General features: G+C 42.3%; 1 protein-coding gene across 1 annotated transcript; it reads left to right on the top strand.

The window, feature by feature from the left end:
• The first annotated feature begins 31019 nt into the window (after window positions 1-31019).
• LOC126161704 (glutathione S-transferase 1-1-like) lies at window positions 31020-56164 on the top strand. The gene is made up of 6 exons (XM_049917729.1): window positions 31020-31152; window positions 39420-39572; window positions 42239-42297; window positions 51593-51731; window positions 55407-55568; window positions 55924-56164. The coding sequence occupies exons 2-6, from the start codon at window positions 39429-39431 to the stop codon at window positions 56092-56094; spliced, it is 675 nt and encodes a 224-aa protein (XP_049773686.1). The 5' UTR covers window positions 31020-31152; window positions 39420-39428; the 3' UTR covers window positions 56095-56164.
• Window positions 56165-72089: the final 15925 nt, after the last annotated feature.

The raw sequence follows: 72089 nt of genomic DNA, 5'->3' as shown, positions 1-72089 counted from the left end.
AAGAATCTTGTGTCCGGTTGAGGCGTGACGCCTTGATGGAGCTAAGTAATGGTTTTCATGCCTTGCTGAGATGAAAACCTGTCTGTCGGTTTATTAGACTGTCCGTTACTCGAATTGCAATGGCCTCTTTGAAGATACTGCCCCAGTAGAAAATGGTAGGGGCCAGAATCTTGGTCTCTTCGTAATACACGTTGTGTCCAGTTTCCATGCAGTGTTCTGCCAGTGCCGATTTGTTGGGCTGGCCTAGGCGCGTATAGCGTTGGTCTCTTTTTGCAGCAGTCTTCGACTGTTCGGATTGTTTGAACGATGTAGGATTTGCCGCAACCACGTGAAATATTGTAAGTGCATGCTTTCTTGTGGCAAAATCCGTCTTTCACTGTCCCCAGTATCTTGGACGGTGGTCGGAAGACCGTGCCAATTTTGAGTTGTTTTAGCAGTCTCCCAGTTATTGACGTCATGTTGCCTGCATGCGGTAGAAAGGCAAGGACTGGCACAACACTTTTCACCCATGTTGAAAAGGCCAACGCCCTCGCCGACTCTTTCGAGAAGCCGTTTAAAGTGGCAGAACCCCAGGATAATGAAAATGAAGAGGTAGTCTGTCGTCAACTGGCTATCTTCCACTTTTGGCCCCCGAAGACGTGGCAGAAGTAATTACGTCCCTCCCTACAAAAAAGGCGCCAGGACATAAGTGTCACCAACCAGCTACTTAAAAACCTACCGCCCTCGGCTATCGAACACCTTGAGAGCGTCTTCAACGAGAGTACTCGTACCTGCGAGTTCCCAGAATACTATAAACACGTGGAAGTGGTCGCGATACACAAACCAGGGACAGACCCTTTATTCCCGCAGAATTACAGGCCCATAAGCCTCTTGTCAACTCATCAAGATTGCTGAGAGCCTCCTGCTAATACTCATACGAGAATACAAGATCACATCACCAACGAGCGAATTCTGCCGGATTCCGACAGAAGCACTCCACCCCACAACAGATCGTGAGACTGGTGGAACCAGCCACAAAGGGCTTCAGCCGCAGAGGCCACTTACCGCTACGTGATGTAGCCAAGGTCTTCGACTGAGCGTGGCACAAAGGGCTTTTATATAAGTTATGCACACAGGTGGAGTATATTCAGGTTAATCCAAAGCTATCTCACGAACAGAACTTTCTCTGTCAAGGTAGAAACAGCCACCTCCACCGAAAGGCGTATTCGTGCTGGGGTGCAAAAGGGATCGGTTCTGCAGCCCGTCTTGCACAGTCCGTATACTGCGGACAACCCCACAGCCCCCCTGATGCACACCGCACAGTGTATTGACGACACAGCCTTTTACACTCGCAATGCGAATAAGGACCTGGTTATTCGTAACTACATAGGGTTTTACATGACACAGAAACCTGGCCCGTCCCTGGCACATCACCATCCACCCTGAACAGACATAGGCTATGCTGATCACCTGGAGGCTCGGGAGAAGCGGACCCCAACCCCCACCCCCCCCTCCCTTTCACCTAGACCCACATGGATCCCGACTCCCCTGGCATAGATCCGCCAAGTATCTCAGCGCAACCTTGGACTCAAGACTAACGTGGAAGCCCCACATAGACGAGGTCCATAGGAAGGACTGTGTCAGAATGTCCATCCTATACCCAATCCCTCCTGTTCGATAGGGGTGAATGTATGTCCAATAATGCAACCCAATGGGTTTCCAACAGACGAATTGCACGCCGCTGCTGAAATCACGCTCCTCAAAGAAAGATTCCAAGATCTGGCAGGGGCTTTTTATGAGAGCTCTGCCAGACCTGCAAATAACCTCATCCAATCCCTCATCCAATGTATGACACATCCCGCGATAAGCACAAACGCCTTTTGATGATCTTCGACGACTAAGTCGAAGAGAAAAATCCCAAAATCTGTATGTCCTCATACCAATCCTTAATCCATAAGATACCCAACATCTCGCCTACCTAAGGCAAGTACAAGACACAACCAGAACACCATCACAATAGACAGACAGCCAAAACTATCCAAGATAAACACAAACACACACACACACACACACACACACACACACACACACACACACAAGCATACAATGCGGAGTAAACGCCAACAAGCTACAAATCCTCCATACACTTCCCCAAGGAGGGGAAAGTAAAAGGTGTGTGTGAGAGAGAGAGAGAGAGAGAGAGAGAGAGAGAGAGAGAGAAGACTCCGCTGCTCAATCCGCTGCCGCTCTCGTCGTCGTTGTCGCTGTCGCCACTGGTGTAGGTCGCAGACATGGCTGGACGAGGCATAGGAGGCGAATCCAAGGGTAAGTCAAGATCGTCTTCTCGCCGTCCTACTGGAACACCTGGCCGATGAAATGCGAAGTGGAAGGAAGAGCGAGAAGAAGAAGAAGAAGAAGAAGAAGAAGATGCAGCAGTACTACAAGTGCCAACAGCTTGACCATGTAGCAAAGTCCTGTGGCAACATGGTCGCGTGCATAAAGTGTGCAAAGGCACACATACACGCGACTGCAATAAGCCGCGAGAAGCTGCTCCGAAGTGAGTCAACTGTGATGGCGCACACCCTGCAAATCATCGTCGCTGCAGCTATATGAAGAATTGGAGCAAGCAGAAGCAGAAGCAGAACTGAGGCAGCTAAACCTGAAGAGGTGGCCCAACAAGACAAGGCGGCCGCCTCGACCCCCTATCCAAGAAGCGGAAGTTGGCCGCGCCGCCGCGAAGAAGACGACGGCGATGGTTTCCGTGAAACTTTACGGAAAGCCACTGACGATACCGTCTCCGCGCTTAAATCCGCCATGGCGGAGGAGAGGGCGGAGAGGGCGGCCCTGAGGCGGAACTGGAAAAGGCTCGCGGTCAGGTGTGGCAACTGACAGAAGCCTTGACCCTTGCGACTCACAAAGAAGAGGTGCCGATCACCACCAGGGAGGGGATAGATACGGAAACCCAGACGACAGCCTCCCTGGCCGACGCGTAAACGCAGGTTGCTGAAGAGGTGGTCGAGGAGACGGAGGAGGTAGCATAGCAGGTGGAGAAAGAGAACGAAGAAGCAGCACAAGTCGTTGCTATCGTTGCTATGGTTGAAGAAGAGGCTGCCAAACGCGACCACCTGCCGCTGCCAGACAATCCACAAGCTGCGAAGATGGCGATGGACATGTTAGCGGATTCACTGCGAGGTGGCACGTATCCGTATCTCAACCTTCCATACCCCTTTACGCCTCCCGATACGCCCAAACCCTCTCTTCCCCACCAACCATGCGACTTCAATTGGGCAGCCGCAAACCTGCATGACATCGTTTCCAAAAAGACCTGGCCCTGAACAATTCTCATCCCATCTACACGCCCCACGAAATCGGCAACGCATATTGTATGTGTAGCCAAGAGCAGGGACTAAAAAGAAAAACCTTTAGTCCCACTAGCACATACCATTATTCAATCCTGCCTTGCTCAAGCAAGTTCATTTTTTTCTCTAGTCGCAGAAAAAACCCTCACCCCATCATTTTTGGAGTGAATGTCAAACAACATAGACTCCACATTTAGGCAACATCTGGGAGGCTGTCAGTCGTAGAGAGCAAGGAGAGTGGACAAACCATTCCATCAGAACCATCTGATGACGGAAAGGTTATTCGCCGAAATATCGTGGGACGTCTACGATCACATCCGGCTGGACACCAGAGAGCCCTGGAGACAACACATACGCTGGGAAAGCCTCCGATCATAGGAACTGGTCTCCCTGATGGTAACCCAGTTCAGCAGATGGTTTCCCTTTATGGGTACAATTTAAAAAAGTATTATGGGTGGCTTTTTAGCATTTCTCTTGGAATCTTGTGAGACCTGAGTCTCTCCTGGCGTGTACAACTTTCAAATAACTTCCGGGAAATCAGCCAGGTAACACTTTCAGGGGCTGTCGATATTTCGGAGGGAGAACACCCAACCATTTTCAAGGAAAACTGCCTCGGACAGGCGACGTACATGCAAATTTAAAACCTCGGTTCTCTGACAGATGCAGGAAAGATATCACACACACTGAACAACTAGTGCCACCAAAGTCAGAGCTATCGACAGTGAGACTACGAACTCGCAGGTGAGGTAGCATTGACTCTGCCCCTCTGTTTTTTGACAGGGGGGAGAGCCGGATTCCAAACAGAGTTCAAACAAAAACCTCCATCTCTGTTAACGAGGTTGCTCGCTAATTTAATCTCAACTGCCTCCTTAAAAACACTGTCTGAATAGCTGGACGTGCATGCCAATATCTCGGTGTTATTATACAACATGGGGTGACCAGTATCCAAGCAATGTTCGGCAATAGCAGATCCACTTGGCTGCTGTAATCGTGTATGCCATTTATGCTCAGTACATCGGTCCTCCACGATCCTGATAGTTTGCCCAATATATGCCATGCCGCAGCTACAAGGAATGCGATATACATCCGCCTTACGCAGACCAAAATCATCCTTAACAGAACTGAAAAGCACTCTAATTTTAGATGGAGATCTGACAATACATTTCACATCGTATTTCCGTAAAATACGACCGATCTTGTTGGAAGTGTTTCCTAGGTAAGGCAAAAAACAGACAATCAATGCTGTCTCACCTGCGAGTTCGTAGTCTCACTATCGATAGCTCTGACTTTGGCCGTCTTTGTGGCACTAGTTGTTCAGTGTGTGTGATATCTTTCCTGCATCGATCTGAGTACCGAGGTTTTAAACTTAGATATTCGTCGCCTGTCCGTTGCAGTTTGCCTTGAAAACGGCGGGGTGTTCTCCCGCCGAAATATCGGCAGTCTCTGAAAGTGTTACCTGGATGAATTCCCGGAAGTTATCTGAGTCTTGGAATCTTGATCTCGCATTCATCTTCTGATATCTCTAAATCTGAGGTGCGCCTAATCGTCCTGATACAAGTGAGAAATTTCGACGCTGCACTTGCTGAAATCCAAAGCAGCTGGGTTTAATGCATGATGATTGAAGAATATCATTTCACGACAAGAAGTCTGCTGAAAATCATTGTGATTTTATCGAATGATAAATAAAAAAATGTCTAGTTCAGAAACCATTAATAAATTGGCTACTTCTTAAATGTTTTCATGGACTTTAATTTCGAGCCTCACTCATTGTTTAACCACTACGTTCCTTTAGGCACTGCGATAGCAACCAATAATGTTGAAATAATGTGAAAGACGTAGTTTAAGTATCCTGGATGAGGTCTGCCAGGAAGTTTCATAGTTTAAGGATGTATGCTGGCACGAAGTGTGATGAATGATGTACCTTTCCCAGGATTGTAATTCAGTGTCAGTTCCGTCGTAGGTTGGCGGGTGCTATACTTGACAGTTGAGGAAACTCCTCAACGCCAATCAACTGGAGATACGTAGAGAGGAAGACGTCTAAAGTGATTCTTGATATAGTTTATCCATGAAGGAGCAAACCGAAGAACGGACCATAACAGGAAAGTTTGCTTTTGAACACTATAACAAGAAAGTCATCTACGTTTACAAACTTGTATTAGGAATTAATGTGTGTCACCCTCCCGCCTAGCAGAATGTCCAGCATTAATCTCTAGTTTTCCGTAAATATTAATAACAGAGTCATCTACACAAATATTGAGCTTTGCCGTCGGTGTGATAGGTTCTCGATCTACCAGCGTGCCACAATAGAAATTTAGTCTGATCACATCCTCGTCCAGCGACCCTACTTTATACTGCTGTATAAAGCCATCCGTGGTTCTAAGAAAGCAGAGGCACCGAGAAATTACTATAGTGTCTCATGGAAACTGGAAAAGATAAAATAACAACTTGCAAGGATGATCTGGGGGTGAAGACAGTTTCCGAAAACTGGAACAGCGATACAATTTTTCGACATGAGACAGGTGAAACAAAATATTCTATAGACCTTAATGTACAAAACAACTGATGATATAAACAACAAGGGAAAATATGTATTTGAAAGAGAGGGCCGGGTCGGCTTCAGAACTTAATATAGGACAGTAGATAGTTTATGCATCAAGAACAAAATAATAGAACGGAGAAACGGCTATGAATTACCACCAACTTGAGAAAGATTTGGTCCCTAGTTTAAAGTCTGTAGTAACCGTCTCACAAAATATAGTGTTTACTCAAGCTACTATAATATACATGATATTATACACAATAATAACGGTAGACTTCATCAGGATAACGTAAAGCTCAGTACTGAAAAACGTCAGACAAAGGTATTACACATTACAAAAAACTATTTCAGCAATCCTAGAGGAAGTTTGGAGAACCTTTAACTGCGAAAACGAAAAAGGGATACGAACTGATCTAAAATATTAGAATCAACTTCAGGATGCTGCCAGATAGAACTGCCCCCTCCCCCCCCCCCCCCCCGAACAATAAATAGAAATAATTTGAAACGAGGCCTGAATTGAATGTAGGCTGACAAATGGGTGAGGGCCGTGTGAACTTCTTTGCTGGATTTTATGAGATAAATGAAGAGGAAGAAGACTAAATAATGTCAATTGTGTAGATGATACCGGAAAACATGGAGAAGGAACATAGATGCACGCAGCTAAAGGCCATAATACACGGAAAACTTTAAGCCATTATTCAGCAGCGAATGTCTTCTTCTCAAATCAGAAGCCTTTTGACTCAAGTATAGCACTATTTAGCTTGGTAAATTAAGAGGTACGGCACTGTGAACAGTTATAAATTTACGATTCACTTTCCCCATCGCCATCCTTAATGCCTTATTAGGTCCATATTGCAGTTTGTAGAGGTGGTACACTGAGATCTGAAGCTCAGAAGACAGACATCAAACGAGATTTAATTAAAGTAGTTGGGTACTTTCTTTCAGTTATAAGAGACTCTCCAACTCGCTAGGCTTTTGTTCTCTAAGTAATAAAACGCCTGAAGCTTTCCTTCTGATCATCCAATATAAAGTTTCCGCTGGAACAATCAAGGATTCTCTTGTTTCCTTTTGCCCCCCGCTCGAATTATAATATTACGACTACGAATGAGTTTCACGATAGTTATTATTAAAATAGTTAAGTCATAGATTTTAGTGCTCCCCATATTTTATTCGTACCGATACACAGAATAGTATTTAAACGTCTTCCGCAGTGGCATTGACACGCCGCTGGCATTTTTATCTCTGGAAACTGCTGCCATCTTCCTCAGTCCGAATAATAGTTTGCAGCACGTCTGCAAGCTAGTCTGTCTCTTCTAAGTCGCTGCATCTCTGCGTAAGTAGAACAGTCTTTATATCCCACACTTTCATCATTATTAACAATTCCTTGACATCCGAGGATATATCGTACCACCAGAACTTTTGTTTTAATCGACTTCTTTTCGTTCTCCCTGATTCTATCTAGTGAAATGAAATAAAATGATCTTATGGCATTATTGGCCGGGAGACTTCTTCTGAATTGGTTCAGCTGCCAGATCCAAGTCATTTTTGATGCCTCTTCGGCAGCTTGCAGCGTCGATCATGATAAAATCGTGATGCAGTCAAAGAAACAACCAGTCCCCATGCGAATAAACTCTCCAACCCGGCCAGGAATCGAACCCGGGCCCCCACATGACAGTGATTCGCGCTGACATCTCAGTAACTGAAGCGGAAGTTCCATGCAATAACTATTAATTATCCCATCTACCCACACAGTCTTTTGATAACTTACGTCACACTAGATGTAAAAGATTCTACTCTCGTCTAGTCTAGACTGTTTGTCATCCACGATTCGCTTCCATATTTTAGAGTACGGTGTTAAATACTGTCATTTCGGTCTATAGGGTGGTACTTGCTACGGCATATTGGAGAGTAATTTTATTTAAGACTTAAGTTTTGAGATTTAGATTTCAATGCATGGGTAATATTTTTCAGTTTTTAATTTGTATTGATTCAAAATTAGAGTGTCTAAATAAGCGAATATTCTAAACATGTAACGCTGATCAGCATAATTAGAAAATGCTTCAGTGCTCCAGAGAAGTTGCCAAATGCTGCACCTGGTGTACTCCCGTGATAAACAAGGGTGTAGTATGACATGAATTTGAGAGGAGTTATTACATGTACAACATCCTTTTAGAGAGGGTGTCCATAAAATCTCATTATCGTTTCAAAAACTCTCTTAGAAACTACACTCCTGGAAATGGAAAAAAGAACACATCGACACCGGTGTGTCAGACCCACCATACTTGCTCCGGACACTGCGAGAGGGCTGTACAAGCAATGATCACACGCACGGCACAGCGGACACACCAGGAACCGCGGTGTTGGCCGTCGAATGGCGCTAGCTGCGCAGCATTTGTGCACCGCCGCCGTCAGTGTCAGCCAGTTTGCCGTGGCATACGGAGCTCCATCGCAGTCTTTAACACTGGTAGCATGCCGCGACAGCGTGGACGTGAACCGTATGTGCAGTTGACGGACTTTGAGCGAGGGCGTATAGTGGGCATGCGGGAGGCCGGGTGGACGTACCGCCGAATTGCTCAACACGTGGGGCGTGAGGTCTCCACAGTACATCGATGTTGTCGCCAGTGGTCGGCGGAAGGTGCACGTGCCCGTCGACCTGGGACCGGACCGCAGCGACGCACGGATGCACGCCAAGACCGTAGGATCCTACGCAGTGCCGTAGGGGACCGCACCGCCACTTCCCAGCAAATTAGGGACACTGTTGCTCCTGGGGTATCGGCGAGGACCATTCGCAACCGTCTCCATGAAGCTGGGCTACGGTCCCGCACACCGTTAGGTCGTCTTCCGCTCACGCCCCAACATCGTGCAGCCCGCCTCCAGTGGTGTCGCGACAGGCGTGAATGGAGGGACGAATGGAGACGTGTCGTCTTCAGCGATGAGAGTCGCTTCTGCCTTGGTGCCAATGATGGTCGTATGCGTGTTTGGCGCCGTGCAGGTGAGCGCCACAATCAGGACTGCATACGACCGAGGCACACAGGGCCAACACCCGGCATCACGGTGTGGGGAGCGATCTCCTACACTGGCCGTACACCACTGGTGATCGTCGAGGGGACACTGAATAGTGCACGGTACATCCAAACCGTCATCGAACCCACCGTTCTACCATTCCTAGACCGGCAAGGGAACTTGCTGTTCCAACAGGACAATGCACGTCCGCATGTATCCCGTGCCACCCAACGTGCTCTAGAAGGTGTAAGTCAACTACTCTGGCCAGCAAAATCTCCGGATCTGTCCCCCATTGAGCATGTTTGGGACTGGATGAAGCGTCGTCTCACGCGGTCTGCACGTCCAGCACGAACGCTGGTCCAACTGAGGCGCCAGGTGGAAATGGCATGGCAAGCCGTTCCACAGGACTACATCCAGCATCTCTACGATCGTCTCCATGGGAGAATAGCAGCCTGCATTGCTGCGAAAGGTGGATATACACTGTACTAGTGCCGACATTGTGCATGCTCTGTTGCCTGTGTCTATGTGCCTGTGGTTCTGTCAGTGTGATCATGTGATGTATCTGACCCCAGGAATGTGTCAATAAAGTTTCCCCTTCCTGGGACAATGAATTCACGGTGTTCTTATTTCAATTTCCAGGAGTGTATTAGAGACAGAGAATCGTTTAGCAGCTCTGAAGACTTTTTACCTTCGTTCTTTGTTGCAGATATGATTTGGAGTGCTTCAAAATGGTCAGAAACCAGGATAATGGGTAAAGTTTCATCTGGTACGCAGTGTCCAAATCTGTGCAACTGTACGGTGGAATTATTGACGGCAGTACGGGAGGGCACCATCGGTAAAAACAAGCATAATAAGGTGGTCCAAAACCTTGAAGATACAAATATTGTCAAAGGACTTCTCCAAAGTGGACGTCCTCCACTGTGTCTCAAGAACGTGTTGACAGAGGGCGAACTGCATTTCAGCACAGTCGGCAGAACTAAATTAGCAGAGCATTCCGCTAACTGCAAGACAGAAAATTATGTAGAATGAAGGCTTTCACCACCGGATGACATAGCTGCTGGTAAATCTTTCGGGACGTGAAGTTGTGGACCAAGAAACTCTTCTGGACGAAACGTCAGGAACAGATGATTTTCTTGGACCACAAGCTCACATCACGAAAGATTTACCAGCAGCTAGCAAATTATATGTTCATAAAGTGGTTCATAAGCGGTTACACCATTTTTGCGTACAAAGCGTAAATGGTCACAGTATTGCAGCCAAACAAACGCCTTCTCTGCTATTCACTCGCGTGTTCCATTCTGACTTCCATAGATGCTGACTATGACTACCTGGTTTCAGATGGCACAACGTTTCATATTTCAGGACATGTAATCGCCATAACACTAGGATTTAAGACTGAAAATCCACACAACATACTTGATCACATCCGTAATAACCTGAAACTTAACATTTGGTGTGTCCTAATGCACGAAAGGATGACAGGCAGATCTTTCTTCTCAGAGAACAGTTCCTGCTAAAGCAGATTGGAGAGCTATCTAGAGCTATCCATCATTTTCATGCATGATGGTCGAGGGGTGACAAATCACTTTGGGGGAAACTGATGTATTTTTCCCTTTGTCTCTCTAAACGACGGATAGTCGTGACTTGAACATGCACTCTTGTTATTTTAGTAAGAAAGTGTTTGTTTTGAGCCGCAGATTACGGGGGAAATTTTGTTTCTTCTGTGCATGTCATGAGAGCGAAAGTGGACTCAGCGAATTTGCAAGGGAGGGGGATGGGCATATGGATGTTCTGCGCATTGGGCAACTGCTCATCGGGAAAGGTATTCCGTTAGAACGCCGTCCCACCTCGGAAATTAGCTGCGGACCACAGAACCTCACAGTGCAAAACAATGGTCATGAAGACACTTGTCACGGGCAGACTCATAGAAGACAGAGCTAAATGTCATAGGCATGCATGTATTATGAGCTTTTTTAAGGGTTTGCTGCAGTAGAATGTAACACGAAATGGAATAATACAGCAAAAATACACGCGCGGTAAAGCAGCAGCATGCGAATTTTGTAGTGACTGGTGTTTTCCATCTGTCATGGACTCGTCGACTTCGAGAACGTGTAACACCGAAAATGCTGGATTCATGGCACTTTCTACCGATATATATATTTTTTTAAAATTGTATGCAAATATTTGTAATTTAAATGATTTCTTTTAGTAAGTAAGGACATTGCTTCACTGTATGTGTACATTTAGGTAGAAGTCTGTTGACGTTTTATTGTATTTATCTGTGTTTTACTGTGAAACTTATAAGCTCTGGGAAAAAGCCAAAGGAATTGTTGTTGTTATTTGCATTGACTAGCAACGATAATAGCAGTGGTTGAGAGTTGTAAAATCTTTGGGTAGCGGGTGGTTGCGCAGAGCGCGCGGGGGGGGGGGGGGGGGGAGAGAGAGAGAGAGAGAGAGAGAGAGAGAGAGAGAGAGAGAGAGAGAGAGGGTTTCCAGCGCTTGTGGTGTGCGTAAGTGTGGTGTTAACGCTCTCGCAGTGGAGAGTGTGCCATTTCGGTGGCATCATGTACGCGCGCCGGCCAGATGACTAGTAGCAGGAGGAAGGACAGTGGACGGGCGGGAGAGGCTGTGTTAATTATGATTGCCCGTTCCTGTAAGTAGCCTTGGCCCCACAAGATGCTACCGCTTCTACAACAGGAGCGGTTCCAGCAACACAGATTCGTCGTCGGCTCAGAGTTTCGTCGCACGCACAGCACTGAAGCAAGACTGCTCATTGGTAGAAAGTATTAACGGCTAACCCAGCAGCACAACTGAATGTGATTTGATTAATGAACTTTATTTAAATAATAATCAGTTAAATTCAGGGCGATTGTGTCCTCATTGCCCCCAGACATTGTTACCAAGAGAGGTCCTTGTTCCCTTTTTTCCTTATATGCAACCGAAGTTTGAGAATCTATCACTGGATAAAATCCAAATCTAAAGAAAATGTCCAAATTAAGAGTGCGGAAATTTTATTTATTTTACATACAGCTTGGAGCACATGGCTGTTTGGTTTGGTACGTATTCTAGTATTTAATTCTATTCAAGTCAGTAAAAAAGAGGCTCAGTTTTTCAGACAAAACAAAGTAAAAAGTGCTTGCCTTTCTCTAAATTTCTTTGATGACGTTATGTTGAGGTCTCTGAAAATCATTGTTCACGTAACGAAGTTCAATACTAACATACAGTTTAAGTGGATCTTTCCAAAGCCTTTTTCAAAATTTAATGACGTAAAAGTCACTTCTCAGTTTTCTTTATCATTACATACTCACTTAAAATTAGTGTCAAAAAAACCTCACAACCTTCAGTTGTCACGTCAGTGTTTAATAATGTTTTTCTTTCCCATCATCTTGTACAGGATTTTGGGTATAAATCGCCTTAGTGGGCTGGCGACCGTAATTATTTCCTTTTCGTTCATTAGCGTAACTTTTGGATTCATGATCAGTGGTACCACTTTTCTTTCCAGTGTTGTTCGTGAGTGAATGCACAAAATAACTTTTATTTTTCCAAATTGTAGCCCTGTTCGGTTTAATTACTTTATTTTTAGTAGACTTTTGTATCGGAATGATCGGTTGTACACTTTCCCCCTATTTATCGGTATTACGTCTTCGGGAAAGATAGCCTTATCCAATTACAAAAATCCCATTAGGTATACACTCGATCCACGGTCATATTTTATATCACAAGCAGGATAGGCCGATTAGTAAGGGGAGGTTACAAACGGAGTCTGCTGCCTCAAGAAAGGGCAACAAGGGCCAGTCAAACAGTTAGCAGAGATAAGTAACTGCGACCACAAGAGCTTGTAACCTACGTAGTCCTCCTCCATAACACGCCCGAACAGCGGTAGGCGCGTTACATTCCATTCTGACACCCTTTGAGAGAAAACGTCTGGACGAGTTTGTAGCAGCGAATAACACGTTTTTATTGAGAAAAAGAAATATTCGATTTTAAACGCAAATAAAGCATCAAATAAGAAAAGTTTCGTCAGAACACGACGTCGTTGTCACTAGCAAGTAAGGCAATAACTTTGATTTGCAGCAGCCTATAAACTGTTATTTCCGCTGCACACGAACAAATTCTACAAAAAGGAAATATGTTGAAGGGGTTGCTCAATCCCTCGACAGTCTCTCCATTAAAGAAACAAGTAAGTCCACGCATGGGAACGGCAACATGCGAGTTTGCTGTAAGCTGCTAATTCGGTCACTCGGGACAGCGTCAACGCATCTACAATCGACCACGTGCGTCGGCAGCGCCGCTGATTTCAGCGTCGATCGCAGTCGCAGACGACTAATCGACGATGACGCGGTCTGCTTCTCGCCGACGTCTGCTGCTCTTAATCTTCCATCAGCTGTACTTGAGACTTTTTTTTTTTTTTTTTTTTTTGAGGTAATTGTGGTGTGCGGGTTCTAGTGGTATCATAGTAGTTGTGAGTGACCAAAGTTTCCTTTTGTTGGGTGTACACCGAGTCTTTGTAGTGCTGCAGAAATAGACGTTAAATTTGAATTTTGTGACTCAGCGTTTCTTAGTGCATGCGAATAGGTACCGGACCCATGGCAAGAAATGTCCCTGAGTGGTTAAGGGATTTGAAGAAGAGTATAACTGATTTAGTGAGCGAAATGCCAAGTATCAAAACTCAAACACCTTGTATTACTAACTACAGAACCGAATTGTCTTAGAGGGTAAAAACAAGTTTAGACGTACACATTAAGGAATCTCAGCAAGAGAAATAAGAAATAAATGCTAAATTTACAGAATTGCAAATTGTAATAATGACGTCAACTGGAGAGTTACAGGAGGAGGCACATAAACAATGCGAACTACTAAAACAGTAGGCCGATAGGCAATTTCGTGAAGTAAATAATGACATAAAGAAAAAGCAAGAATTTATTGAAGAGTAACTTACAACAGTAAAACAAAAAATCTAAGACACACAATCGAGACTGACTGAACTAGAACAAACCAAAGACATGGATATAACGACTGTTCCCAGTTCCACGTTTGCTAGTTTGGAGGGTCGAGTAACTGACTTACTATAGCAGAAGATATAGAAGAAAATCGAATAAACTATCAGTACACCACAGTATGCAGCGCACTCAGTTAAGCCCGGGGACGAATTACAGGAAATCTGGGACGAGCTCACGAAAACGAAAGAAGAGATTGATAAACTACAACTAATGGGCAGTAGCGTACTTTCAAGTAAGATAATTGATGAGTTGCAACAAGCAGTTGAGAAGCTAGACGGAGAAGTAAACCTGGCGTATTTTTCAGGGAATTTTCTATGTCATTGGCTAAATGCTGGAACAATTCAAGAAGAATCACCCGTATCGTGTTACGCACTCTACGCTCTAGAGATACGATTTATTTACTGGTAAGCAGAGAATTGCTGAACGGCTTGATGGGAAACAAAGGCCTGAGGCATCTCTGTTCCCCAAATTCTGGCGGTGAATATGTTATGTCATACTGAGCGCACTGGAGACCGTTGAAAGTGCCGTGTGACTCATGTTGCCAGTTAGAGGGCTAAAGGTTGAATAGCAGTTGCGAAACCATTGCAGTTCTTTGTATTTGCTTACCTGAGGACAAATATGTTTACTGCTGAAGAAGAATAGTACTGAAATTAATACCTGCCCTTCTGTAATGTAAACAAATTTATTTGTCCTGCTGCAGCAGCAAATTTTTATATTAAATAGGACAGATGTGGACAGAGAGAGAATGTTTGATTTCAGTACTTAATTAATACTTTCCACACGATAAAGCGTTGTATGATTGGGATTTAATACTGAATGAGTAAAATTAAGAGTGATGTCGATGTTCTATCAGCTGATGCTGAATACTATTAGTGATTATGCAATCTCAGGTCTGGTACAACCAAAAGTAAACGTCTGTTAAATTTATTCTTGCGAATGCTTTCAGAATGACTGCTCAATACATCTGAGTTACACCGCGATTAGGAGTCAACAGAAGTTTTACGATCTGTCGGCTTCTAGTTACTTGATCACGAAGCAATTAAAATAAGAATAAGATAAATTACTTAACCATAATTAGCTAATCTCTCAACCTTTGTGAATAAGATTCATTAAGAAGGTATGTGACATCGAAAATATTCACAAGGCAAAATAAATGTGACATCGAAGTTTGAATATTTACAACCCAAAATAAAATCCTGCCACTGTACCCCAGATGCAGGGACAAAAAGAATCTCTGGATTTTACCGGTGTCACATGAAACAAGAGGAGAGATAGGCACGCCCAAAGAACGAATGTATCGTAGCTAATGGCCTGGAAAAATCCAAGCTATACCCTAGTGAAGATCATGTATCAATATTCGAGCCCACAGTATCTCAGCACTCTTGAACGACTGTAGTGGATGTGCAAGTTCAAGATGAGAATTGAGTTCTAGACGTCAAAAGGAATGGGTTTCATAATATGGGAAGTAGATAGGCACTTCATACCGAATGGGATAGTGACCCTCTATGTCTTGGACCACACAGATGACTCACACAACAAGGGGAGCGAGGGAACAAATGAGGAGGTACTATCTCGGCAGAGAATTGTAAGTATGCAGGGAGTGCGTTTCTGCTGTAAGCGGTGTACTTGACAGTACTTATAATGATATTACACCACTGGATTTTTTTCTTTTTTGCTTACTTCAAGCTAGCAAAGCTAAATAACTCACTGGTATTCTATTCTCTTGATGAAGTTAAATGAAAAGGGAGACAGATGTATTAGCTTCGTTATCAAATCGTGGCATAAAGAGCATAAGTATGTTGGTAGCAGTAAATGCTACAGGTGTTCGCCAATGCACTTCAACATGTAACTTCTCTTAGCTGAGAATGAAGGCAATAATGCATCCGATGACATACTTAACTGTACCCCAAGAATAATCTGGAGACAAATCTATCTTAGTAACGAAGAATTATCACGTTTTACTTTATGCATTATGGAGAATATGTGTGTCTGAGTTGGTAGAGTATCTATTATAAGTGCATTAATGTCTTGTATCTGTAAAATTTTATGAAGTTTATGGAATATAAGAAGTACCTGGTGGGGTTCCTAAGAAATTTTCTTACAGGAGGTTAGTTTTAATTTAGAATAAGTTTCCTATGCATTTTCTTATACAAATTGTCGGATAAAATGAACATAGCAATGAGAGAACAAGTGGTGAATAGACTTACCAGTTTCTTGAGTGAAACGGCTGGAAATATGCAGATAGACAAGACGTCCAAAAAGTCGTTGTGACTAAGAGGAAGTAATGAATAATAGAACAGTTCTTTTGGGTGGTTAGTCCTTTCTGCACGGTATGCTAACTTTACAGTTCCATCAACAAAACGAAGGTGGTTCTGGTGTGTTCCAGTCACAGGTATTCCTTATTCTTCTTCTTCCCAATTGGAGGCGAGCTGAAGATATATCTAGTGCTTCTCAGAGTAACTTGCTATGGAATTCCCTTGTATAGCATCCACTTTAATTGTGAACTTTCCGCCATCTGTATAAAACGTAGCAGGAGCCGAATCGACGATGCGTAGCAAAGTATTTTGAACCAAAGCCTTATTTCTCATACACTATCGGAAATGATTGTGTTGAAACTGAAACGGTCAGTTTTTGAAATCCTCGTTCCCAGGAAGAGCGTTCATTCATACCCATTGCCGCTTTTATACACTCCGGGAAATGGAAAAAAGAACACATTGACACCGGTGTGTCAGACCCACCATACTTGCTCCGGACACTGCGAGAGGGCTGTACAAGCAATGATCACACGCACGGCACAGCGGACACACCAGGAACCGCGGTGTTGGCCGTCGAATGGCGCTAGCTGCGCAGCATTTGTGCACCGCCGCCGTCACTGTCAGCCAGTTTGCCGTGGCATACGGAGCTCCATCGCAGTCTTTAACACTGGTAGCATGCCGCGACAGCGTGGACGTGAACCGTATGTGCAGTTGACGGACTTTGAGCGAGGGCGTATAGTGGGCATGCGAGAGGCCGGGTGGACGTACCGCCGAATTGCTCAACACGTGGGGCGTGAGGTCTCCACAGTACATCGATGTTGTCGCCAGTGGTCGGCGGAAGGTGCACGTGACCGTCGACCTGGGACCGGACCGCAGCGACGCACGGATGCACGCCAAGACCGTAGGATCCTACGCAGTGCCGTAGGGGACCGCACCGCCACTTCCCAGCAAATTAGGGACACTGTTGCTCCTGGGGTATCGGCGAGGACCATTCGCAACCGTCTCCATGAAGCTGGGCTACGGTCCCGCACACCGTTAGGCCGTCTTCCGCTCACGCCCCAACATCGTGCAGCCCGCCTCCAGTGGTGTCGCGACAGGCGTGAATGGAGGGACGAATGGAGACGTGTCGTCTTCAGCGATGAGAGTCGCTTCTGCCTTGGTGCCAATGATGGTCGTATGCGTGTTTGGCACCGTGCAGGTGAGCACCACAATCAGGACTGCATACGACCGAGGCACACAGGGCCAACACCCGGCATCATGGTGTGGGGAGCGATCTCCTACACTGGCCGTACACCACTGGTGATCGTCGAGGGGACACTGAATAGTGCACGGTACATCCAAACCGTCATCGAACCCATCGTTCTACCATTCCTAGACCGGCAAGGGAACTTGCTGTTCCAACAGGACAATGCACGTCCGCATGTATCCCGTGCCACCCAACGTGCTCTAGAAGGTGTAAGTCAACTACCCTGGCCAGCAAGATCTCCGGATCTGTCCCCCATTGAGCATGTTTGGGACTGGATGAAGCGTCGTCTCACGCGGTCTGCACGTGCAGCACGAACGCTGGTCCAACTGAGGCGCCAGGTGGAAATGGCATGGCAAGCCGTTCCACAGGACTACATCCAGCATCTCTACGATCGTCTCCATGGGAGAATAGCAGCCTGCATCGCTGCGAAAGGTGGTTATACACTGTACTAATGCCGACATAGTGCATGCTCTGTTGCCTGTGTCTATGTGCCTGTGGTTCTGTCAGTGTGATCATGTGATGTATCTGACCCCAGGAATGTGTCAATAAAGTTTCCCCTTCCTGGGACAATGAATTCACGGTGTTCTTATTTAAATTTCCAGGAGTGTAGATTACTTTACGACTTGCGTATGGACACTGTGCTGTATTCGTTCCTAAGGCTAGTCTGTCTCACGTTTGATTAAAATCCCATACTTCCTGTTTGCAGTTGTAATAAATACAAAAAAAAATTTACTCGTTGTGGAGAAGGGGCGGATATAGCTGTAGTTCATTATTTTAGTTTCCTCCTAAGTAGGATAATGAGTCTTGTTCCAGTTGTTGAAATCGACCTCCTCCACAGTGATTCTGTAAAGATATTTTCATGTTCGTTTTGTATTATTTGTACTCTAGCTTAAAACATTCTTCAGTTGTTTCGGAAATATTTGTTTTAGAACAGAGAAAGCCTTACAACCTGCATATTCAACACGATTTTAAATAAAAATTATCCGGGAGAGAGAGCTGTCAGGATTTTCGTGTGTTTGCTAGAGGATTTTGATTGTGAAAGCGTACGTACGCTCGCGCGCGCGGGTGTGTGTGTGTGTGTGTGTGTGTGTGTGTGTGTGTGTGTGTGTGTGTGTGTGTGTGTGTGTTTGTGATGTGTGGAGAGCTTACGTGTATCATTTTAAAATATGATTTGGTTGCATGATTCAGACGGTGTAGCACAAATCTTAGCCTTGAACTCACGCACCAACTAGAGTAAACATTTACGTCTGTAAACACGCGTTCCCTCCGCGATATGCCCCAGTTATCTCGACGCTCCTTGTGACCTGCCTCCATTTACGCTTTCTCATCGTACAGTCGTCAAATTCCACTTGCGCACTGCCTTCTCGGTTTTCTTTAATAAGTCGGAAGTTTTATAAATGTTTCTCGTTACGCCAGTAATGAGGCTTGCACGGTCAAGAACTCTGCATTGACTATTACGCTCCGCACTTCAGTATAAGCCTTTGTATATTATGTAGCGAACAGAAAATGACAATGAAATCACCTTTCACATACCATTTGAGACATCTACCTCCATAGTCCGCAAGCCACCTAACGGCATGTGGCGGAGGGTACCTTGAGTTCCTCTATCGGGTCTCCCTTCTCCTGCTTTCAGTTTTGTTCTGCATTGGTAAACTAATTTCACTCAGTTCTGTAATTATATTTCTACTTTTCCACTTCGAAGTGAATCATACTGTGATGTAGCCAGCTCATGACGAAGAATTGCCGCGCGGAGTGGCTGCGAGGTTTGAGGCGCCATGTGACGGATTGCGCGGCCCTCCCGCCGGAAGTTAGAGTCCTCCCTCTGGCATGGGCGCACGTGCGCCTGTGTGTGTGTGTGTGTGTGTGTGTGTGTGTGTGTGTGTTTTTGTTATTAGCATAAGTTAATTTAAGTGGTGTGTAAGTCTAGGGACCGATGATATCAGCAGTTTGGTCCCTTAGGAATTCACACATTTGAATATTTTTTTGGACGAGAAATCAACTATCCTCTGTTTGGCTCTACATTTTAGTTTAGTTCTGTGCGTTTTGTGTATGTAATATAATAAGCAAAAAGAAATTAACAAATGAAAATTTAGCTTTTTAGAGTATTTATACAGGGTGTTCGGAAATTACCTTTACAAATTTCTAGTAGTTGTAAGGGGGAGTAAGTACATAATATTCTGACTGGGAACCTATGTTCGGTAACGAACTGTTTTCTTTCAAGTTCAGATGTTTAGCTCGCCCATTACTGCTTGAGAAATTGAATTAGGCTTGAAGCAGTACAGTTATTAGGTAAGAATTCGGAAGGAAAGATAACGAATCGTCCATTAATCACTTAAGCACATTTGTTTATATTAACACTTAAACATTATCGTTTTACATTATTCCAAAGTCCGCAGCTCGTGGTCTTGGGGTAGCGTTCTCGCTTCCTGCGCACGGGTTGCCGAGTTCGATTCCCGGCGGGGTCAGGGATTTTTTCTGCCTCGAGATGACTGGGTGTTGTGTCGTCTTAATCATCATCATCATCTTTCATCCCCATTGCGGTCGGAGGAAGGCAATGGCAAACCACCTCCACTAGGACTGATGCATTACAACAGCGTCTCGATGTGGCGACCACCAACGTTGGTACAGACGTTGTTCCTATACCTACGAAGCATGTTCTGGTGTCTCTTCAGTTACAAGTGCAGCGGCGAGAACTCGTGACGCCAGATCTCCCCCTGTCTGTACAGGAGTCTCGTTAATTAAACTTTAGATACCATCCCACAAGAACCAGTCTATTACCCTATTGCATCCCAGCACAAGCAACTCTGAGACTTCTCTTTTCCTCAGCACACGTAGACGCGTCACAAATCTGAATTGAATCCGTCGCAGAACGGAAACGGTACGTTTCCGGACATGGGTGCCTGTTCAGGATGTTTTACACTCACTCCCTGCTACAAGTACTAGAAATTTGTAAAGGGAATTTCCGAACAACCTGTGTGTACACTTCACAAAGTTAAATTTCCATTAATTATATTATATTTGAGTAAGTTTTGCAATGGGAATGTCCGAACACGCTGTGTATTGTGGCATGACACTCTATAACGATAAAAATTCAAATCCCGAATATAAGCAACATCTACAATGGAAATTCTTAAAGTAACGATCAGCCCTACAGAATAAAATGAATAGATCTCAGAATCATGGCAAATGTAGCAACATTCCCCACACAGGACAAAACAAAATTAATGTTCATAAAAGAATGTGTTAAGATCACAGTCCACAGTTCTGGGAAAACTGCGTCTATATCTCGTGGTCACAGGTTTCTTTAATATGTCCAGTTATTAGCGACAAGACAGTCCTTTACGTTACGCCCGAAATCGTATGATATCCGAGACGTCGCATTTTTGCCACCCCTTCCTGGTTCGTAGTGTTTCAGTTTCCATAACATTTGAATGGGGAATGTGTCGCACCTTAAATGACCTCTGAACAAACAACTTCTTCCATTTATTCCTCAGTTTATTGGAAAGATAGCAGGTTCGCACTAAGGCTTTTCGATCCACAGAGAAACTGTTCAGCCTTTACGGCTTCTTCTCTGTATTTCTAATTACCATGTCAACAGTGTCACGCTTCCTCAGTGACTGTCCCTCTAATAATGCCATTCGTTTCCTTACGAATGAACTCTAACCAGAAACAATCATGTCGGCCGATGTGAACCGTTATTTAATACTTTCTGGAAAGCATCAAGCATTAGTCCCACGTCGCCGCATCGGTGGCAATACAGACGACACATACTATCCCCAATTATCTTACCACTCGTTCAAAAAGTTAGAAACTGGTTTCATATAACGACTAGTACATTTTTTTCCATACTTCCCATGTCTAACTAAACTTTGACGTAAAAGTTCTTCACGGTCATTATAACGACAGGACAAGCGCTTTATTTACATCCATATATATCACACAATGAAACACTATTTCCCGCTGGGTTCTCCCTAGGTACATAAAAATCAAAATATTATTGTTTCTCACGTGACAGTTCTTTTACTGGCCGTGCACTCATACTATCGACAGTAGGACTGTCATTCCGTGGAGTCATCTTGTAATACTGTTTAACCAGATTACCGATTATGAATATTTCATTTTTCCACAACTCCATAGTCCTTTTAGCGATCTGCATTTCCCTGTCCATGGACCCAGTCTTCATTTCATATAATTTCTCAGATTTCACCTATTACTCTTCGTATTTCTTCATCGCAACTAGTAATTTGCTGGTCGAAACACAAGATATATCCTGAAATTTCTAAACTCCCTCTGGATCACTGTAAACACAGTTCTCAGTTTGTAATTGTTGTACATTCTCTACTTCCAGACACTTTGTTAAATGAAGGGGCGACAATTCGTTAGACCATCCAGGGTCCGATTTACCGTTTTCTATAGGTCCATGATGTGTCATGACCTACATCCACATTTTTCCAATCACTTAGTGCTAACGTTCTGCCGGCCGGAGTGGCCGAGCGGTTAAAGGCGCTACAGTCTGGAACCGCACGACCGCTACGGTCGCAGGTTCGAATCCTGCCTCGGGCGTGGATGTGTGTGATGTCCTTAGGTTAGTTAGGTTTAAGTAGTTCTAAGTTCTAGGGGACTTATGACCACAGCAGTTGAGTCCCATAGTGCTCAGAGCCATTTGAACCATTTTTTTTGCTAACGTTCTCCTTCTACCATATTACTGACCTCCAAACATTCTTATCGTCTTTGTAAAACTATTTCGCCCTAAACCAGTAAACCAACATTATCAGATAAAACTTAAAATTTTTCCTCCATAAACTGCAAACATAACCACGCTTTTTCACTCTCTCAGATTTTCTTCAATCCATAAAACAACTTTTAGGCTACCGATCCATAATTCCACACTTCCAATACTCAAATCTATTTTTTTGTTTTTCGGCCTTTTAACATCCCGTATCACATCAGCTTTATACCCTTCAGTTTTAATAATCTTAATTCCAGGTGTATAGGTTTCCACGGCCAGAGACAATCAACATATAAATTTCTGGGCATGGTAACACGTCTTGCTGTAAAAAACTATCATTGTTGAAACTGGTTAAAGGGCCCTCTTCTGGCTCTACCGGTGTATTTTTACTTTCCAGAGTCAGCTATATTTTGTGATGACTGCTCTACCGAGCATGACATTACGTGATAATGTAAAGAAATAAACGTTGATGTAATTGACGTCTTATGTTTCCCACCCTTTTCACCAAAAGAGACCAGTTATATAAATGTTCCTTTTTTTAAATTATGGCTTAATGCCATGTTCAGTAGAATGGTCATCGTAAAACATGACTCTGGACAGCAAAAGTACACCAATGTAGCCACGCAAGGATTAGCCGGAGTAAATATGTGTTTCTCACATGACTGTTTAACAAGCACAATACTTTTCCAATGATTAAGTCAGATGAATACTGGTTCAAGAGACAAATTCAATACCAGTTACATAATAACGTTGATAGAATGTTTCTTACTAAAAATTTGAGTTGCCTTCTGGTGTCCAACAATATGGGCAGCTTACGCCATGACTTGAGCCCATTCATTCAGGTTAACGGGTCCATTCGTGGCACGAATCTTCAGCAAATGACTACGTAGTCTAGTTTTCATCTTGTAATTCACGCTTAAGTTTTTGAAATTGTTTGTAAGAACCTTCTGCCAGACTATTTCTCAAATGTTCCACCCTCGAATAGCATGCGGGAAAAGTAGCACTTCAGTCTTTCAATACAAGTTCTGATTACTCTTATTTTGTTGCAATGGTACTTATCCCTACGTAGATAAAAAGTATGGGTAAAAAAAGTTTGTGATAGAAATTTCGTTTGTTTTAATGATTCACACCCCGGATGACTTATCGTATCCCCTCATTCTTATTTCGCGATAATACAAAATGGGGCGTCTTTGAACTTTTTCGATGTCCTCCGTCGGTTCTACGTTGAAGAGCCGGAGAAACTGGTACACGTGCACAATTTCGTGTAGGGCCTCCGTGACCACGCAGAAGTGCCGCAACACGACGTGGCATGGACTCGACTAATGTCTGAAGTAGTGCTGGAAGGAACTGACTCTGTGAATCCTGCAGGACTGTCCATAAACCCGTAAGAATACGACGGGGTGGAGATATCTTCTAAACAGCACTGGGTGTTTGTCTTGTCCTCATCATTTCCTCGTCATTCATGAAAGTGGCGAGATTGGACTGAGCAAAGGTTGGGAATTTGTACGGGCGCTGATAACCGCGCAGTTGAGCGCCCCGCAAACCAATACTCATAATCATAATCATCATCATCATCTAGACAGCACGTTGCAAGGCATCCCAGATATACTCAATGCTGTTCATGTGTGGGGAGTCTGGTGGCCATCAGAAGTGTTTAAACACACAAGAGGGTTACTGGAGCCAGTCTGTAGCAATTCTGGACGTTTGGGGTGTCGCATTGTCCTACTGGAAATGTCCAAGGTAGTCGGAATGTACAATGGACATAGATGGACGCAGGTGATGCTTACGTACGTATCACCTGTCAGTCGTATCTAGACGTATTAGGTGTCGCGTATCACTCCCAGTGCACACGCCTCACACTTTCATGAGGTTGTATCCTTACATGTACACGTCCATCCAATCGATACAATTTGAGACGAGACTCGTCCAACAAGGCAACATATTTACAGTCATCAAGACTCCAATATCGGTTTTGACGGCCCCATCAAGGGTACACTAGTGGGCTTCGGCTCCGGAAGTCCATATCGTGATGTTTCGTTGAATAGGTCGCACGCTAACATTTGGTGATGGCGCAGCATTGAAATTTGCAACAATTTGTGGAAAGGTTGCACTTCTGCCACGTTGGAAGATTTTCTTCAGTCGTCGTTGGTCCCGTTCTTGCGGGATTTTTGTTCGGCCGCAACGGTGATGGAGACTTGATGTTTTACCGGATTACTGATATTCACTGTGCACTTGTGGAATGGTCGTAAGGGAAAATCCCTACTTGATCGCTATCTCCGAGCTGCTCGTCCGCTGACTATAACATCACGTTCAAACTCACATAAATATTAATAACCTCCCACTGTAGCAGAGATAACCGATCTAACAACTGCACCAGACACTTGTGGTCTTATAAAGGCGTTGCCGTCCGCAGCGCCGTATCCTGCCTGTTTGCATATCTCTGTATTTGAATACGCATGCTTATACCAGTTTCTTTCGCGCTTTCGTGTATATGGCAAGTATCCAATGCTGCGCAGTAGTATTTCAAAAGAGGACGAAGAAAGGTAGTGTAGACAGTCTCGTTGGATGATTTGTTGTGTCTAAGGTTTGTCAACAAAATGCAGTCTTTATTGTGCCTTCCCCAAACAGTTTATACGTGGTGACTCCAGTTTAAGTTGTTCGTGATTGTAATAAAATGTATGTAATTGAATCTATAACCTTCAAATTGGTGTGGTTTATCAACCAATTGATTTTTTTATTGGCTATGTGGAGAATCTCTCACTTTTTATCGTTTGAAGTCAGCTGCCACTGCATAAATCGCGAAGTGATAGCAATTCTTTATGATTTTTGATGACTTTACTAGACCGTAAGCGAGGGTATCATCTGCACGATTGTCAGGTAGTCTCTTAAATCAAATGGTTCAAATGGCTCTAAGCACTATGGGACTTAACAGCTGAGGTCATCAGTCCCCTAGACTTGGAGCTACGTACACTTAACTAACCTAAGGACATCACACACATCCATGCCCGAGGCAGGACTCGAACCTGCGACCGTAGCAGCCGCGTGGTTCCGGACTGAAGCACCTAGAAACGCTCGACCACAGCGGCCGGCTCTTAAATCGTTTATACAGCTTTAGAAAGTTAGAAAGCCTAGAGCACTACCTTGGGGAGCTACTCATATTCTTCAGATTCACTAGGTTACTTTACTTCAGTAACTACTTTGAGTGAAATTCATGAATTTAGTCGCACAATTGAGACCCTACTCTATTGGCACGTAATTGGGTTATAAGCAGCTTGTGAGGAACGGTGTCGAAAGCCTTCTGGATATCTAAGATATGGAATCAGCTTGCGATCCCCTGTCTATAGCACTCATGACTTTGTGATAAAGATCCATTTCCACAAGATCGATATTTTCTGAATACGTGCTGGTTATATGTCAATAGATAGTCTTTGCCGAGATATTTTGTAATTTTGGGGCACAGTGTGTGTTCCGGGATCCTAGTACAAATCGGTTTCTGTAATGTGATTCTATAATCCAGCGGGTTAATCTATTTCTTTATGTATTGTTGTTACCTGTGAAACTAAGTCTTTACGTAGGCATCTTTCGACGAGTGAGCACTCGTATGTAACTCCTAAAAGTGAAAGAGTTTCACCATACTTTGAAAGGAACCTGGACCGGAAGGATTGCCGTTATTGGCTTACGCTGCTTCGCGACGCTGATAGAACGTACTTCCGAATTAGTCACGTTGGCAGCTGCTCTTGAATAGATTTCTCGAATATTTACTGCAACTACTTTGGGGGAGAAATCTCGGATAACCGAGTTTAGAGCCCTGCTTTAGCTGCGCTTTTTCCGGTAACATTATACTGCTACAATATGTTCTTTATCCACATATTCCTTTCCTCGCTGATAGTAGAGTACTCCTACTCTTCTCGTACGGTCAACTGCGGTTTAGAACTGACACGTCTATTGCGGGGTAATGCTTATTCGCTATGTGATCTTCCAAATGCTGAACAATTGGTATCATATTATTACAGAAATAAGGCTAAAGTTTCTGAAACTGGAATGCAAAACACAGCAATGTATAGAAGGGAAATGTTGAGGAGAAGAAACTGAAAAAATCTGAAATATAACAGAAGATAATAAACACACAAAAGCACTGAAACATTTTATCAGATTAAAACTGAGTCTCACCCAGGGACCCCAAAAAAAAGACTTTGCCTTTTTCATGCAAGTGCTCTTCCGACTGACCTATCCAAACACGACCCACGACCCGCCATTTGGGAGACAAATATTTGTTCTGTCATATGTCAGTTGAAAATAGCTCCTTTCGCTACTTTCTTCGTCAGTGCTTAAATGAGCAGCCTGGAAGAGCAAAGAGTCCGTCAGTAATCAGAAAGAAGAAAAACAACTCGTTACACAAAGTGTGAGGCTTATCCCTGAATTGTCAGTGTATTTGAGAATACTGTAATTTTTGTGGCAGATACTTGAACTGCCAACGTGTTCAATATTAGTGTAATTTAATTAGCAGCTACCTTGGGCCTCCTTCGTAATTTCGGTGCATAGTGAAACGTCACAGTGACATAAGCGACAGATTACTGAAGCTTAAACACAGACAAAATCAGAAGTGAAATACTCCCTTAGCACGAAATTCTGAGTCCAAGCAATAACAAAGGAAACAACTGACATATTTACAATCTGAAAGGGTTCAAAATGGTTCAAATGGCTCTAAGCACTACGTGACTTAACAACTGAGGTCATCAGTCCCTAGACTTAAAACTACTTCAGCCTAACTAACCTAAGGATATCACACACATCCTTAGCCGGCCGCTGTGGTCTAGCGGTTCTGGCGCTGCAGTCCGGAACCGCGGGACTGCTACGGTCGCAGGTTCGAATCCTGCCTCGGGCATGGGTGTGTGTGATGTCCTTAGGTTAGTTAGGTTTAAGTAGTTCTAAGTTCTAGGGGACTTATGACCTAAGATGTTGAGTACCATGGTGCTCAGAGTCATTTTGAACCACACACATCCATGCCAGATGCAGTATTTGAACCTGCGACCGTAGGAGCAGCGCTGTTCTGGACTGACGTGCCAGAACCGCTCGGCCACAGCGGCCAGCACATGAAAGGGAAGTATTATTCTCGGCAACATGCAAATATAACGTGATCTTCGGCCATTGTTATTGATATCCATCGGTTGTAGAATCCTGTAACATATTCTGATCTCAAACTTATCTCGTCATAAATGAGCTCCTCCATGTCAGCTAGCATGATTAAGAAACTGTGTGTCAGAAACCCGCCTCTCGCTTTTCGAACATGATACCTCGAAAGCCACTGATCAAGGTATTTCTTTAAGCACTGTGTTTCTTCACTTTCGAAATTTGACTCAATACCAAACCAAAGGTTATAAGCGAAAATACGGTTGTACTATGGGTTGAAACAAAGTTGTTTCCTGGATTGTCGATATCTTGGCAGAGTGCACACGGAATGATGTCTTGAATGATTGGATGGATGGATGGATAGTCTTTGGCAAATGTAGATCTAACTTCAGTCGTGATCGTTGCTCTTCACGTTGTGTCGTAATGACCTGTCAAACAAAAGTAATAATAGACGCAGACAGTTTCTGCAATTATCTGTAATGGAGTACTGTCTGAAAAAAGCTGCAGAGGTACTCAGTCAGTTCTTGACAAAGTTTGGAAGTGATCCGATTTGCTCTAAGGATACAGAAATTTATAACATTGAGCACTTGCGAAGACGGAAAAATGTACTATCCTATGACTGCGATATCAATAAGTCATCGCTGGTGTCAGCTGACCCATAAAAACTTCTTGAGTGTAGCAGTTTGTGTAGATACGAAAAGCAATGACCACATCAACTCAGTCGAAGTTAAGGAAGGGGGCAGACTTCAGTTCATTGATAGGATACTGGGATAATGCAACGAATATGCAATGTGAACTGCTTACAACACATTCGTGCAACCCATCTTATAATACTACCGTAATATATGGGAACCATAACATACAGGGGTTACGGGGTATATTGAAAATATACAAACTAGGGCAACACAAATGGCGTCAATTTTGTTTTAACCGCAAGAGAGCGTCACTGAAATGATGAAAAACCTGAAGTGGCAGACGATTACAGGGTGTTACAAAAAGGTACGGCCAAACTTTCAGGAAACATTCCTCACACACAAAGAAAGAAAATATGTTATGTGGACATGTGTCCGGAAACGCTTACTTTCCATGTTAGAGCTCATTTTATTACTTCTCTTCAAATCAAATTAATCATGGAATGGAAACACACAGCAACAGAACGTACCAGCGTGACTTCAAACACTTTGTTACAGGAAATGTTCAAAATGTCCTCCGTTAGCGAGGATACATGCATCCACCCTCCGTCGCATGGAATCCCTGATGCGCTGATGCAGCCCTGGAGAATGGCGTATTGTATCACAGCCGTCCACAATACGAGCACGGAGAGTCTCTACATTTGGTACCGGGGAAGCGTAGACAAGAGCTTTCAAATGCCCCCATAAATGAAAGTCAAGAGGGTTGAGGTGAGGAGAGCGTGGAGGCCATGGAATTGGTCCGCCTCTACCCACACATCGGTCACCGAATCTGTTGTTGAGAAGCGTACGAACACTTCGACTGAAATGTGCAGGAGCCCCATCGTGCATGAACCACATGTTGTGTCGTACTTGTGAAGGCACATGTTGTAGCAGCACAGGTAGAGTATCCCGTATGAAATCATGATAGCGTGCGCCATTGAGCGTAGGTGGACGAAACTAAAATGAGCTCTAACATGGAAATTAAGCGTTTCCGCACACATGTCCACATAACATCTTTTCTTTATTTGTGTGTGAGGAATGTTTCCTGAAAGTTTGGCCGTACCTTTTTGTAACACTCTGTACACGCGTTAATTATAACGAGGAAGGACACTTTCAGAGTTTCAAAAACCACTATTCACTGAGGAATCTAAGATTACAGGGTGATTCAAAAAGAATACCACAACTTTAGGAATTTAAAACTCTGCAACGACAAAAGGCAGAGCTAAGCACTATCTGTCGGCGAATTAAGGGAGCTATAAAGTTTCATTTAGTTGTACATTTGTTCGCTTGAGGCGCTGTTGACTAGGCGCCAGCGTCAGTTGATGCTAAGATGGCGACCGCTCAACAGAAAGCTTTTTGTGTTATTGAGTACGGCAGAAGTGAATCGACGACAATCCGCGAGAAACAACTCAGTATGAACGTGACTCTCCTAAGGTGAACTTTTTCTGTGCCATTTCAGCCAATAAAGTTTTTGGTCCATTTTTCTTCGAAGGTGCTACTGTAACTGGACTACAGTATCTGCAGATGTTAGAGAATTGGCTGTTCCCTCAGCTCGAACAAGAAGCACAACAATTCATATTTCAGCAGGATGGAGCGCCACCACATTGGCACTTATCTGTCCGTAACTACCTGAACGTCAACTACCCGAGGCGATGGATCGGCCGCCAGGCAGCCCTTGACAGAGCACTTCATCACTGGCCTCCAAGAAGCCCTGATCTTACCCCCTGCGATTTTTTCTTATGGGGGTATGTTAAGGATATGGTGTTTTGGCCACCTCTCTCAGCCACCATTGATGATTTGAAACGAGAAATAACAGCAGCTATCCAAACTGTTACGCCTGATATGCTACAGAGAGTGTGGAACGAGTTGGAGTATCGGGTTGATATTGCTCGAGTGTCTGGAGGGGGCCATATTGAACATCTCTGAACTTGTTTTTGAGTGAAAAAAAACTTTTTTAAATACTCTTTGTAATGATGTATAACAGGAGGTTATATTATGTTTCTTTCATTAAATACACATTTTTAAAGTTGTGGTATTCTTTTTGACTCACCCTGTATATTACAGCCCACGATGTATGACTCTCTACAAGATTGTCATGCACAGAGGCAATCTTCCCGCGCTTAAAACGAAAATGGGACGGGAGGAAACTTAATACGAAGTACTTCGGTAACTTCTCTCTGCCATGTACGTAACAGATTCACTAATCGGAACACAAGCAAGTGGCACATCCACAACGGTTACCTATATGTGATTAAACCTCTAAAAAATTTTGAGCGCACGTTTCCCCTATAGAATAAATATCGAATACATGATCTGTACAATTAAGGTGGCATGAAGAAGCTATATTTTTCACGATGCCCTTATGAACCACATCAAAAATTTATTTATCGTTTTACAACAGAAGCGTCTTTTGCAACATCAGTTGCATTTTTACTGTGATCTCCCGAGAGTGGACATGCTGAATACGACATTTCACCAAGAAAATATAAATTATCTAACTATTTAGAGACGTCAAGTTCGTGTTCGTTGTTTATTTCTGCTAAAATTATTACTGGCTTATGTTATAGTGTGTGAATTTTTTTATTCCCATTTTACCTCTTTTCTCTGTCATTCAATGAAATGCACAGTATAAGAGATATTAAGAGTAGTATATATGTGCCCAGAGTGACTAGGGCAATAACAAAACGCATGAGAGATTGAACCCATGATGTTTTGCAGTTGTTGCGATCTGAGTAGCGCAGGGTCCTTGGGGCTGGAAAGAATAGTCGCCGATTTTCCTACAATTTTCATTGTTTGGAAATTGATATTACGGAAAAAAATTAGCGTATAAGAGCCGTTTACGTTAAGAAAGTAGATCACGAAAATAATTCGTTTTGTTTATTTTACTAAAAACATATTTTGTAACTTCAAAGCAATCCAGCGGTATGTACCATCAAAATGACTATTCGAAGAGAGCCCAATTTTTGTAACGAATAAACTGCAAATCACAAACAACGATAAAAACTGGCGTGTTCATAGGCATTGCCCACTTCTGCTCGTATACTGGGAGAGCCTGCTGATCATCAAGTGAGAGCTTCATAATGCACAGTGGCATGAGGCAGCATGTAGAATGATGCTGCAGGCACATCACAAGTTTGACCCCAGCACCAGATAAGGAGACTCGTCTGTCTTATAAATACGAGCTTTCGTGTGCGCAAGTCAGAACAGTTGCAGTCACTGTGTTACGCTGTACACCGAGGAGGTAAGTCCGTCTAGATATCAGTTTCATTCAGCGCTTATTAATCCTGCCTTCTAGTTTTCACGAAGGCAATTCCTTTTATACTGACTAGAGCAACCGTTCCGTCGAAACATCATTCCTTTTTTTATTTATTGATTCATTTGCTGTACATGATACCGCAGTCGGAATCGCTTCAGTGGTAATGCTCCGCCTCCCTGTTGCCGGAATATTGCGAAGTAACTAACCAATGGGTCAATAGTGTCTGTTTCGGAAAGGTTAAGAGCATTATCGACTAGCGTAAATTTCCACGGCAAACAACGCCCTCTTTTGGATCTACTGAACTAACAGTAGACACTAGGGACTACGCGTCGTCATAAATACTTCGGAACAGGTTTATTTCAGGCGTATGTATTTCATTGAACAGTTGTTAAAAGGAGTTTTCTTATCCGGAGGGATCTAAGATTCAGAAACGTAATTTCTCTACGTGTAGAGCTGCAATTCATATTTAAATACGAGGTTCCATCGAACCACCTTCAAACTATTTCTCTACTGTTCCACTGTCGAATAGCGCGGGAAAACGAACACTTAAGTCTTCCCATGACAGCTCTGATTTCCCTTACTTTATTATGATGGTCACGGCAAAAGCAGTAATACTAGAGATGAAGGCGGACAAGCGTAATGTAGGCAATGTTCGCAATGTTCTACAAATAAAGGGCAGTCAACTGTTCGTCTTCTTCTCAGAATTTTCTATGTGATAGTTCCAATTTAAGCTGTCCATATTTCTAATCCCTAAGAATTCAATTGAATTAATAGCCTTTAGATTTGTGTGGTCTATCGTGTAACCGAAATTTAACGTATTCCTTTTCATATTCATGTGGATGACCTCACACTTTTCATTATTTAGAGTCAATTGCCATTTTTCACGTCACACAGATGTCTAAATCATTTTGCTGTTGGTTTTGATTTTCTGCTCATCAACTGAAACAATCTAAACGGGCTGTTCAGATTATCAAATAAATCGTTTGTGTAGGAACAGCTGCTGTCCTGTAACATTTGCTGCAGGAAAGCCAGATATAATTTCTATTTTACTCGATGGCTGTCCGACAGTTACTGCAAACTTGATCCATCTTACAGGTACATCACGAATCGAGTCATATGACGGAGACGATACTCCATAGGCACAAAATTTGATGAGGAGCCACTTGTAAGGAACGTTGTCATAAGCCTTCTGGCAACTAAAACTATGGAATCAGCTTGGTATTCCCTGTCGATAGCACGCATTACTCCGCGTGAATAAAGAACTATTTCTATTTCTCAGCAACAGTATTTTCAGAATCCTTGTTCACTATGTGTCAACACATCGATTTTCTTTGAAGTAATTCATAATATTGGAACGCTGTGTGTTTCAAAACCCTACTGAAAATTGTCTCCAGTGGTGCGGGTCCATAATTCAGCGGATTACTCCTATTTCCTTTCTTGGATACTGGTGTAACCTGTACAACTTTCGTTATTCTGGTACACATCTATCTTCAGGTGAGCAGTTGCATATGACTGCTAAGTATGGAGTTAGTAAATCAACATGGTTTGAAAGTAACGTAATTAATGTACAGGGCTATTACAAATGATTGAAGCGATTTCATAAATTCACTGTAGCTCCATTCATTGACATATGATCACGACACATTACAGATACGTAGAAAAACTCATAAAGTTTTGTTCGGCTGAAACCGCACATCAAGTTTCTGCCGCCAGAGCACTTGAGAGCGTAGTGAGACAAAATGGCGACAGGAGCCGAGAAAGCATATGTCGTGCTTGAAATGCACTCACATCAGTCAGTCATAACAGTGCAACGACACTTCAGGACGAAGTTCAACAAAGATCAACCAACTGATAACTCCATTCGGCGATGGTATGCGCAGTTTAAAGCTTCTGGATGCCTCTGTAAGGGGAAATCAACGGGTCGGCCTGCAGTGAGCGAAGAAACGGTTGAGCGCGTGCGGCGAAGTTTCATGCGTAGCCCGCAGAAGTCGACGAATAAAGAAAGCATGGAACTAAACGTACCACCGGATGGTGCTCCACCGCACTTCCATCATGATGTTCGGCATTTCTTAAACAGGAGATTGGAAAACCGATGGATCGGTCGTGGTGGAGATCATGATCAGCAATTCATGTCATGGCCTCCACGCTCTCCCGACTTAACCCCATGCGATTTCTTTCTGTGGGGTTATGTGAAAGAGTCAGTGTTTAAACCACCTCTACCAAGAAACGTGCCAGAACTGCGAGCTCGCATCAACGATGCTTTCGAACTCATTGGTGGGGACATGCTGCGCCGAGTGTGGGAGGAACTTATTTATCGGCTTGATGTCTGCCGAATCACTAAAGGGGCACATATCGAACATTTGTGAATGCCTAAAAAAACTTTTTGAGTTTTTGTATGTATGTGCAAAGCATTGTGAAAATATCTCAAATAATAAAGTTATTGTAGAGCTGTGAAATCGCTTCAATCATTTGTAATAACCCTGTATAATCTTGACTAGAAATGGATTAATTTGCTTCGCTGCATTGACAATATCTACTTCTACGTTGCTCATACTGGCAGCTGTTCTTCATTAGAATTCTAGAATAGCCTTGGAGAGTAGCTTATCTATTGATGATGTCTCATGCTGAAAGTCGTTAACTCCATTGCGAAAGCTCCTGCGTTGTTGTTGCACACATGTTTTTCATAGGAGTATTTACCTTGCTCACATTTTGTAAACTTGTTTCTAACTTTTTGGCACTCGCGGAATATTTATGTCCACTTCTAGTTATTTCCTATGGAATATGGAATAAAGAGATTTAGTTTTAATATGGTTTTGTTTACATATCTGCCTTTTAAGCATTAATACACTTATGACATTTTTCTTTCTTGTGTTTGACTTTCGAAACGGGGAACATTTCTGGCAGTGATTCGGTTTCCACCCTCCTGTTTGTTGAGCAATTTAAAAATATCTGTGCGCAAAGACAACCCTTGACCGATTCTTAGATTCCGGAGAGCAGGCAACTCTTTCGTAATCCTTCTTCCGAGTGGCGCTATTCTACTGCTCTAACACTACTTGCAGGCATGCGGAATCTGAGGAATGTCGGAGGGTTTGTCTGCCCACAGGCGCCTGGGAAACGGTCAAGAGTAGTATATCTAGATGTTTATTTTTATAGGGCTCAACAAATTCACGCAGGTAGCAACAAGGATGATACCAACCTGGGGTCTTAGAGCGAACCTTTGCAATTTTATTCACGTATGTGTCAGTGTCCACTTCCCCCTCCTCCGACCACCCATTCGTCGTTCCATACCCCATAACAGAGCAAAAATTGCAGTAGCTCTGCACCCCAAATGGGGCATATCACATCAATGTGATTGCAGTCAAGGATTTCATTAGAGGGGGTCGAATCGTCTGGGGAGTGTCAGCAGTTAAAAGGTAGCCAAGTACGTCGTTCTGTTTTACACCGCATTGCAGATTGTCGTTTTCGACCGTGAAATGTGTGCAAATGAATGCCCTGAGGGAAGGGGTGGTTTCATTGCGCGATTTATGCCATCTCCTGAGGCCTCTTCGTGTCGATTCTAAACGGTGGTATGTCTGAAATGTTTTCCTCGGCCACTCGAAAGGAAACCGTCTGAATTTAAAGCTGGGCGTGTGACTTCTATCGCACAGGCGTCAGGAGATGGGGTGAGATGTCGGTAACGCTAGTGGGTTACGACCTTCACATCGTGTAACATGCCCACGGTGGCGTTGAGCAGAACTCTGGCAAAATTTGGCGCCAGCATGACATAATTAACGCACCTTACATCACAAATAACTTCTGAACTCTGGTCTTTTTTCGCATCTATCGACACCTAGCTGTTTGAATAATCGCCATGTACCCTGTGACATGGCAGGATGCCATGCGTTTCCACCATTACAGAGGAAGGCTGTAGGTACCTTGGAGTCAAATTTAAAACTTCTGCGTCACAATAGGGTAAAACGTATAAGGTTTCAAAAAATTATCCTTTAATTCTCTTCCGCGGTACAGAACACTTTACTGCACAAGCTCTTGACATAGTCACACCGTCTTAAGCTCTTGAGAGATTCTACCATTGTACTTCAATATGATACACACACTGCCACGAAATGAGTCACATTTCTATGTTTTTTCCTAAAGAATAGGCATAACATATCCAATAACCTGATGAGAGTAACAGAAACCTTAAACAGTTCGCGAGTCAACTTTCACTCCTGTATTTCGTCAGCAAAATATCCCTCGTGCGATGAATACATAATGAAAATACTATCACCATCTTCGCCTCTTCTGTTATCAGAGAGGTCTACCAAGCCTCTGAAATTGGTCTATCTCACTAACAAAATTTGATTACGGCGAAAGGCAATCATAGGTTACAAAATGACGCGTGCGGTAACGAAGTAGCCTAACAACTTGTGCTTCCATCTGGGGGGAAACGAAGTTTCGCTATCACCTGAAGAAAACATCTTCATTTTAGAAATATAGTTGTTCTGTGACGGTATGCATTACAGGTATCTTATCTCTGAAGAATGACGTTCTGTTACCTTGTGGTCTAGAACTGAAGATCTTGAAGTTCTTGTACCTAAAATTCTAACTATATATACACAAAATCTTCCAGTTAGCTAGGTAAATCGTAAACTCATCACATATCGTTGATGCTATAGTTCACCCACAGCGGCAGCAGAAAGAAGTCCATAACCTTCGTTCGATTACATAATTGAAGATAACCCTGTGACACTGTAGCAGCTGCCCAGTGACTCTTGACAGAGGAAATGCTCTTAGCACATTTGTTTTCTTTCTTCAGTCGTGAACGTGACAGTGGCTTGAACTTTATCGCTGGAAAACAAGGCAGCACTATAATACTGCATCAGGGAGATGGAAATTGAAAGTGAATGTGAAAGAAATGCCACATCATGAAAACCATTTTGTCGAACTCTGGAGAAATTTTTCAGATACTTAAACTAGAAATAAGGACGAGGAACGCACGTCTATGATACACATTCCACAAATCTTCGTTTTGCTTATGTCATGTCCTCTAGTTCAAATCAACGTCAAAAGCAAACTGATTAAAACTGGGCTGAAGTTCAGTTATGGAAATACATACGTAATTTTCCATCAACACAGAGGAAAGAAAATAGTACAAACTAACATGAAAGTCAATGAACTTGTTCATGAGTCCTTGTCTTTATTGCAGTTGAAGTCGACCGGGTTGATACGAAAACGAATAAAAAGACGAGTAGAAATAGCCACAAGTGCTTGAGTGTGCAGATCTCAGGTAGTAATTTTGAGATGTATTTTGCGAACTACTTGGAGCGACGGGAGTACAAACACATGAAACAGCTACCAGACCAGAGGGGAAAATGTGATTGTGGTTCCAAAGGAACGAAATGGCGTCTGGTACCGCATATAGTTAGGTGAAAGGACTACAAATGGAAGTTCCTTTCCAGATTCACTCAAATAAGAAATGATTTAGACAATGACGTAAGAAATGTGATTAGATGACAAAAAAACTGTGAGTACAATAGATGGGAAAGGCCGAATGTCTCGAGGTCTCTTCGTGGAGAAGCGTGAAGAAGGCTTTTACCCAGCGGTAAAAGTAAAATTGCTGCTGCCGATGATTTTGAAATTCGCACACTAATGCAACAGGATATGTAGCCACAACTGTTTTGAAATGTGTGCGTAAATTCGAGGGAGAAAAAGAAGCTTCATATTTCATTTCACTGCTGTTCTATTCGTTATCTTACATTCATTATTAATTGAGCTGGGTTGCTTCAAAGAGTTCCTTTTGTTCCATCCGTTTTTGCATGGAGCTTTAGTTCAGTGAGGCAAAGTCAACAGGCTATTTCGAAGTTGCGACAATACCAAAATCAATGGGAAAGGGGAATGGCTTTTTCTAGTTGTGCTACTATCACCCTGAGATCAAGTACAGACATGGATGCTTCCGATTTATCACAGCCTTTAATTAGCAAGATCTCAATGTAGAAAACAGTGGTTACTAGTTGCAACCGCTCAAATGGTAATCAAGTTAGAGTACAAACATGCAGTGTCTACATCAAGAAAACAGGCAAGACACATGTCATTTCAGTATTCATTCCTTAAAAAAATGTTAAGACAGAAATGACCAAGTGTCTTGCTTATTTTCTTGCTGTAGACAGCGCATACTTATATCCTGATCTGAAACTAGTGAGCACTGTTTCTACGTTAAGATCTACGGCATTCAAGTTTACCGAACGTTCTCTCCATATCGAGTATGTCAGGTAGTAATACAGAATTGATCGTATCATGCATTTCAATTGCTACTTCATAGTGACGGCTCCACTGAATTGTTAATGTCATCCTACACGGAGTCGTTCCGATGCTCACAGAGCACTTGTTGAATATGGTGGAGACTGCAGTTAACTTGATTCACTATAGCGAGAAAATGGAACTTCTGGTACCTACGTGAATTCATGGACACATGCAAACACTTTTATAATTCTTCATGGCAGTTAAAGGTTGGAAAACGAGTCACTGCCTTTTTAATCGATCTACGAGATGCATGGACAGCTAAACAGAAGACGCAGATATACTTTCTACTACTACACTATGTGATCAAAAGTATCTGGACACCACCAAAAACGTAAGTTTTTCATATTAGATGCATTGTGCTGCCACCTACTTCCAGGTACTCCATATCAGCGACCTCAGTAGTCATTAGACATTGTGAGAGGGCAGAATGGGGCACTCCGCGGAACTCACGGACTTCGAACGAGGTCAGGTCATTCGGTATCACTTGTGTCATACGTCTGTATGCGAGATTTGCACACTCTTAAATATCCATAGGTCCACTGGTTCCGATTAGGCAGTGAAATGGAAATGTGAAGGGACACGTACTGCACAAAAGCGTACGGGTCGACCTCGTCTCTTGACTGACAGATACCGCTGACAGTTGAAGAGGGTCGTAATGTGTAAGAGGCAGACATCTATCCAGACCATCACACGGGAATTCCAAACTGCATCAGGATCTACTGCCAGTACTATGACAGTTAGGCGGGAGGAGAGAAAACTGGGATTTCATGGTCGAGCGGCTGCTCATAAGCGACACATCACGCCGGTAAGTGCCAAACGACGGCTCGTTTCGTGTAAGGAGGGTAAACATTGGACGATTGAACAGTGGAAAAATGTTGTGTGGAGTGGCGGATCACGGTACACAATGTACCACACCAATACAACCCTTTTCACGCAAAATAGATAAGCTGTGAAAATGATCTTCCTGACAACTCATTTGTGTCTGTACTAGCTGCTGTTCTCGAAATGTTCTAAATTTAGTGCCTGATCTCAAAGTAGACCACTTTAAAAATCAAGTATCACATCACTGCAACTTTCTGAACGCAAAGTAGCTACGTCTTTAAGAAATCAACTTTTTTAACACATCATTTACGTAGCTAGCAGCAGCTGTTCCTAAAATGTTTCAGTTTTCCCTCATATCTATAATTAAGTTTTTTTATTATCCTGATTGCTTTCAAGCAATTAAATCTTTTTAGAACAATTAGATCCCACGATGGTCAGTCTATACCCCTTTTGTCCTTTTCTCACTCTTCGACTGGCTCAGCTGTTTCGGACCAAAAGCCGTATTATAATTTACCGTCAGAACACAAAGTTTTACTTTATTACACTGATTATCTTCAATATATTAATTTTTTTTTTCAAAACTAGACCTCACGCTGGTCGATTTCATAGCATGTTTGTTCATTTCCCACTCTGCGTTTGACTGTTTAAATTCGGACTGAATCACTTGTGTAATTTCTCTCCGCTCAGTCAACTGGCCAAACAGAAGAACAGCCCCTCAGATCTTTGCACTACCATAGGCTTTTCTTTTGGTTTTGTGAAACTGATCTATGATTCACAAAACCAGAGGGAGAAACACATCCTCATAGTTCCACTTCCACATCTACACTTGGCAAGCCACTTTATTACGTGTGGCAGGCCTTCTGGGAACAATGTCACTTCCCTGATTCACTGTTCCATTGGCGAATGGAGTATGGAAAGAATAACTATCGATATGCCTTATGAACGGAAGTTTAGTCGATTTTCCCATCATGCGAGATGTCTGTTGGAAGCGTAGTACGTTGCTTGATTCTTCTTCGAACGACGCCCCGCCATTTCTATATGTGCCATTTTCAAATCCGTGTGATTTTGGAAATTAGCTGTGTTGTAAGTTTCTTTCGTAGAACTATTGGGTATTCTTTACAAGCCGAATTTATATGTTTATTTAATTGCAGGTAACTACAATGGCGCCCATAATCCTGTATAATTTCGATCCGAGTCCGCCATGTTTCCTGGTGCGAGTCATAGCTGACATACTCGGAGTGGAGCTCAAGAAAATTCCAATAAAAGACATCACCAAAGAGATGGCTGCTCCTGAGATGACAAAGGTAACGTAAGCGTACCAACTTCACCAACCCTTAATTATTCCATTGACAACGTCTGAGATATTACCTGTTCATTAAACAACTGTGTGTAATGACACAAAAGACAATAAACAATAGAATTCGAGACAGCAATCAGTAACAGTATTCTATATGAAGTGTGGCTGTGTTTTACGAACGATACTGCGTGACTACTCTTTTCTTGCATGTAAATAATCCTATAGTCCTATAAATTCATACTGCAGGACACACCAACTGTTCAGAGCTAGTTATGAAGTGAAACATACCAAAAAATAGGACTTATATTCACAGTAAGTGAAAGTAATGAAACATTTAATGGTTGTGAAACTGATGAAAATTTCGTATATGTAAGTGAATTAGTTAATTTCAATGGATGACTGCGTAGCACAGGATAATTTAGGGTCATACTTATGTTGATGATAAGGTATCTTATACTGAGTAATTAAATGAAGTAATGTTCAGAAATGAATATTAATTTTACATTTCATAGCGATAACTGAAGCTGATAGAAACTGTTGCAAGTGACGTTAGTAAATTCCAATGCGTCATTAGTATTAAATATATTGAAATATCCGACGCACACTTATTCATGTATCGTCTTCCATGCGATCCGAAAGTAACTCCATAAATTGTATTTTACGAACACTTATGGCGTCAACGATCTAGTTCGTTCCACGTTGCAATGTGTGGAGAGAAATTTCTTCCAGTTACGATATTTCCTAAGAAACGTTCCTTTATACACCCATTTGGTTTCCCAGCCACTACGAAGAATTTGAGTTAGCTCTGAAAGATCTAAGTCGAAACAAGATCACAGGCGCGGACGATATTTCGTCAGTATTACTGATAGCCTTGGGAGAGCCAGACATGGCACATCTGGTGAGCAAGATGTATGAGACTGGCGAAATACCCTCAGACTTGAAGAAGAATGTAATAATTCTAATTCTTGAGAAAGCAGCTGCTGACAGGTATAAAAATTATCGAACTGTCATTTAATAAATCACAGCTGCAAAATACGAACACTAATTCTTTATAGAAGAATAGAAAAACTGGTAGAAGGCGACCTCGGGAAAGATCAGTTTGGATTCCGGAAAAATTTAGGAACACGCGAGGCGTAGTGACCCCCTCCCCCCCCCCCCCCACTTTATCTTAGAAGATGGTTTAAGGAGGACCAATCTATATTTATATCATTTGTAGACTTAGAGAAAGCTGGAATACTCTCTTTGCATTTATGAGGGTAGCAGGAGAAAAATACAGGGAGTGAAAGGCTATTTACAACTTGTACAGAAACCAGACTGCATTTACAAGACTCGAGGGGCATGAAAGGGAAGCATTGGTTGAGAAGTGACTGAGACAGTGTTGTAGCCTATCCCTGTTCAATGTGTATATTGAACAAGCAGGAAAGTTCAGGAGATGAAATAAAAACTTCAAGGTTTGCCAGTGATATCGTAATTCCATCAGACGCAGGAAAAGACTTGGAAGAGCAGTTGAACGGAATGGACAATGTCTTGAAAGGAGGATATAAAATGTTCGTCAACAAAAGCAAAACAAGGATAATGGCATGTAGTGGAATAAATAAAGTGATGGTAAGGGAATTATATCAGCAGACACTTCAAGTTGTAAATAAGTTTTGCTATTTGGGCAGCAAAATAACTGATGATGGAAGAAGCAGAGGGGATGTAAAATGTGCCTGGTAATTCCAGACAATCATTTCTGAAGAAGAGAAATTGTTTACATCAAATATAGATTTAAGTGTGAGGAAGACTTTTCTGAACGTATTTTTGCCTCGAGTATAGCCATGTATGGACAGTTTAGACAAGAAGAGAATAGAAGCTTTCGAAATGTGGTGCTACAGAAGAACGCTGAAGATTTGATGGGTAAATCACATAGCAAATGAGGAGATACTGAATAGAACTGGGGAGACAAGAAATTTGTGGCACAGCTTGGCCTAAACAAGGGATCGTTAGACACGACACATTATGAGACATAAAGGGATTACCAATTTGGTACTGGAGGGAAGTGTGTGGGTTAAAAGCAGTAGAAGGTGACCAAGAGATGAATACAGTAAGGACATTCAGAAGGATGTGGGTTGCAGTCGTTATTCTTAAATGGAGAGGCTCGCACAAGATAGAGTAGAATGAAGAGCTGCATAAAACCAGTCTGTCGACTGAAGACCACAACAAGAACAACAACAACGTACTATTGCACCATACACCGAATGCACACTTGCAAGTTCTTGTAACACGTAACGCGGCATTTTCGACAACCAGTCATGAACTATGAACAGTAGTAAACTTCATCTCGGACATTGTTTCTCAGGTTAGTGTCATCAACGTCCATGGAACTGGAATTTGTGTGTAATGCAACGCAGACAGTTTACAGACAGATACTTGACTCACAGTAGTCTTCGAAAACGTAGTACCACCTGAAATATTAATGTCCGCCTGTTGATTCTTTATCTCTGAACACCCAGTTTAAGATTCCCTACTGTCTGTATAATTTCAATCTTAACTATTCGAGACACACTGTATGTAATGTTCGTTGCAGTTTTGGTGTCTTCTTCGATATTTAAAACTTTTCATAGAGTCAGATACGAAACCTCTGTACAGTATGTTGGTCCAGATGCATAAGGCCATTATTGTTTATTATTTCAGAAAAATCCGCAGCGTACGGTTCCAACGGTGGATGACAACGGGTTGTACCTTGCAGAAAGGTCAGTACAGAGTACTTCAAAAACCAATTTACTCTTTCAGTAATAAGTTGATACAGTATTATCAGTAGCAAAATGGATGTTTAAGCCGTATCTGTAAAGTACGCCTATGAGTTTAACTTGGCACTGTTGTAACTACTACTGGCTGTCTGGTGTTTGTTATTAAGTGTTTCTATTTCACATTAAGAACTTGTGTTTGTACATCGAACTCTTTACATTGTTCTGCTGTAGAAACTGCAACTATGTAAATATCTACATCTACAGCATACTGCACAAGCCACCTAACGGTGTATGGCAAAAGGTAGTTTCGGTACCAATATTTCGTCGTTCCAGCCCCGTTCCACTCGCGAATAGTGCGTGGGAAGAATGATTGTCTGCAAGCTTCTGTATTGGCTCTAACTTCTCTAATTCTCTCCTCGTGGTCAATACGCGAGATGTATGTGGGGGGGGGGGGGGGGGGGAGGAACATGTTGTCCGTCGCCTCCTGAAAAGTGATCTCCCGAAATTTAAATAGTAAATCTCTCCGTGATGCACAACGCCTCTCTTGTAACGTCTGCCAGTGGAGTTTGTTTAGCATCTCCGTGACGCTCTCCCGCCAGCCAAACGATCCCGTCGCTCTTCGTTGGATATTCTCTATCTCCTCTATGAGTCCTACCTAATAGGGGCCTCAGATAGACGGAGAGTACTCAAGAATCGGGCGAACAAGAGCCTTACAAGCCACTTATTTCGTGGATGAGTTACATTTCCTTAAGATTCTTCCGATGAATCTGAGTCTGGTGTTTGCTTCTCCCATTATCTGTTTTATGTGGTCATTCCATTTACGGTCGCTCTGGATAGTTACGCTTAGATATTTTACGGCAGACACTGTCTCCAGCTGTTTGTCATCAATGGTGTAGCTCTACAGTAGTGGATATCTTTTCCTATGTACGCTCAATATGTTACATTTATTTACGTTCAGGGTCAACTGCCAGAGCCTGCACCAATCATCAGTTCTCTGCAGGTCGTTCTGCGAATTCTTAATAAGTTCTGGCGTTGCTACTTTCGTATAGACAACTGCATCACGTGCGAATAGCCTTAAAGAGCATCCGGCGCTTTCTACTAGATCATTTATATATATTGTAAACAGCAGCGATCCTCCCTGTGGTACTCTGGATATTACCTTCACGTCTGTCGATTTTGTCTCGTTAAGAGCGAGGTGCCGAGTTCTATCTGCAAGAAAGTCTTGAATCCAATCGCAAGTCTGCTCCGATACTCCGTAAACTCGTATTTTTTTAATTAAACAGCAATGCAGGACGTTGTCAAATGGCTTACTAAAATCAAGGAACACGGCATCAACGTGAGCGCCGTTGTCCACTGCGCTGTGGGTTTCATGGAGGAACAGAGCGAGTTGAGTTTCGCGGGATCTCTGTTTGCGGAATCCATCTTGGTTTTCATAGAGGATATGTTCACTTTCCAAAAACGTCATAATTCTTGAGCATAAAACATGTTCGATAATTCTACAACAGACAAAAACATAAGTCTATGATTGTGTGGATCTGTCTTACGGCCTTTCTTAAAAACGGAAGTGATCTCCCTTTTTTTCCATTCGTTAAGTACCTTTCGTTGCTCAAGCGACCTACGATAAATCACTGCTAGAAGGGGTCAGATAAATCACTGCTAGAAGGGGTCAAAGTTCTTTCGCATAATCTTGATAGTCTTATAGGTATCTCATCTGGTCCTGAAGCCTTTCCACTACTAAGCGATTGCAGCTGCTTTTCAATTCCGCCATCGATTATCTCAATATATGTCATTTAGACGTTCGTACGACAGTTGAAAGGAGGGACTATTGTTGGCTGTATGGTCTCTGCTGCCCATAGCCAAACTAAACAACTAAAAGAAGGTGCTACTACAATCAGTTGTGAGTCTCATCATACAACCAAGAAAATAAAAAATACAGTACATATACCGTTATACGCGTAAAAATGTAATCTTTACCGCACGTAGAAAAACCTGTTGATATCTTCCAACGAACGCTCGTTTGTTATCGATCGAAACAGTGCTATAATTTGGTTGTGCTGGCCAGTGAAATGCGATACAGACAGTTCTGCACTGCGTCCGTAACGCTTGCCCGGCGTACTTGGGTTGAAATGGTAGTAAAGTACTATGATTCCACGCGGAGCATAAACGTCTCGATGCCGAAGTTAGGCAAAAGGATATGTGGACCCACAGGTGGTCTGCTTATTGCCATCGTTAGATTGCCAAGGCAACATAATGATCCCGGTTAGGGTTAAGCACGGTGCGGGTGTAACAGCCGAGGCCGTGCTTAGAATGCTGACCCGCCAGCAGCGCCTCTAACTAGACGTTCCGTCCCCCGGGGCTGGCAGGCTAAGTGCAACAGACAGGAACGTTCTATCAGACCGCGAACTCGTCCGCTCTCTAGCCCGTCTGAGCTGTCTGTGCGCTCTGCTTGCAATATTAACGCGTTACCTGTGCTGCAGCGGAACTTCCACCTGTCTTCAAGCATCCTAAAAACATGATTTTGACGTTGTGTAACTATGTCATTGCTTTTACATGTCAACGAACTGTTAGATTATCATGATAAACGACTCTACCCCACCAAAATTCAACACCTTTAATTGTAATTAGATTAAAATCAGCCGACCAGTTGCAAAGGACAAAGTAATCTTTACCTAGGTTTCGATAGGTTTAAACCTATCTTCTTCAGAAGTCAGCAGTATTACATTAACATGGAGTGATACGTCATTGCCATCGAAACCTAGGTAAAGATTACTTTATCCTTTGCAACTGGTCGGCTGTTTTTAATCTAATTACGTGGAACCGTTCCTGTTACGCAGCTATGTTTAAAATAACCTTTAATTGTGTCATCGTATCCTTGATTTGCACTGTTTCGAAGTTAAGATGGTTGGTTGGTTGTTTTTGGGGAAGGAGACCAGACAGCGAGGTCATCGGTCTCATCGGAGTAGGGAAGGGTGGGAAAGGAAATCGGCCGTGCCCTTTGAAAGGAACTATCCCGGCATTTGCCTGGAGCGATTTAGGGAAATCACGGAAAACCTAAATCAGGATGGCCGGACGCGGGATTGAACCGTCGTCCTCCCGAATGCGAGTCCAGTGTCTAACCACTGCGCCACCTCGCTCGGCTTGGAAGTTAAGAATCCACTCGGATAAAAGGCACTATATGATTCTTACAGCTGTCTCTTCGAATCGTAAAAGAAATACTTTTGTGGGTACTGTAAATGGTTCCAAGTTAAGAGGCAATATTTAAAGTTGTGTGTCTCATGATAGCCAATGCCTGAAAGACATCACGCACTCTACTTAATCTTTGCTGTGAATACAGGTTTATATGAAACTCAACTGCATGCGCCACGTGACAACCAGTGTCCGGACACCTATAGACATTAATATGGGCTCTGTCCACACTTTGCCTTTATGACCTCTGGAGACGTTCCAGTGACGTGTTTTAATGTCTATGGAGGAATGGTACCCCATTCTTCCTGAACAGCATAGACATGATGTTGGGTCTTGCCCAATCGTCTCGTAAAGGGTGCGTAAGGGATGCTGCGTTCTCGGAATGCTATCCGACAATTGAAGCAAAATGGCTCTAAGCAGCACAGGACTTAACATCTGAGGTCATCAGTCCCCTAGACTTAGAACTACTGAAACCTAACTAGCCTAAGGACATCACACACATCGATGCCCGAGGCAGGATTCGAGCCTGCGACCGTAGCAGCAACGCCGTCCCGGACTAAGCGCCTAGAACCGCTCGGCCACAGCGGCTGGCCAATTCAAGCAATTTTTTTTATTGTTATTTTAAACCTTACAAAAAGGTAGGCCGGCATCGACTTATCCACGTCACTCTTCGGCCACAGAAAAAAAACATACAAGAAACATGAAGACATAAAAATAGATGTACATGTAGGATAAAAAAAGGAGACAGATAAATGAAAAATAAATGAAGTCGTTCACGGAAGACACTGGTCGCACAGGAAAATTCAGGTCAGTGCACAAACGTAGACTGACGGTTGAACACGTGAACGTAGGAGCACTGACGAAGAAACACCGTTGCACTAAGAAGAAGAGAAACACTAACACAGTGATGGCGATCTTCGGCGCACTATAAACACGCTGTTGCACGAAAGAAAAGGGGGTGCTGCCACAGGTAAATACGGGAGGGTAGGTGGGGGAGGGGAAGGGGGAGAATGCCAGGTGGAGAGAAGATGGGAGGGAGATGGGTGAGGGTATGGGAAGGGTGGGTATGGAAGCGTAGGGAGGAGGGGAGGAGAGGGATTGAGGAGGGAGGAAGTGGGAGAGAGAGAAGGGAAAAAGGGTGCCCTGGAGGAAAAACACAGGAGGAGGAAGGGTAGGAGGCGTAGATGGAGGGGACGAGGGCATCATCCGGGAGGGGAGGTTGGCGGAAGCCACCTAGGGCAAGAGTATGGAGTGTGGTAAGATGGGGAGCAGGTAGGATGCAGGCGTACAGGCGCGGCAGCGGAAGGGGGTGGGAAAGGATGGGAGAGACAAGCGGGTGAGGGCTTCAAGCAAATGACATTAGTAGTTTTATATCTACACTCCTGGAAATGGAAAAAAAGAACACATTGACACCGGTGTGTCAGACCCACCATACTTGCTCCGGACACTGCGAGAGGGCTGTACAAGCAATGATCACACGCACGGCACAGCGGACACACCAGGAACCGCGGTGTTGGCCGTCGAATGGCGCTAGCTGCGCAGCATTTGTGCACCGCCGCCGTCAGTGTCAGCCAGTTTGCCGTGGCATACGGAGCTCCATCGCAGTCTTTAACACTGGTAGCATGCCGCGACAGCGTGGACGTGAACCGTATGTGCAGTTGACGGACTTTGAGCGAGGGCGTATAGTGGGCATGCGGGAGGCCGGGTGGACGTACCGCCGAATTGCTCAACACGTGGGGCGTGAGGTCTCCACAGTACATCGATGTTGTCGCCAGTGGTCGGCGGAAGGTGCACGTGCCCGTCGACCTGGGACCGGACCGCAGCGACGCACGGATGCACGCCAAGACCGTAGGATCCTACGCAGTGCCATAGGGGACCGCACCGCCACTTCCCAGCAAATTAGGGACACTGTTGCTCCTGGGGTATCGGCGAGGACCATTCGCAACCGTCTCCATGAAGCTGGGCTACGGTCCCGCACACCGTTAGGCCGTCTTCCGCTCACGCCCCAACATCGTGCAGCCCGCCTCCAGTGGTGTCGCGACAGGCGTGAATGGAGGGACGAATGGAGACGTGTCGTCTTCAGCGATGAGAGTCGCTTCTGCCTTGGTGCCAATGATGGTCGTATGCGTGTTTGGCGCCGTGCAGGTGAGCGCCACAATCAGGACTGCATACGACCGAGGCACACAGGGCCAACACCCGGCATCATGGTGTGGGGAGCGATCTCCTACAATGGCCGTACACCACTGGTGATCGTCGAGGGGACACTGAATAGTGCACGGTACATCTAAACCGTCATCGAACCCATCGTTCTACCATTCCTAGACCGGCAAGGGAACTTGCTGTTCCAACAAGACAATGCACGTCCGCATGTATCCCGTGCCACCCAACGTGCACTAGAAGGTGTAAGTCAACTACCCTGGCCAGCAAGATCTCCGGATCTGTCCCCCATTGAGCATGTTTGGCACTGGATGAAGCGTCGTCTCACGCGGTCTGCACGTCCAGCACGAACGCTGGTCCAACTGAGGCGCCAGGTGGAAATGGCATGGCAAGCCGTTCCACAGGACTACGTCCAGCATCTCTACGATCGTCTCCATGGGAGAATAGCAGCCTGCATTGCTGCGAAAGGTGGATATACACTGTACTAGTGCCGACATTGTGCATGCTCTGTTGCCTGTGTCTATGTGCCTGTGGTTCTGTCAGTGTGATCATGTGATGTATGTGACCCCAGGAATGTGTCAATAAAGTTTCCCCTTCCTGGGACAATGAATTCACGGTGTTCTTATTTCAATTTCCAGGAGTGTATAAAGCAGATTGACAATACTTTGTGTCCGAAGCGATGGGCTACATGTAACATAAATCAGAGACCTGGCTATATTCAATGTTCAAACAAGAAATGGATACGGATCACTGCAATCTCATATCGTAGCACTCTCTGCTAAGCCGTTTTAATACTAAGCGAATACTCTCCACTAATGTCCGTGCGAGGGTGGCAGGAGTGGCGCTTATATTCACTTCTTGCAGAGGTCGCTCCTGGCGAGGCGCTGTCCTTGTCAGCTGGCTATTGGCTGACGTTACCTCACCGCCTTCTCTGATCTCGTGTTCTTCCTCTACGTTCCGGCGCATGTGGTTACGCCAGAACACAGAGAAAGTAGTGATGTATTACGCTGGGGGTCTGTAGCGAAGTTGACGTTCTCACTCTACTCAAAGTTGTTCATTTGCGTTCATGCCGAAAGTTTGGAGGGCCAGTCCATTTCATGAATGTTATGGACCACAAACAATTGCCTCACAGATATTTCTGTAAGACAGAGAGCGTTGTCATGCTGACGCAAACGAGCATTGTCTCCGAACGGTTCATCTACTGTGCGCAGTGCACAATGCTGTAAGATGCTTTCATATCCTTCGGCATTTAGTGCAATAAGAGGACCCCACCCTAACCACTAAGAACACCCGCATGCATACCACCTTTTACGTACTTCACTGTTGGCACTAACTTATACTTGACGAGAGGTAGCGTTCTCCAAGCATTTGCCAAAGACAAACCTTTCCGTCGGATTATCGCCGGTTATAACGAAACGCAACACTACAGGTCACTCGTTTCTAATCACTCATCGTTCAGTGATCTCACTTTTTACACTGCCTCAAGCGTCGCGTAGCACTGGCTACAGAAATGTACCCTATTGTTCTTAACTCTCTAACCACAGTCATTGTGGAACTGGTACGACTTTGAAACTCACGAATGGCTCCTTCGCGGATTGTGTATGAATTTTCAAAACCGCTTAACGGTTGTTGTCCATCAGTACAGGGGGTCTGCCTGGTCTTGGTTTAGTTGCGGTTTTTCGTGTTTCCGCTTCACAGGTACAGCACTCGGGCAGCTTTCAAAGGTTTGAAGAGTCGCTGAATGATTTTTTACGTAGTTAAAATCCAGCAATTACTTACAAGTCACTGAGGTCTCCTGACCGAATGTAGTAGTAGTAGTTTCATTTATTCCTAGATCTCTTTTGCAAGAACACAGGGCATGTCTTGCTGTTACAATATAAGAGCAATAACAGGAAACTTTTAGATTAGGAAATGGGACATTTAAAGTAGAAAATGAGTTTTGCTCTTTGGGGAGCGAAATAACTGATGATTATTGTAGGCTGATTCTTACAGAGAAGAAGACAGCAAAAAAATGGTTCAAATGGCTCTGAGCACTATGGGACTTAACTCCTGAGGTCATCAGTCCCCTATAACTACTTAAACCTAACTAACCTAAGGACATCACACACATCCATTCCCGAGGCAGGATTTGAACCTACAACAGTAGCGGCCGCGCGGTTCCGGACTGAAGCGCCTAGAACCGCTCGGCCACCAAGGCCGGCTAGAAGACAACAACCAGCCACTATTAACACTGCTATTTATTTCAGTAAATAGCACAGTAACCGGTTTCGAAATGATAAGTCCATCATCAGACGGCTGTTCTCAAGATTTGCAAGATACACTTTACTACATAATCGTCAGTTTTCGATTTTTATTCTTCCACTAAGGCGAAATATTCTTGGTGTGTTGGTGCCATCGAAAATTCCGCGCGATTTTGTTGGGAATTTGCAGGATTGTATTTTTCAAATATTCCAAAATATATGCAGCACTTATATGATTTGCACATCACCATATTGTGCAAAGCACCACACACAGACATACCAAAAAGTATCTGCCACATGTGAAGTTGACACAAAGATTGCAGTTTTACAAATACAACGGCGCCAGAGTGTAAAATGTATCTTCCAAATCTTGTGAACAGCCGTCTGATGATGAACTTGTCAGTTCGAAAACCGGTTACGGCAATATTTACTTAAATAAATAGCAGTATTAATAGTGGCTTGTTGCTGTCTTCTTCTTTGTAAGAACCAACCTACATTAATTGTACACAGCCACGGTCTCACCATGTCAGTTTTGTACAAAATAGAATACCTGATGATAGTCGGATTAGAGAGGATATAAAATGTAGACTGCCAATAGCAAGAAAAGCGTTTCTGAAGAAGAGAAATTTGTTAACATCGAATATAGATTTAAGTGTCAGGAAATCTTTTCTGAAAGTATTTGTTTGAAGTGTAGCCATGTACGGAAGCGAAACATCGACGATAAATAGTTTGTACAAGAAGAGAATAGAAGCTTTCGAAATGTCGTGCTACAGAAGAATGCTGAAGATTAGATGGGTAGATCACGTAACTAACGAGGAGGTACTGAACAGAATTGGGGAGAAGAATAATTTGTGGCACAACTTGACTAGAAGAAGGGATCAATTGTTAGAACCCGCTCTGAGGCATTAAGGGATAACCAATTTAGTACTGGAGAGAAGCGTACAGAGTAAAAATCGTAGGAGGAGATCAAGAGATGAATATGCTAAGCAGATTCAGAAGTATCTAGGTTGCAGTAGTTGTTCACAGATGAAGAGGCTTGCCGAGGACAGAGTAGCTTGGAGAGCTGCATCAAACCAGTCTCTGGACTGAAGACCACAACAACAATAAGAAATTAATACACATACAGAGACATTTACAGACTTAAAGGTCTACAACGAGAAGAATGTGGCAGGTAGTCGGCCTTGGCCTAATGAGCAACCATTTGCCTGGAACATTTTAAGGAAACCACGGAAAAGCAACATCAGGATGGCCTCCCAAGTGATACCACAACACTCCCCACATCTATGTATACTGACAGGTCCCTCTTTCATGTAGTCAAAATATTGTTGTGCTACAGATTTACGATTAAAAAATAAAAAGAATTAAAAAATATGAATACTATAAAAGACATGAGGATGGTGCAGAAATATTCTTCTGCATCCTGCTTAAGGTGAACTTCTACCAGAAGTACAAACTTCATACGGTACTAAATGGAAAAGAATGCTTATTTGAATAAACGACCCGAAACGCATTTTTTTTTTCATTCAGATGACAGCAATATCACAGCAAGCGTCACACTCTACTAGGGTAGAGACGGTTACCCACCTGCTACAAGGGTTTGGCATGTAATGTTTTACTAACTAATAATTAGTAAAATTAACTAATAGTTCATATTTATTATTTTATACAGTTTCATAAGGCATCTCTGATAATTTACTAATTTATTTTTTTGTCAGTCGAGCCATCGCATCCTACCTCATATCGAAGTACGGGAAAAACGACTCTTTGTACCCAAAGGACGCGTCGAAGCGCGTGCTTGTTGACCAGAGGCTGTATTTTGATGCTGAACTGTACAAAGCATTTGAAGTTGTTTGGGTAAGCATAAAACATTCCTTTTACTAGTGATACTAAAGAATGTTCCAAACTTGAAATTTTAATTGTCATTGATCTGTGAACTGTACGTCAGGCAGTTTTCTTTAGTTTCCTTTCAGTAACTTTACATTAATCTTTGTACCGTTCCTATTGAAAAGTCTGCAACTGCACAAATACAAAAATTTGTTATTCTAAAAAAATTGTGTATATTTTAGTTACTAACAGCTTTTTTACTTAACAATAGCGTTTCAATGAGTCTTTGTGTGCTCAGTTCGGAAAGTTCTAATTTTCACGTTTTCAACTTAGATCTGCAATGTGTTCTGTCTTACAAGATGTATTCTGGTAATGATTTTTTTAATTCCTTTGGTTTGCCTTTATGTTAAAATATGTATTCATGATTGTTCTTTGATCCCTCTTTGTTTATTAAATAATTGTTAATGAGCCAATTTTAAGCTTCAACCTATTTTCATTGGAAAGAAAGAGAGGTAGAAAAGTAAAAGAAATGATAATAAAATAGCGAGTGCTCTTGCTGAAAAAATGTCGATTTGCTAGTGTGCTCACACCCCATATCACAACTCACTCAGCTAAATTTCCTCAGTCATTTACGCAGGAAATAAATTCTCTAAATGAGGCCGCGAGAGCCGGCCATGGTGGCCGTGCGGTTCTAGGCGCTCCAGTCCGGAGCCGCGCTGCTGCTACGGTCGCAGGTTCGAATCCTGCCTCGGGCATGGGTGTGTGCGATGTCCTTAGGTTAGTTAGGTTTAAGTAGTTCTAAGTTCTAGGGGACTGATGACCACAGCAGTTGAGTCCCATAGTGCTCAGAGCCATTTTTTTTGAGGCCGCGAGTATTGTGGATTTTTGTGTATAATGCCGCCTAGCTCGTTTAGCATGCTCGAAAGACTTTGTGTTACGATTTCTAAGTTTTGATCAGCAGCCGAAACAGTGTAAAGTACTAAAATGTGTTATGTGATCCTGACGTCTTTATTCGAAAAAGACAATTTCCTCAGTGCGTGAGTACTACTTAGAGTGTGATGGGAGATGCAAAACCTGTGATGCACTGGCTGAAGACAGATGCAGCCTGTGAGGCGTCAAACTTGCTCAGACGAGCAGTGGACGTTGGTATCTAATCCTTATGGGGAAAGTTACCCATGTAGTTAGTCATACAGGATTGCTCGTCTTCCACAGAAACAATTTCACAGTCGCTGCATGGAGTCGGACTGAATGCTGGCAAGGCAGTGCGATGTTTTAGCTGTCAGCCACTTTTGGGTCTGTCAGCGACAAAGGCAGGCAGGCAACCCACCGATCTATTTCTTGGTCATTACAGATGTTGCAACTGATGACTTCATCAGGAACATTCTTACAGGACTTCTGGAACAGTATTTGTCGATATTTTTAATAAGCTGTACATTCCTACTAATGATGCCTTGGTTGGCCCTATCGGTATAGACACCAAAGGAGGTGTCGCATGGTACTTCATTCCTGCAAGGAAGAATTTATATGGTCAACTATTTCAACTCCAGTGGTATCTGTTGGACTAAGAGAAGAGCCCTACAAATGTGTTTTCATGCTGACATCTAACTATACAATTAATACTGCTACAGTTAATACAGCTGTATCGTATAATCCATCCACCTGTAAGAAGAAATCTTGCATGCTTCAAGACGAAATTAATTTCATTCTTTATATTCGTTCATAAATCTCTGATGCCCTGAGCTACCGTGTTGTTTGAAAGTGAGACCTTATCTATTCCTTTTGCTGATTTCACCTAACATACAATGTAACATCTCCGTAGCTTAAGGTTCAATAAGATTTTCCGCAATGGAGTAGGCTTCAACAAGTTCAATTATCTGATAGCTGACTAAGTAGTCTTAGTTGCTTTCTTGTTAGCTGTTTTCGTGGTTTGAATCATGTACGTTTCTAATTTCTAAAGTTCGTCATGCCTTCGACTGCAGCATTCAGTATGTTTTTTTTTTCTTGATGTTCTCCATCAACAGACTCTAGATAGCAATCCACATAATCTTGAGCTATAGAGCTACTTACGGAAACTGTCCTGCATATAACACTGACGATTATCATTGTAGTTCTTGAATCAAAGGCAAAAAAGATTCCATCGTAGTTTCTAAATATTTTAGTAACTGCTCCGGATTGGTTACTTGTAGGATCACTAACATACCTAATCTTTTGAGGTGATTTTATTGGTATCACTCTTATTACTACCACAATTATCTTTTGCAAAAGAGCTAGTTATTGAGTCGAAACAGGAGGAGACAAGTTCGGCAGAAGAGCCCTTTAGAGTGTCTTTTTTAATCCACCTTCCCATCTTATGAAAAAAATATCGAGAACTATTTGAAGACAAGAAATACAGTGGTAGGTAGCTTATTTTGATAATATTATTAACAGCGGATAATAAAACTCTATTATTTTTATACAATTTTCTAAAAGGACAAAAGCAGTGGTGGGGGATAGAGGGTTTTCGAAATGTGACCTTCCTATCTTTTTTTGAAGTGTACAATGTTATGCTGTCTGGTCTCTGATGAATGATGTCTTATTAGCTGTCCAGGTCGCATTCGTAACGACTATACAAATTAGTATGTGAAACTGAGGGTTCGTTACAGTCTACTTTTAATTTCTCATCCAGTCAAGGACATAAAACACACACACACACACACACACACACACACACACACAAACCGAAACTGTCACTATCACACTCTGAATGAGGATAGCGGAAGTGAGACGGTATGTTATTTGCTGTGAACTGTTTCATATGATTTTTTTCTTAGGTCTTTGACGGTTAGTGAGAAGATCCTCTGCTGAGTTTCCGTTCTGGCTTTACTTCATTAAAACACACTAGGTTACTGGACGCCACCGAAATTGCAAAAGACGTGGTGATTTATTTTCATCCGAATTTTTGAACTTTTTATTTCTTTCCGAGTAACGTCATCAGTGGGGAATTCTGCATAACACTTTCATTTCTCTTGTTGTCAATTAAAATTTGACTTCTTTTACCAAAACAATATACAGTCGATGTAATTTAACTAGATTTATATGCTAATGCTGTTGCCATTGCGATGGAATTCTGATCATAGTCTAGTCTTAAAAACAGAACTGTGAACAAGACAAACCAGTGGTTTAAAAAAGCTCATTGTCAGTATATTGCTGCAACCTGACAAGCCGGCCGGAGTGGCCGAGCGGTTCTAGGCACTACAGTCTGGAACCACGCGACCGCTACGGTTGCAAGTTCGAATCCTGCCTCGGACATGGATGTGTGTGATGTCCTTAGGTTAGTTAGGTTTAAGTAGTTCTAAGTTCTAGGGGACTGATGACCTCAGATGTTAAGTCCCATAGTGCTCAGAGCTATTTGAACAATAATTTCGCAGAGTCGTTAATTTTTATCATTTTTACCTTCTGGAATGTTATGTAAAAAGGCACCTAATTCCACGGAACGCTTGATTAGTCTCCACGGAAACTAGGGTTCGGTGGAACAGTTTTCGAAACGCTGCAATATAGGGTGTATCGTGCACTCAGTTAAGATATCAGCTATAATTTATATATTTTGCTTCACCAAGTTCAGTTTATGAACATTCTAGCTTTTACTATGTTTTATAATAATTGCAACCCGCCACATACTCATTGCACCTAACGTACTGATTATAATGTTTCGTATGTTGCCTACAGGCTGGAGACTTTTTTGCCGGCTTTGTACCTAAGCACGATATGGACAGGTTGATCCTTGGACTAGAAACACTAAACAGGATGCTAGAGGACAAAGAATGGCTCGCACTGGACCACATCTCGCTTGCAGACTACGCCACAGCTGCGACCATGGCAGCATTCGAGGTAATGAAATGTTATCCTAGACTGTTCACTCCAGTATAATGTTGGGAAAAATATAGATGGGACGTCCAACTAACTGAATATTTTTTGCTTTTCTATCGCCAACTCCTTGAACCTATAATCTGACAGCTGTCATTTAGTCTTGATCACTAATAACATTCAAGTCCATAGTAACTACTCTAAACCATGCTAGTCCAAATTAAATGAATCGCTCGAATTTTTAATGACTAGTATATTCGTTATGCGTGTTGGTATATCAATATATGTCAATTCTGAAATCGAAAAGAACTAAGTGATAATAAATTTTTATACTTTAGCATAATTTTATAATAATAACAAACATTCGCATCTTTTTCAGCATATTCCACATCTTAAACTTGATCTGTCTAAGTATGGAAACATTTCACAATGGCTTCGTCGTGTTCAAAATTCTTTTCCAAGATATGCAGAATTGAAGAAAATATATAGTGATTCTGTGGTTGTCTTATTGGAAGAACAGAAGAAACAAAAACAAGCACAAAGAAAATGAAACAAACCGTGTATGAATTACTTTTAGACTAATATTTGGAATAAATATTTGTAATAAATATTCAAATAGATCAATATGTTTTCATTTCTTAAGAACGTGTTCTCCGAACCAATATATGCGGCGCAATATGCGCCGGTATTTTGCAAATACTTGAGATAATGTGAACGAAGACATTTTGCTATTCAGTGCAGTTCCTTCTCATTGAAACAGTCTGTGTTGGTAATGCAGTATACTTTAAGTATTGCAGAAAGGTCATCCTAGATTAAATTCTTTTTTGTATTCATCTTAGATTAATGATTCGGCAGAAAGACATTTCTTAATGGTAGGATTGGAAAAGAAAGTGCTATATTTGCTTTGTACTGAGGTGCTACAGTATAAGCGTACAATTAATTTAGCGGAAAAAAGTTAAAGTACAATTTTTATGGTCAGTTGCCATAATTTTTTGAAACTACTGAATATCATCGTTTCTCCGTAATCAATATGCTTTGTCCACTCTTTGGAAGTTTGTCTAACAACTCGTGAGTTTTCTGCATTACAACATAAGAATGGACGTTGATCCACTATGCTTGCTCAAAAAGAGCATAGTTACTAGACGCATTGCTAAACAAAAAAATTAAATATAATGACAGGCTATCCGATAGTATGTATGATGATTACATACTAGATTCAAATTTAGAGTCGGCAAATTGATAACTGTATACTTATCACAATACGACATTATGAAGGGAAAAAGATCAGCTGAAAGTACTAAAATCGCGGTATTTACTACGTGAACGAAATTTATCCAGTAGTGTTGGTTGCTAGTGAAATTAATGATATATTAATTGGAATACAGAATTAATAATCAGTGCAGTAACAGCAAAAAGTAGATAAAACTAGACGCAAACAAAGTTACACCGTTTGGTCATTTTCACGATTGCTGTCGAAAAGTAGTAGAACGACTCAGGTCACAGACAAAACATACATGATTTGTTTGTGTACGTGATTTCATACTTCTTAATTACAGAATACTAAATAGTAAAAAGGCTCAAATTTTATATGACATGAATATATTAGTCTTTGCCACTACTGGTACGATAGGGTTACCAACAATATAGGAAGAGGATAAGTGACTGGGGGTTGAAGGTTTGTACACCTTTCTTATCAGAATACACAATTTATTCACAGTAGAATCACAACAAATAATTTCCAACAAGTAATACACCTCACTAGAAAAATTCAGCTTTAAAAGACACCTTTAAGTTACTCACAACAATAGTACGAGCGTCACTACAAAATAAATGCACACTATTTTTTTTCTAAATCCATCTTTTATTCTACATGTTTGAAAGTTTTACAGTGTGTAGATAAATCCTTTAGGAACAATATTTTCATTTCTCCACATAATTTCCATCCCTCTCAACTGCCTTACGCTATCTTGGAACCAGCGCCTGTATACCCGCACGGTATAATTCTGGACCAACCTGTTGGAGCAACTGTTTGGCAGCGTGCACAAGGGAGTCATCATCTTCAAACCTTGTTCCACGAAGAGAGTCTTTCAGTTTCCCAAAGAGATGATAGTCACATGGAGCCAGGTTAGGACTGTAAGGCGGGTGTTTCAGTGTTGTCCATCCGAGTTTTGTGATTGCTTCCATGGTTTTTTGACTGACATGTGGCCGTGCATTGTCGTGCAACAGCAAAACATCCTGCTTTTGCCGATGTGGTCGAACACGACTCAGTCGAGCTTTAAGTTTCTTCAGTGTCGCTCACATACGCATCAGAATTTATGGTGGTTCCAATTGGAATCATGTCCACAAGCAACAGTCGTTAGGAATCGAAAAACACCGTAGCCATAACTTTTCCAGGAGAAGGTGTGGTTTTGAATTTTTTTCTTGGTTGAATTTGCATGATGCCACTCCATTGATTGCCTCTTCGTCTCTGGTGAAAAATGATGGAGCCATGTTTCATCACCTGTCACATTTCTTCCAAGAAAGTCATCTCCACCATTCTCTTACTGTTCCAAAAGTTCGCTGCATACCGTTTTTATTGTTTCTTTGTGAGCCACTGTCAACATCCTGGGAAGCAACCTGGCACAAACCTTTTTTAACGCCAACACTTTCAGTATTCTGCAAACACTTCCTTCCCCTATCCCATCCTAGCGTGACAATTCGTTCGCTGTGATGCGTCTGTCAGCAGTCACCAATTCGTTAACTCTCTGCACATTGTCTGGAGTGTGTGCAGTACGAGGCCTGCCGCTGCGAGGACAATCCTCAATATTGCCGTGCCCGCTTTCATCACGTAAAATGCTTGCTCACCGACTAACTGTACTGCGATCGACAGCAGCATCTCCATACACCTTTTTCAACCTCTTGTGGATGTTTCCCACTGTCTCGTATTCACAGCACAGGAATTCTATTACAGCACGTTGCTTCTGACGAACGTCAAGTGTAGCAGCCATCTTGAAGACATGCTGTGACAGCGCCACTCACGGGAACAAGTTGAACTAAGTTTGAAAACAAGTGGGAAGGATTTACCTACACACTGTAAAACTTTCACACATGCAGAATGAAAACTGTATTTTTGCAATAATTGTGTGCATTTCTTTTGGAGTGATGCTCATATATTTTAACTCAGAGCTACTTGTCGTACTGAATGGACTCAACATCTTAATTAGTAAAGAATATGGATTGAGATCAAGCCGTAAGGAAACGAAAGTAATTAGGAATAGCAAAAACGATACAGCGACAAACTTAGCACCAAAATTAGGGACGAAGTGAAGAGATTCTGCTATCACAGAAGCAAAGTAGCATGTGCAAAGCGAGAGGAGCGTAAAAAGCAGACTAACACTGATGAAGAAGGCATTCCTCGTCAAAAAATTCTACTAGCATCTAACATAGGCCTTAATTTGAGGAACCTACTTCCAAAAATGTACGTTTGGAGCGCAATGTTGTATGACAGTCGATAATGGATTGTGGAAAAATAAGAAAAAAGAAAGAATCTAAAAGGTTGAGATCCGGTGCTACAGAAAAACTCTGAAAATTAAGTGGACTGATAAGAGATGAGGGTTTTCTCCGCTGAATCAGCGTATAAAGGAACATATGGAAACGCCAAAAAGAAGACGGGACAGAATGGTAGGACATGCGTTGTCAGAGAACAGCTTCCATGCTAGTAGTGGAAACTGTAGAGCGTAAACACTGCATATATTCACAAATAATTCAGAACAGAGGGTCGAGCAGCTCGCATTTTAGTAATTTTGCGGTCTTCTTCCCTACTCGTCTCATTACATATTCGAGTGGGTGTTAAAGATCTTGCTGTCGTGCGCCCACTAAACCTTTTCATCTCCATCATTGAGATAGCGTCGAAGAGCTACTCTGGGATGAAAGCTTTTCATAGGAAACAAATTCAAGCCGGGCCGCATCAAAACAGTTAGAAGAATGGATATGGAAATAATTTGGATACTGAGGCACTCAGGAAAGAAGAGATAGGTTTGAGGTTCTCTAAGGCTGTAGATGCCGTGATAAAGAAGCCCACAACAGGCAAAAAAAGGAAATAAAATAAGCCAGCCGTTTGCCAACAGTCCGCTGTATGCTTCCTATTCCTCAAATGGAAATTCATCATTCTTCGAAAAACATTGACACGACACCTTTATGTGGTTTTTAAAATAAGACTGAGGACTTTCGTACTGTTTTCCATTCGTCTGAGCAGCGGAATTAACTATTCGCCTTACTCAAAGTTGTCCATCAGTAGTGTTGCAGTGAATCCTGATGCAGTTTGGATTTCCTGTGTGATTACGACCCTCTTCAACTGTCGGCGGTCTCTAACAGTCAACAGACGAGGTCGGCCTGTACGCTATTTTGCTTTGCATGTCCCTTCAGGTTTCCACTTCACTATCACACCGGAAACAGTGGACCTAGGGATGTTTAGCAGTCTGGAAATCTCGCCTACAGACGTATGACAACTGACACCCAATCACCTAACCACGTTTGAAGTCCGTGAGTTCTGCTGAGGTCGCTGATATGAAGTACCTGGCAGTAGGTGGCAGCACCATGTACCTAATAGGAAAACGTGTGTTTTTGTGGTGTCCGGATATACTTTTGATCACATAGTGTAGAATGATATTTCTACCGGCAATGATGGATGGAAATTATTTCTCAAAGGTGGATCGGCTGAAGGCAGTTGAGTAAAGGATCGTGTCAGACCTAATATAATACCCCGACAGAGGCATCAAATGAGGCTGCTTCCCTGGTATTTCTTAAGTCTACTACATAAAATGTAGTTCACTGGAAGGCGTTCTTTGATGTCTTATTGTTTGAGAGAGTATATTATTTTGGGACTGACTGAGATATGGAAAGAGCCAACACAAAATACTAAAATAGTACTGTCAGTGGATTCTTCTTATTGTGGTTTCTACAGATCGCATGGTACGAAACCTTCCATTGCTGATACAGGTCAGAGAATCGAAATACGGTACCACGATCTCTCTATGAGGTGATAGTAAAGTTCCATTTTACATCCTTCCTTGTCAGTATTAGGAGAAACCAGCTCGTCCCCATTCCCTCATAAGTCATACTTTGTAATTAAAACTGTCAGTTTACTGCTGCTCCCTCAAGAATTTTGCTCTTAAAGCGTTAAAAACAGCATAGGATATAGTACTTCAAGCCATTACACATGCGGAAAGCTTAAGATACATTAATTATCTGGTAACAGGTCTGAGGTTCCTATCAGTGGATATGAAAGTAGGGTATGTCCATCCTTCGACTTTGACGGCTGGACGTCTGTTGAGAACATTTTCAGAGAGGTGTTTGAATTTTTGCGCAGTAAAGGCAACTCATTACTCCTCAAAATCCGAAGCCAGAGAAGGTAGTGATGTTGGACGCTAGGGTATGGACCCAAGTCGACACTCACCAAATGTGTAATCATTGGGTTCAGATCGAAACTTTGGGCAGACCACTTCATTTCAGCAAAGGTATTGCTCACAAATCTTTGCCTCGTGGATACTGATTATGTGTCCGTATCTTTCTGCATTCCTATCCCCTTCACTAATGGCACTACAAGTGGTGGCAAGGAACGTCCTCCAGGTACTCGCCACATCGGAATCCTTCCTTCGGATCAGCACAAGGAACGAAGGAATTCGACCAAATTATTCGTTTTCAGTCATCCACTGCCCATTGGGATCGCTCTTTACGCCACCTCAAGCATCATTAAATGTGTGGCTTCTGGTGAACCGTTCGACCAGTCTACCTCATTTTTTGCCTCCTTTAGGGCAGCCATTGCTCTAGCCGGACTGCTGGTAGCGCTTTGCAACTGACGAATGATTCCTTCCGCTGACCTCATGCAATTTTTTACAACCACCCTCCGCAGTGCTCTACGTGTCCTGTACGTCAATACATGAGATCTATCTGGTCTAGGTTTAACTGTGGGTGTTGCTTCGCGTTCCCACTTAACAACCGCAACACTAATAAACATCTTGGACATCTTTAGGAGGGCTGGAATGTCCTGACGGATTTATTACTTATGTGATATTCGGTGGCTAGTCCACGTTCGAAGTCACTTAGCTCTTCTGATCGTCCTACGCCGCTATTATTGCTTCTTTACAGGCAAAGCAACATCTTCATCTTTTTTTATGCTGACCAGTTCGCCTCTCACAACATCTAGCGGTCAGTTCCGCAATACATGTGAGTGTCTGGACACTTCTGATAAGACAGTGTATATCGGTGCTTGTCTCTGGATTACGCAAGGAAAGATAGCAGGTAATTTCTTCTACTTGTCCTTCCATTTTAATGGCTTCAGCGTAGTTTGTCGTTTAAACATTCGTTTTTGTGATTAGTAGATATAAAATTTTGAAGATACTTCCCATCGACTTTCGAGATACACAGAAAAATGAATGTAGTTTTTAAAAACTTTTATTCAATCTTTTACCATCCTGATAAAAGTGCTGACAACTAAATAACGAGAGACACGAAACATCGAAATATTCACTTAGTAAACTACATCATTTCCTCATTCCATTCCTTTAAAACTACAGACTTCCTCTCCTCATTATTTTTCGCCATTTGTTTCTTCTTATATTTTCACATTCTCTTTGATAGATACAAATTACGAATACATGTAAACAATGGACTTGGCAGACATTCCCAAAGATTTCTTGGAATTTCTGGCAAACTGTCGCAACCGCTCATGTTTTTTTTAATTTTTATTTTTGTCAAGCAATCGATTTACTGCCGTAGTGGCTAAGTGTAAACATAAACTGAAGGCCTCGGCTGTGGACAACGGAAAGGGGCAGGTTGGTTGGTTTTGAGAAACTCCAGTCTACAGTTTCAATAAAATCTCACAAATAAGATATTTTAGTCGCATTCATTGTGATTTTTATCATCTAAAACATTGTTTCAAATAACACTAGAGTAGCGAATTTTTTATTAAACCTTAAGTTCTGCGGCAAAGTTTTATTCTTAAAAATACGACAGTGTTTGTTTACCATTGTATCGTTGCAAACTGAGTGAACTTAACATGCGTTACCACTGACTTACCATTGTTTACTTGCTGGGTGAATTAACGAACTCTACTGTAATACCATTAAAAAATACAGATTTAAAAGATCCAAATTGTTTCAGTTTATGATAGTAATATTTGCATTACAAAGTTTTGAAATAATTGACTATAACAACCTCAAAAGTAATCTACGAAACTAAGGATGTCCCTTAAAATTATCCCTTAATTTTGCTGCCATCACGTAAACGTTGGTTAGCGTCGCAAGTTAACATTGTTTACTTACTTACACACAACTGTTAACTTTTACGTGATTTGCAACAATTTTCGAAGCGCATTTGCGTTCAGAAATATGTTCAGCATCTTTATCTGAGTCGTAGTTACCCACATCATCCTCGGATGTACAAATCGTCCCTGAAAATCATTTTTCTGACACGAACACAACACATATTACTACTACTTGCAGCCGTGTTTTTCACTCTTAACATTGTTTACATGCACAAATACTGACCAAATTATCATTAGCGAGAATCTGAAATTAGAGACAGAGCTGCCATTTCTCGGTTTACGTGGAACTGTCAACTAATAAGAACAAAACACATCACGCACAATGTTTTATATGCAGTAAATCTGTTTCCTATCGACTGTCCCTTACCACTGTCTACAGCTCATGTTTACAACTGAAGAACTAAACAAATAAGCCTTTTTCGTCGTACATCTGAAAAGAAGTTTCTATTGAGCAGCTGATTTATTTCTGTTGTTAGCCTTTGTTATCCTTTATCATATATTTTCCCCACTGCTGAATTTATCTATCTCACGAGGATTCTAAGAAACTTAGCGTGGTGCAGCAGTCGCTGTCATTGAAACAATGTCCTAAAGGAACACGGTTCGAACCTCAATCTGACCATCTTGATCAAGCATTTTGGTGTCTAACGTAAGCACAGGAATACATTCTTTCACAAATCAACGGCAAATAGCTTCCACCATTCTAAACCATTTGTGCTACATCTAATGGCCTCCAACAAACGTCCATGGTACTTTCTTAAGCTCTAAAATTATATTTTTCCGAGGTTGTTGACTTACTGTGCTAACGACAACAGCATGCGCCTGGAAAGTCTCCGTTACTGTCAAATGGTTCAAATGGCTCTGAGCACTACGGGACTTAACTTCTGAGGTCATCAGTCCCCTAGAACTTAGAACTACTTAAACCTAAATAACCTAAGGACATCACACACATTCATGCCCAAGGTAGGATTCGAACCTGCGACCGTAGCGGTTGCGCAGTTCCAGACTGTAGCGCCTAGAACCGCTCGGCCACCCCGGCCGGCTGTTACTGTCAGGTAATGTGTATTGATGAGACCACTTGGCATCAGTAAAATTATCCTCGCTACATTTTCTCGACCTGTTGCTAAGATCGCTGCGCCGCTGCGTGCAAAAGATAGTGGAACATATTACACTGATGTTTTTTTTAAGGCACCAGTCTTTTGACTGGTTTGATGCGGCCTGCCGAGAATTCCTCTCGTATGCCAACTTTTCGTTCCAAAGTAGAATTTACAGCTTACGTCCGCAGTTATTTACTGGATGTATTCCTATCTCTGTCTTCCTCTGCAGTTTTTACCCCCTACAAATCTTTCTAGTTATAGTACCATGGAAGTCATTCCCTCATGTGTTAACGGATGACCTACCATTCTGTTCCTTAATCTTGTCAGTGTTTTCCATGTATTCTTTTCCTCGCCGATCCCGTGGAGGATCTCTTCATTCCTAACCTTAGCATTCCACCGAATCTTTTACCCTGATGACTTTCAAGCAGTTAAATATTTTCATGCAAAACTAGATCTCACGCTGGTCACTTTGATACAACGTTTGCCTATTTAACTCTCTTTGTTTGGCTACGAAAATTCGGACAAAACCTCCTGTTGTAATTTATAGGAGGTCTTGTTTTCGTTCTGCTCTCGCGTTTGCAAAAATGTATCGAGTTTTAATCATAGAATAAAATAGTCATTTCTGAGTGCTGTCATTTCCAAAAATCGTCGTTTCGGTATCTTGAACCATTTATGAGATACGACGATTTTTACGACTTCTTGATTCGCGAAGCGCAAGAAAAGTTCGAACGCGCTGCGAGCGACCCGTCCGCGAATATAGCAACCAATATCTCTAAAATGAAAAGATGTCGTTCCGGTCTCAACTTTAATTACAATTTAGATATAGTGGTTACGGGAGAGCGGTGTGCTGACCACACGCCGCTCCTATCCGCATCCTCATCTAAGGATAACACGGCGGTCGGATGGTCCCGATGGGCCACTTGTGGCCTGAAGACGGAGTGCTTTATGTTGGTTACATTTCATACGTAATAATGTATGGCCTTAAAAGAATTGTATGGAAAGTCAACGCAATGTGATCTTACCTCTGCAAATTCTTGAAAATGTCCTGCAACCATGTACTCAATTTCGTGCAGCACAGTAATTATGACGAAAAAATAAAATAAATACAGACCTTTTTCGAGCAAAGATATCAAGCTATAAGATGCGGAAGAATCAAATTTTTTTACCAAATACTTTTCTTGAAATCGGATGATAAGCATTTCTTATCTGTCGTAGCGTCCACTCCACTGCTTTGCCGGGAAGACACGTAACTGTCGCTCTCTGTCGCACGTGTTGCAGCGATAATATTCAAACACGTCGTCAGTTGCAGCGGAAAACAAGCAGCGACATAAATGTCGCTCACGTAGGACTGTTCCGTAACTATACCTGTGGTTGTGTATTATCGCCTGAAGCTGTCGCGCACTGTTGGTCGCTTCTGTCGCTTACGTAGGATGCGGTCTTACTTGGTGATTTTCCGTCAGGTACTACGAACTGTGACGCCTCTGACAGCAAATCACAACCAAGTCACTTAACTGAGACGATATTCCAGAGTACGCAATTTGACTACATGCCGCTTGTCTGGTACAGTGTCAAAAGCCTTCTGGATATCAAGATACACAGAATCAATTTGAAATACCTTCTCAATAGCTAGTTGTGTTTGACAAGAACGACGTATTCTATAGCTGTATTGACTGTTTGTCAATAGACCGTTCTCTTCGGGGTAGGTCATAATGTTTGAACACAATATATGTTCCAAAACCCTGCTGACGTTAATTATATGGGCCTATAATTTACTGGATTACTCCATTGGCTATCTTGAATATTGGCGTGACCTGTGCCACTTTCTTTGGGATCGGATCTTTCGTCGAGCGAGCGGTTAAATATAATTATTAAACCTCGCTATACCAAGAGGGGAAAGGGGGGCGGGCACTTTATGCCCACCTTTTGAAAACACTGAAATCCACTCAGGTACTTTATTTTTTCAAGTTTTGTAAAAAAAATTCTATGATTGTTTTACATTTTTCTTTTAAGCTTAATCGCAAAATCTAAGTGTAAGGGTGGTGGTCATAAAGTCTCCCTCCACGTCGTAGTAGATACGAATTCCCACAACAGTCGTCTTGCTCCACAAATAATAGCATTACGTAACCTTAGAACGCATGGACATTATATTTCTCTGGGTTGACAGCAACAATGGTCTCAACAGCGATTCATTTCCCTTTGGTTCTCTATTGCTTACTGTTCAGTGGCACTTAGTCCAGTGTTAGATACAAACGTGATTGAAAATGTATCGGCAGTCGCTTACTGACAGAGAAATATCACAGATTTTGGAAGAATCTACAGATTCTCAAATTGAATTTGATGAAACTAACGATGTAGTGAGTGAACCTGAAGAGTAATGTGTTATGCGCGAGTATGTGGACAGTGGTAGAGTACCTACAGAGGTTAGTGACAAGTATAATACAAGCACTCGACAAATTCATAGCTCCAAACCTCATCACATTAGAAGATGAGTAGCACAAAACATAGTGACAGAAAGAGAAGGCATAAGTAAAGTGTACTTCAATAGCACTATAACGACTTTTACTAGTAATTTTTCTCAAGATAATTAGACTTAGTAAACTTAAATGATGAAGTAACTAAACGATTTAAAGTGCATTTTTTAAAAACAGTTTTAAAAGAAATATTCACGTTCTGGATCTTGATTATACATCAATAGACCTTTCAATAGTATGTTATTAATGTAATTCAAGAATAATTAATAAATTTTACTTATTCCTTAAATTTTTTATGGTGGGCACAAAGTACCCCTCGTCCCCCCTCCCCTTGGTAATACACGTTACTGAAAATGGCTTGGTATTGCGAGGGTTACGTATGGAGGTATTGCATGAACATACTCTGAAAGGATCCTAACTGGAATACAGCCTGGGCCGGAAGACTTGCTTTTATTAAGTGATTTAAGTTGCTTCACTACTCCGAGGATATCTACTTCTAAGCTGCTCATGTTGGCAGCTGTTCCTGATTCGAATTCTGGAATATTTACTTCTTCTTTATTGATGAAGGAATTTCGGAAGGCTCTGTTTAGTAACTCTGCTTTGGCAGCACTGTCGTCGATAGTGTTTCCATTCCTATCGCCCAGAGAAGGCATTGATTGTGTCTTACAGATTGTTGGGAAGTTAGTAAAAAATGGGAAAAGAAATGCAGACTCAATCGAGATAAGGAAACGCAAAGGAGATAAGAATTTCAAGTCAGCATACAGTAATATTAAAAGTGTCACAGAATTAACAGAATTTGGAAGTCATTGTGAATAGAAAGGCAGGACAGAGACTGAATTACTATAAACAGTTCAGTAGCGGGGTATTTCACACCAGAATCGGCAGCAAATAACACGAACAACCATAGTTTAGGTACACATGCCAACGTCACAAGCAAAAGATGATGAGACAGGGTAGGTATGGGGATACTGAGTGGGTAATTCAGTATGTACAGGGAAATGCTATTGTAATAATCATAGGGATTCTAACTGGGATAGTAGGGAAGGAATAGAAGAGTTACGGGAAAATATGGGCTTGCTGGTAGAGATGAGAGAGGAGAAAGAGTAAGAAATGAAATGAACGTATGGCATCGTTGGCCGGGAAGGCCCATCCAGTAATGAACTTCTGGGACAAATTTTAGTTACTAATAGCAAATACACTGCTCAAAAATCATAATAGGGGAGATATACTTGGAAAAGACCCAAACGTCACTCAGCTTCAGCTAATGTAATGTACCACCATGTGACGTAACAAGCCCCACTTCTTCTGAAGAATATACTTTTATAAATATCGAAACATATGTTTTGCAACTGGCTTGCTGACTTTTATCTCTCTGGCATCATAGAGAAGCATAGATACAAGGAAGGTAACTGCAAAGAAGCACTGGGTGACAGAAAATATACTTCAACTGGTCGAAGAAAGAAGGTAATACAAAAATAAACAGGGAAATAGAGGAATACAGCAATACAGTTATCACTTTGGAGTGAAATAAATTGGAAGTGCAGGGAAGCCAAGAGGAAATGTCTACTGGAACAATGTGAGGAAATAGGAAAAGAGAGGCGTGAACATTAGAGTCCAATGGGAGTTCCAGTGTCAAACGCATGGGTTAGAGCTGATAGGGAAATGGATACACTGAAGACCTGTGCGAGGCTGAAGAAGTGACAGAAGAAGAAATGGCGGTGCTTTAGAGTTTTGCAGGACCAGAGATCAAATAAGACAAAGGGATAGATAACATTCCTTCGGAATCTCTCAAATTATTATGAGATGTGGGTCCCAAGAGACTATTCGGAGTCATTAAATAAGACTTTCGGAAAAATGTCATGCATACAATGCCGAATATAGCAGGGGCAGACAAATGCGAGAACTATCGCAAAATCAGCTTAACGTCTCTTCCATCCACTTTGCTGAAAAGAATATTGTTCTGAAGGATGGAGAAAAAAACTGAAGATCTGGTAGATGCCAACCATTTTGGATTTAGGAAAGTGAAATGCATCTGAGAACAGGTCTGACATTCCGGTTGATAATGGATGCAAGACTTAACAATAAATTAGACACGTTCATAGAATTCACCGATCTATAAAGAGCATTCAATAATGTAAAATGGTGCAAAATGTTTGAAATTACCATAACCAACTAAGAAGCTATAGGGGAAGACGGATAGGCCTAATATACAGTATATTCCAAAAGTAAAAGGAAACAATAACAGTGGAAGACCAAGAACGAATTGCTCGGATTAAAGGGTCACACAGGAATACAGTCTGTCGCCTCTACCCTTCTGTTTACACATCGTTGAAGTAAGTCTTAAATAAAAGAAAAGGTCTGCACAACAGAGGAATTTCTGTCAGAAAAGGTGGTGGAATGAATGATGATTTTACGTGAAGAATTAACTTAAGGGGAGTACGTACGTCCTATACCCACAGTGTTAAATTTGCAATATTGATGACCCATTATCTCAGAACCTGCGACAGATAAAGATCTGAAATTTTTGGAATGTATAGTATCACTCCTTTTCTGATTACTGAACCAGAATCAAAATGTACAGAGAAATAATTAGATACTTATGAGTTTTTAAAAATGCTGTTCAATATTTTCTTTTAAAAGTCCACTTTTTCTTCCGTAAGTAAAAAACTGTTAGAGGTAGAGATGTTTTGGGAGGTTCAATAGCTGCAGTATATTAAGTGGTAAGACAGTGTAAAATTAGAGGTATATGTCTGTAATAGTTCCTGAGATAATGGGTCAAATAATTTAAAAAATGTCATTTCCGGCAAATCAAGTTCAAACATTTTGTTTGATATTAACTTACACATGGAGGCACACCAGCTTCTAGAAACAGCCAGGCTCATAATCAGCATTATCTGGATCCTGTTCTTGACTATCCTGCAAACCTAGAAGCTTCTTTCTTTTCCTGCCTCTTGCTTCTTTAGTCATTTCCTCTGCTGCACGCTGGGCTTTCATGATCCTAAGACGATCCATTCACTGAAAGGCTTGCAGTGTGTTGGCACCTGGAGTGATACCAAATTCCTCTAGTACCTCAGTTCTTCAGTTTATACCATCATTAAACGTTATCACAGCATCACAAACACCCAAGCATAGTGTTTTCCTTCATACAAAGATATTTTTTGGTATGCGGGTCCAAATTACATTATTGAAAGAGTCATTCGGGTTTGGTGTGCGACCATGGAGCCATTTGGAAAGGTCAGGATGAGCTAATTCTCTATATATTAGTTTAATAGCTGCCATCACTGCAGATGGTATGCTATTTTTGTGCCTAAATTGTTCCTCGCTACCCGCTGCCTGAGCTTTGCGGTGCTTGCACCATGAATCAGCACCAGGTGGACAGTATCATCAGTGGAAGATTTGTGGAAGAATGTAGCCCACACTGCTCGTTTCATCCCTTGTAGGTCATGTGTATTGTTTCTTATTGCCATTCCATAATAAAGCTGGAGTTCATCAATGTTTTTGTCTGTAAGTCTTCCTTTACCATTTAGATTCTTTCCATCTGATAACTTTTCTTTTCCTTTTGTCTGCTTCAATTTTCTGAGACGTGTTCCCATTCGTTTTTGAACGTGGCCCACACATTCAATCTTAACAATCTGCTTATTACCATAAGGTTGGCTTTCCACTACTGATTTGTAAGCTTTTGAATCACCATCCCCCAAGTACTCAGTGTAACACACACCTCTCTCCTGTTGTGAACATCTGAACATAGAAACAACTGCAGTAGCCTCCATACCCCCACTATTTCCCTCATAATTCTTAGCACAATTTGTTTTATGGCTTTCACTTGTTTCATCAACTGATTTACACTGATGACAGTATTTAGTTAACACTTCAATGTCTAAAAACTTTACCCGTGTCAACACTAGTGACAGTTGCAACTGCATTTTTTGATGTGTGACCTCTCTTCTGCCATGTGCCATCAGCTGCCACAGATACGTCTGTTGTGTTGTTTAATTGTACTGCTTCTTTAGCAGCAGCTTTCATAGAAGCAACAGCAACAGATTTGACACATTCATCAATTACTTCTGTGTACGTACTTGATCTGGTTGGTGGGTTTGGCAAGTTCAGCGTTGCACATAATACTTCAGCTGCAGTCAACCTTTCCCAATGCACCTCATTCCATACAAGAATGTAACATTGCTCTCAAACAAGTCATTCTTGCACTTTTCAGAAGTCCAAAATGATGTCGAGAGCCTGCAAACTTCGCACTGAATACCATGTTTGTTAGCCAGTTCAGTCCTTGCAGATGAATCCTCAGAGATGCTATTTTGCCCACCACAAACCTTACATGACACAGCATCTTGCAAAACTTGTCCTAACACACTCAAATCTAAAAGAACATAACCTAAACTATTTCGATCTTTCCCAATAAATAAATCCTCATGGTCTCCAAGTTTCCTTTTCGAAGCACTAGTAGGAGTGTCCTTTATCACGGGTCTGTGAAAAATCTATTTCAGGATCAACACTGGATTCAGATTTTGTGATATGCTGATTTCCATAGAAATGTCGCTTCTTAAAACAACCCTTTCTTTTCGTCATGTTGAAAAGAGGTATCAGAGCGTATAACAACACACCAAACCACTGTGTTTGCAGTTTAAATCTTGTGAAACACGACAACCACAAAGTAAATAAACAAAATGCATGTGCTATACCGCCATTTCTGTTTACACAGTCCATCCAACCTCTTAACACGAACGTTAGCATGATTTCAAGGAATAAATAGGTGAAAACCACAGCCTTCTAGATTGAATAGTTCAAGAGATAGAGATACTTAGGCAAGTCAGTGAAAAACGACCGGATAATTTTACACACGCATTACTAACTTTGAAATGATAAAAACTACACTTCCAATTGGAATTTTTCGACAAATAATGCATCAAATTATTCAGGAGAGATCAAATATTAATAAGGGATAATAATCCGAAAATGTCACTTTTTGACCAGTTGCGCCATACGTACTCCTTTTAAAATTGTAAGTAGTTAAATACAAGTGTGTACATAACTTTATGTAATAAGGTAGTGGATAAGGTAAACTGCGTGAGAGGCTTTTAGCAAATCTTCCGAAATTGACATCAAGAAATTAACATATTTTCTTCGCACACCTGAAGATATTATGTAGATCTCGTTTGGCAATCTTCGGGATCATTATTTGGAAAACTACCAACTTTTAATTAAGGATTTTGATTGGCAAGCCAGCGGAACTACCAGTTTATAAAAGGGCAGCAGTATCGTTCAATGACTGTCTTTTGTATCAGCCAATGAGAAAAGACCTCGGCCCCTTGTTCTGTAGACTGTAGACTGACTGCGCAGACAAATTCTCGAAAAGTCGGACTGAAGCTATCGGAAAGGAAGGCCGCGTCAGTCGTTGCTCTGAAAATTTTGGTAAGTGTTGAATCATACACTGAAGTGATGATCAGTGTAAGGTCAGTGCAAATTGGATATAATCGTTATTATCCGGTTTGCATATTTTTTTTTAGAATATTTGTATGTTAAATTGAAAATTGCCTGTGTTCCTCCATGTCGTAAATACCGCTTGTCATATTACACTGCCTTTATTTAGAGACACTACCTCGCTGGGAGTGGGCCACTGTATAATATTTTGGTGACTGAATTTCATCACTGAACACCATGTGACTTT

This window comes from Schistocerca cancellata, chromosome 2 (genome assembly GCF_023864275.1).
Source record: "Schistocerca cancellata isolate TAMUIC-IGC-003103 chromosome 2, iqSchCanc2.1, whole genome shotgun sequence".
Taxonomy (NCBI): domain Eukaryota; kingdom Metazoa; phylum Arthropoda; class Insecta; order Orthoptera; family Acrididae; genus Schistocerca; species Schistocerca cancellata.
This window is presented reverse-complemented; position numbering and strand designations above follow the sequence as displayed.

Coding starts and splice junctions, on each gene's coding strand:
- LOC126161704 (XM_049917729.1), top strand. CDS start 39,429: ATGGCGCCCATAATCCTGTATAATTTCGATCCGAGTCCGCCATGTTTC. Junction 51,732..55,406: donor AAGCATTTGAAGTTGTTTGG/GTAAGCATAAAA, acceptor TGTTGCCTACAG/GCTGGAGACTTTTTTGCCGG. Junction 55,569..55,923: donor CGACCATGGCAGCATTCGAG/GTAATGAAATGT, acceptor CATCTTTTTCAG/CATATTCCACATCTTAAACT.